The 72,089-nt window shown below is 36.9% G+C and overlaps 3 protein-coding genes and 1 pseudogene across 7 annotated transcripts; 2 read left to right on the forward strand and 2 right to left on the reverse strand.

Moving 5' to 3' along the window:
- The first annotated feature begins 4,938 nt into the window (after nucleotides 1–4,938).
- LOC140811917 (adoMet-dependent rRNA methyltransferase spb1-like) lies at nucleotides 4,939–9,617 on the forward strand. Its single transcript, XM_073170043.1, has 11 exons — nucleotides 4,939–5,486; nucleotides 5,991–6,038; nucleotides 6,111–6,266; nucleotides 6,369–6,415; nucleotides 6,717–6,873; nucleotides 6,976–7,037; nucleotides 7,136–7,319; nucleotides 7,716–7,805; nucleotides 8,064–8,206; nucleotides 8,291–8,417; nucleotides 8,503–9,617. Exons 1-11 carry the CDS (start codon nucleotides 5,013–5,015, stop codon nucleotides 9,493–9,495), a joined length of 2,481 nt encoding a protein of 826 aa, XP_073026144.1. The 5' UTR covers nucleotides 4,939–5,012; the 3' UTR covers nucleotides 9,496–9,617.
- A 216-nt stretch (nucleotides 9,618–9,833) lies between these two features.
- On the reverse strand, nucleotides 9,834–25,772 carry LOC140811919 (probable pinoresinol-lariciresinol reductase 3; annotated as a pseudogene).
- Nucleotides 25,773–29,560: 3,788 nt separating this feature from the next.
- Nucleotides 29,561–31,403, forward strand: LOC140813251 (syntaxin-112-like). Of its 3 annotated transcripts, none has more exons than XM_073171743.1 (2): nucleotides 29,561–29,720; nucleotides 30,301–31,403. In XM_073171743.1, exon 2 carries the CDS (start codon nucleotides 30,304–30,306, stop codon nucleotides 31,135–31,137), a length of 834 nt encoding a protein of 277 aa, XP_073027844.1. In that variant the 5' UTR covers nucleotides 29,561–29,720; nucleotides 30,301–30,303; the 3' UTR covers nucleotides 31,138–31,403. The 3 variants fall into 3 exon arrangements, with proteins under 3 accessions (XP_073027844.1, XP_073027842.1, XP_073027843.1); XM_073171741.1 differs by having other exon boundaries at nucleotides 29,562–29,720; nucleotides 30,233–31,403; XM_073171742.1 differs by lacking the exon at nucleotides 29,561–29,720 and adding an exon at nucleotides 30,116–30,137 and having other exon boundaries at nucleotides 30,233–31,403.
- Nucleotides 31,404–39,677: 8,274 nt separating this feature from the next.
- On the reverse strand, nucleotides 39,678–42,358 carry LOC140812538 (transcription factor bHLH63-like). 3 transcript variants are annotated; one of them, XM_073170837.1, is made up of 7 exons: nucleotides 41,642–42,358; nucleotides 41,280–41,513; nucleotides 41,010–41,144; nucleotides 40,851–40,922; nucleotides 40,556–40,756; nucleotides 40,378–40,477; nucleotides 39,678–39,889 (listed from the first exon to the last, which is right to left on the reverse strand). In XM_073170837.1, the coding sequence occupies exons 1-7, from the start codon at nucleotides 42,056–42,058 to the stop codon at nucleotides 39,852–39,854; spliced, it is 1,197 nt and encodes a 398-aa protein (XP_073026938.1). In that variant the 5' UTR covers nucleotides 42,059–42,358; the 3' UTR covers nucleotides 39,678–39,851. The 3 variants fall into 3 exon arrangements, with proteins under 3 accessions (XP_073026938.1, XP_073026937.1, XP_073026935.1); XM_073170836.1 differs by having other exon boundaries at nucleotides 40,378–40,468; nucleotides 40,556–40,765; nucleotides 41,642–42,356; XM_073170834.1 differs by having other exon boundaries at nucleotides 40,556–40,765; nucleotides 41,642–42,354.
- Between the last annotated feature and the right edge of the window lie 29,731 nt (nucleotides 42,359–72,089).

Raw genomic sequence — 72,089 nt, forward strand, 5'->3', positions numbered from 1 at the left:
GTTCCAAGCTACTGCCTTTACCAAGTTCATGCAATGCACGAACTTGCTTTGTGGCAGTGACTTGGTTCTCCACTTGGACATCTCCCTTTGATATAATATCCTTTACAAAGTGTAGCCTCACATCTATTTGTTTGGACATTTCATGATACACTTGGTGCTTAGATAGATGTATTGCACTTTGGTGGTCGCAATGCACCACAACCTTATCCTATTTTACACCCAACTTAGACACCATTCCTTTTAGCCAAAGTGCTTCCTTGGTCCCTTCAGAAAGAGCTATGCAATCGTATTATGTTGTTGATAGTGCTACCACAGATTGTGAAATAGCTTTCAACTAACCGATGTACCATACATAGTGAACATGAAACCTGAAAGAGATTTTCTTGTGTCTATGTTTCCAGCAAAGTCTGAATCCACATACTCAACTATAGGATTCTTCAGACTATTCTGTTTCTCAAACATTTGCAGATACCTTTAAATATTTGAACACTCCCTTTAATGCACGCCAGTGGGTTTCCACCGGATTAGCCATGTACCTTGACACCACACTCATGCTATAAGATAGATCAGGTCTACTGCAAATCATTCCATGCATTATACTTCCAACTCCACTAGCGTATGAGATGTGTAACATATTCTTTTTTTCCTCTTCATTAGTAGGAGATTGGTCCCGAGACAGTTTAAGGGATTGGGGCAGGGGTATTCCAACTGGTTTGGACTCATGCATGTTAAACCTTCAGAGTACTTTGCAAATGTATGAGTTTTGGCACAAGAATAATCTGTTCCTTTTCCTGTTTCTCAGAATTTCCATACCTAGAATTCGTTTGGCTTCTCCTAATTGCATCATATCAAACTCTGAACTCAAAAGTTGTTTCACAGCTTCCATGTTGGTCTTACTTGTGATGGAAACTGACATATCATCAACACACAATAGGAGATAAGTTTTAATCTCGTTTTCTTGCTTGTAGTTACACACACAGTTGTCATAGCTGCATCTTCTGAAGTTGTTGTTCAACATGAACTCATCAAATCTCTTATACGATTGCCTTGCACTTTTCTTAAGTCCATAAAGAGACTTTGAAAGTAGGCATACCTTTCCACTGGTTTCTGGGTTGCATAGCCTTCAGGTTGGTTCATATAGATGGTTTCCTCGAGTTCTCCATGTAAAAAAGCAGTCTTTACATCAAGCTGTTCAAGTTCAAGGTTTAATTGTACTGTCAATGCTATGATCAATCTAATGGATGAGTGTTTGAACACGGGGGAGAATATTTCATTGAAATCTACTCCTTGTTGTTGAGAAAAGCCTTTTGCAACTAACCGCGCTTTGTATCTAGTCCTTTCTTCACCAGACATTCCTTCTTTAACTTTATATATCCATTTGCATCCGACCACCCTTTGGTTCTTAGGTCTTTCCACTAATTTCCAGGTTTTGTTTGTAAACAAGGATGTTATCTCTTCATCCATAGCTTTAATCCACCTTTGTTTATCTTTCCATGATATAGATTCTTTGTATGAGTTCGATTCATCATGTTCCAGATGCTCTACCACAGACAATCCATAGTAGATCATATCGACTTGACCAAACTTATCTAGAGGTCTTATTTCCCTCCTTTGTCTGCTCTTGCTAGTTTGTAGGATCTCAAATAATGCTCGGTCTCATGGGTTTGATCCTCTTGCTCCAAATCTTGGTCATGGCTATGCTCATTCTCAAGGGTTGAGAGGTTTTGGGAGGCTCCACCTCAACTTGTACATCGTACGTAGTCAATTCATTTTCTCCAGGGCTGCTAGTTTTCTGCCGATATCTCATTCTGGACTCATCAAAGGTTATGTCTCTGGTATTTAAACACTTGATACATGTGCTTTCTAGGTTCCAGACTTTATACCTTTTACTCCTTCAGGGTAGCCAATGAAAATGCACCTTCTAGCTCTTGGTTCCAACTTATTTTGTTTAACGCGGATATAGGCTAGGCACCCAAACACTCTTAGTTTTGAATAATCTGCAGGTATTTTATTCCAGAGTTCAATAGGAGTTTTTGAAGTTGATAGCACTAGATGAGCATCTATTTATTAAGTAGCAAGCAGTAGTAATGGCTTCTCCCTAGAAGGCCTTTGGGAGTCCAGCATTTAGCATCATGCATCTTACTCTTTAAAGAACTGTGCGGTTCATTCTTTCAGCCAAGCCATTTTGTTGAGGGGTTCCACTAACTGTAAAATGTCTTGTGATTCCCTGTGGTTTGCACAAATCCTTGAACTGTTGTGACACGTATCTAGTCAATTGTCTATCCTTAGGTACTTTAGCTTCATCTCTTTTTTGTTTTCAGTCACAATAATCCACTCTCTAAAATTGATCAGTGCCTCATCTTTAGTTTTAAGCATGAATACCCAGATTCTTTGGAGAAGTCATCAATAATGGACATAAAATACCTTCCTCCAACATGTGTTGGATTTTTTGAGGGACCCCATAAATCTGAGTGTACATATTCAAATGGTCTAGATGTGTTATGAATTCTCTTTGTGAACCTCACTCTTTTAGCTTTTTCAAGGATGCAATATTCACACTGGCCTAGGCCGAGAATTTGGTCTCCACACAAGTTTTGCTTGGATAGGTTAATTAATCCTTGCTCACTGGCGTGTCCTAGTTTGAGATGCCACAACTTTGATGCATCATTGGTGGTTTGTGGCATAGCAGACCTGCCTATCACTGTGGTACCTTGTAGTATGTATATCGAGTTTCTTTTGTGTCCTTTCATGACCACTAATGACCCTTTTTGTATGAGCATGCCATTTTCAGGTTTGAAATTATAACCATTCGAGTCAAGTGTTCCTAAGGAGATCATATTTCTTTTCAGATCAGGGAAAAATCTCACTTCAGTCATCACTCTCTACATTCCATCATGCATTTTGAGTCTTATGGTACCAATGCCCCTCACTTTGCATGATAAATCATTTCCCAGCAGTACCAAACCTTCTTTAGCTTTGATGAATTTCTCAAACTAGGATCCGGTGGGACACATGTGGAATGGACACCCCGAATCAATAATCCAATCAATGCAAGGGCTTTGATCTATAATTGCCAGTACTTCTGCTGAGTCATAGCCATCAGATGCCACTGCAGCTTCAACACTTTCCCTTGATTTGTCTTGCCAGTTCTTCTTCCTTTCAGGGCAATTCTTTTTGTTGTGTCCCTCCTTATACATTGGAAACATCTATATTTATTCATGCTTTTGGATCTTGAGTGGTTTCTTTCGTTTCTTGAGGGCCTCTTCTCAGTTGTCCCACGAATTGCAAGGCTTTCTCCTTGCATATGCCCATTGGATTGAATCTTTTTTTGTAATTCTTTGGCTTGTACAGCTGATTGAACTTCTTCAAGAGAGATAGTTTGTTCTCTACCATATAAAATGGCATCACATAGATTTTCGTATGGACTTAGGAAGGAGTTTAACAATATCAAGGCCTTGTATTCATCCTCCAACTTCATATATACATTTTCAAGATCATCCAGGATGTTAATAAATTCATCTATTTGAGTTGAGATGCTTTTATCGCCTGTGATCTTGAAGGAATATAGTCGTTGCTTCATATACAATCTGTTGGCAAGTGACTTCGTCATGTATAAGTTTTCTAGCTTGTTCCACATGGCTGTCGCAGAAGTTTCTTCGAAACTTCCCTGAGAGGTTTATCACCGAGGCACAGTATGATGGCACTTTGTGCTTTGGCAAGGATTTGTATCTTCTCCTTTGAATCATCTGGAATCGCGTCTTCTCCTTTTAGTGCTTCTATCAGCCCCTGTTGGATTAACATGGCTTTCATCTTGATCCTCCACAACCAAAGTCATTGCTTCCTGAGAACTTATTGATATCAAGTTTCATCGAACTCATCTCTTCACCGTTTGGCTCGTAATATGAGAATGAAATGATATATATAAGTTTATGTAGTTTAATTAATTATTTTATGATATTTTATATTTAATACAGTTCGATTTATTTTAACACTCCATATAAAATTATTCGATTGATCAGTTTAGATCAATAATAGCTTCATAAGTTTCTAACACAATCTTGAAGCACTTCTAAGTTCTAAGAAGTCAAAAATCGATCGTAACAATATATAATATTTAGTTTATATTACATAATTAACGGTACGACAAATTGATAATAGATGCTTATTTTTATAAATTTTTGGCTTACAAATAATTAAGCCAACGCATTTTATGTGTACAAAGATATATGTCCGTTGATTTAGGTTGCAACATACACAATTTTAACTTTTAATTAAAATTTTATATTTTAACCTATAAACAAAACTTGCGAATTTTGTTTTAGAACTTATATCTTTTGATACCAAATTTGTTCTTTTATACATCGTTAAATGGTTTAATATCATAGTTGAATTTCGATATTTTTTATCTATATGTTTAGAATTAATTAAAATATTTTATTGAAAAATCAAAATTTAAAATCGATCCTCCAAAACAAGTCATATCGAACTAAATCAATTTTTTTTATTTGTTTAGTTTAAGTTTTTATCAAAATCGAACCAATCGGTATTTTTTTCGATACAATGTGGGTGAAGATTACTTATCTAAATCAAAATTAAAATTAAATTAACTAAAATCTTTACATAAATAAAATATGAACCAAAAAACCAAGATCCCGTAGGTCTTTGGCACACCCTTTCTATTGGTAGGTTCGATCCTGGGTGTGGGGGCAGTGCCCACACCCCATATGAGTGGTTGAGATTCCACTTCACGGGAGAAAAAAATTTTAAAAAAAAAAAAATTAGATGGATGTACCCCTGCAGGCTGTCTGCATGGGTAGGATCGAATTATCCCTTTATACTAGCGCGAGATGACGCTTAAGAAATGTAGTGGCAGGATTCAAACCGGGTCAAGTCAAATTACCCGAAGCTTTGAAATATCAAACCCGAAATAACGACCCAAACCCTCTCGATCCATCTATGGAAGAAACCCCTTCGAAAACCCTAATCTGAAACCATAACAGGAAACTCCAACCATGGGGAAAGTGAAGGGAAAACACAGGCTAGACAAGTACTACCACTTAGCCAAAGAGCACGGCTACAGATCACGTGCCGCATGGAAGCTGGTCCAGCTCGAATCCAAATTCGGATTCCTCCGCTCGGCTCACTCGGTGCTCGACCTCTGCGCCGCTCCGGGAGGATGGATGCAAGTGTGTGTAGAGCGAGTTCCAGTTGGGAGTCTTGTTATCGGCGTCGACCTGGATCCTATCCGACCTATACGTGGCGCTGTTTCATTGCAGGAGGATATAACCGAGTCGAAGTGCCGAGCTGCCGTTAAGCGGGTTATGGCTGAGAATGGATGCCGGGCGTTTGATTTGATTTTACACGATGGATCGCCGAATGTTGGTGGCGCGTGGGCAAAGGAGGCCACTAATCAGAATGCGTTGGTTATTGATTCGGTGAAGCTTGCTACGGAGTTATTGGCTCCTAAAGGAACATTTGTTACTAAGGTGTGGATTATACTTTGTACTAGACTGCACCCATGTTCATGCCAAGGATTTTCGATCCTTTTCCATGAATTTATACCTGAGTTGTCTGCACAAAGTGAGGCTTTAGAATCGATGGATAAAATATTAAGTTGAAATAGATTATCTTAGTTAATTTTAATTCAGAGGGCGTGACCGCTGCCAGCCTGCCAGAAAATTTGGCCTCATGTTGAGATTGTGCATTGGGAAGCCATTGTGGTGCTAAAGGACAATAAAGGATGGAGATTTAGCAGTTTTTTATGTACTTATTTTGGTTCTGTAATTAAGAATGTTTGTTTGGTGTCTATTTAACAATTGCTATTTTTCATTGACCAATTTCCTTAACCTTTTGTTGCTTATGTTGTAATTTTACCATCGATAATTATGTTGTACCCTCTCTACCTCTTTCGGGCTATCTGCGAAGGTAGACCTGATTTGAAAGAATGAAAAAACTGAATATTAGCTTCATTCTGTGCTGTTTACATGTAGGTTTTCAGGTCCCAAGACTACACCGCTGTTCTGTATTGTCTTAGACAGGTAACCATTATTTTATCGGAACTATTTATATTTTGAAACTTTGCATTTTCTGAGCTTGGAGTCTCTGTGCAGCTATTTGAAAAGGTTGAAGTAGACAAACCACAAGCTAGTCGATCAACGTCGGCTGAAATTTATATTATTGGATTAAAGTATAAAGCACCTGCAAAGATTGACCCTCGTCTTTTGGATGTAAAGCATCTATTCCAAGGAGGAAAAGAACCTCCAAAGGTAATTTGACATCTCTCAGAACTTCTTTACATGTTCATATTTTTTGAATATGCGGTTAATTTTTGTGCCAGATACTCATGTATGTGGTATTGGAATCAACAGGTTGTGGATGTATTAAGAGGAACAAAGCAAAAGCGTCATCGTGACGGGTACTTTTTTCTTAACGAGCTTTTGGATCTACCTATTAAAGAAAAATAAGTGAATGCCATATGATTGTGTTAAACATACTACTTTATTATAGCATTTTTGTTTTTTTCTCAAAATAGAATACAATAATCTCAATCTGGTACTAATTATGTTACCTGGTTTTTGTCATATTTGTATGCATCAACTCTGTTCTTTACGCTTTTATTCTTGATTATTTAGGACCACTTCTTGACACGCTTGAACCAATTATTGCAACTTGTTTCCATTCCTTTTGTTCCTATTGTTTATACTTTTTGTTTGTAGGTATGAGGATGGAGATACAACTTTGAGAAAGCTGTGCTCAGCATCGGAGTTTATATGGTCTGTCTCTCCTCTTGAGATTCTTGGTTCAGTCACTTCTATAACATTTGACGATCCTGCATGTTCACCAGTGAAGGAACATACTTTGACTACGGAGGAGGTATATCTCCTAATTATTAGTGAAATGATTTAATTTTCACGACAACAATCACCTGATATTTTATTCAATAATTTTCCGGCTGTTCTTTAAATTATGCGACAGGTTAAAGCTCTATGTGATGATCTTCGTGTTCTGGGAAAGCAAGATTTTAAGCATCTTTTAAAGTGAGATTTACCGAATAGATATCATATCAGAAATTGAGCAACAATTGTTTCCTTTGATAGTTGTTCAATTCCATCAATTGTTTTCTTTTGTCTTTCAGGTGGCGTATGCATATCAGGAAGGCATTGTCTCCTTCAGAAAAGAGCACGTCTACCACTCCTCCTGAACAGGAGAAAAAGGAAGACGAAGATGAGAAAGTTCTCAATGAAATGGAAGAGCTAACAAATGCCATGGATCGTAAGAAGAAACGAGCAAAGAAACTGCTAAATAAAAGACGATCCAAGGTAATATCTAGTTGTATAAAAAAAAAATTGCTTCTTCTATTCTCTTTTTTATGTTAAATGAGATTTATGATGAATGATGTGTGTCATTATTGGGAAGGTTTCCCCGACGTATCAAGATACGCAGATTGTGAATTGTTAAAATCTTTTGCGCCATTACTTTTTTGAGCTGTAGTCACTTTTTTCACACAGCTTCTTGTGCCAACTTTTGTATTTCCACTCAAATCTTTTGATTTTTGTTCATATAATATCAAATTACCATAAACTATACCGAAGTTCTCTACTGTGTATCCATTGCATCATCTTATAATCATTTTTATGTGTTGCATTTGCACTAGATCTTTGCATATTGCTCAAATGTGCCTTTGATTTGGCTGTTTTTTATCCAAATTTTTCAAGGACAAAGCTCGTAAAGCGTTGGGCAATCAGACAGATGCGATGGAAGATGGTTACATTGATCAGGAGTTGTTTTCTCTGACTTCTGTCAAGGTATGTTGTTCAATTTGGTATTTTACTACCGTTTGATTTCCCTGTTTCAGCATTTGCCTCGTCTTTTGTTTCAGCTCTGTAGTTTGATCTTCTGTTTTTACTTCCTCGTCCTTTAAACTAATGCATGTCTTAGTGACGATTCAAGCAGTGAATGCAACTCCTTTGCCTCACCCAAAGGGACAATGAAATGGAAAGAAAATCATGTATAGATTGGATGTATGATTGAATAGACAAATATTTTATTTAATTTTTTTTCAGGGAAAGAAAGATCTCGTGGCTGTTGAAAATAATGAATATGAAGATGATATTGATGAAGTCAGGAATTCTGAAAGCGAAGAAAGCCATGATGAAGCTGAAGGGCACACATCCAGTGATGTGGACTCTGAAGAAGATCGTAAACGGTGAGCTTTTTATGTTTGTCAACTTGAGCGATTTGAGAGAGACCTTTGTACTTCAATAATTGAATGGATCCATCTTACATTCAGGTACGATCAGCACGTGGATGAATTGCTTGATGAAGCATACGAAAGGTTTATGGCTAAAAAAGAAGGAAGTACAAAACAGAGGAAAAGGTTAAAGCAGGCTTACTCAAATGATGACCAATTTTTGAAGGTATTGTCATTATTAGGAAAACTCTAGCACAAAAATCTAAGCAGATTTTCTTGGCCACAAATAATTGATGTACAATTTATCACAGGGCGATGATAGCATGGTTCACTCTGATCAAGATTCGGACAATGAAAAGAATGAACGTGAAGCAAATCCACTATTGTTGCCACTGAATGAATATGCGCCTACTCAAGAAGAAATTGCATCACAATGGTTCAGTCAAGATGTCTTTATGGATGCAGATGGACATGAAGAACTGGAGAAGGATGATTCCGAGGATGAAACTCCGATAGATAAGCCAATCGAACATCATAGGGTTTCTGCGAAGAAAACTGAAGACTCATTTGAAGAACCCATTGGTCATAAGAAGAGCCGATCCCAGATGACCCAATCATCCAAGGTAGAAGATGGTTTTGAAATAGTTCCTGCTCCAGGAACGGATTCAAGTGATTCATCATCTGAGGATGACTCAGATGATGATAGCATTGATACAAAAGCAGAAATATTGGCATGCGCGAAAAAAATGCTGCCGAAAAAACAGAGAGAAGACATGCTTGATGATGCATATAACAAATATATGTTTCACGATGAGGGGCTACCGAAGTGGTTCCTGGACGAAGAAAAAAGGCATCGCCAACCAATTAAGCCAGTGACAAAAGAGGAAGTAGATGCGATGAGGGCGCAGTTTAAAGAAATCGATGCACGTCCTGCTAAGAAGGTGGCAGAAGCCAAAGCCCGAAAGAAACGGGCAACCTTTAGACAGCTAGAGAAGGTTAGGAAAAAGGCGAATTCTATATCAGACCAGACAGAAATCTCAGATCGTTCAAAGAGGAAGATGATCGAACAGCTTTACAAGAAAGCGGCACCCAAGAAACCTGAAAAGGAGTATGTTGTGGCTAAGAAAGGGGTCCAAGTGAGGCCTGGTAAAGGGAAAGTACTTGTTGATCCAAGGATGAAAAAGGATGCTAGAAAACAGGGAATGAACAAAAAAGGGAAAGGGAAGAAGGGAAACCAAAAGGGTAAAGGATCTGTAAAAAACTCAGGAAGTAAAGGAAAGGGAGGAAATAAAGGAAGGGGGTAGTAGAGGGGCCGAAATTGACTTCGAACTGGAAACATCAATTTTTGAGGGTTTATTCTATGGTAAAGTCATTTTATGCAATACTGGACGTATTAATCCTACGTATTTTTGTGCAAGTTTTTTAAATATTTTACGTTCGTCTGATAATAACATGTATGGTAAGACTTAATTAATGAAGCATAAATGCAGCAACAATCAAATGGTAGATGAACTGTACGGAATCACGGACGCCCTTGAGTTTCTTGGATTTTTATGGTTAGTTCTTCATGTGTTGAATTGAAGAACTATGCAATGGTGGTTTTGTTCACTTTCTTATAATTTAAATTAGTTGATATTAACCCATTCTGTGGATCAATTTGTGCTTCAATGTTCAAACTGATTATGCAAAGAAAAACAAGGCCGAGAAACTACAAAAAAGTCCTAAGATGTTTATAAAACTTAACATTACACTACGGTTTTCAGGTACTCGCTTATGGCTGTGTACTTGATATTTGGATACAACTGTGACCCTTCCACGTCTCCAGATGAGTTTGTCAAAGTACGTGTGATCTCCCTGGACAAACGGAGTTATATGAAAACCATCTCCAAGTTGTCCGGATATGGAGTTTCTGAAACGCGTAAGATGGACTTACATTTTGGATGAAAATCATAGATAAGTAGCCAAGGATTCCTTGTGTAACATCTACTCGTTATATATATATTTATAAAAGCTCTATTTTTTAAAATAAACATTTAAATGAATCGCATGCGTGCAATCTACGTAAAAGCATCTTTTAAAAATTATCATAAACAATTACCAATGAAAATATAACGAAGTAAAGAAGTGAGTAAAACCCTAACATCCAACAGTAACATAGAACAGTGTATAAAATCATCATATCCTCTCCAAAACGTAAAATCGTATAAGTTCGGAAAAATCATAGGTCTTCGGATTGTGTCGCCCACCAGGTCTGCTGACTCAGAGTCCAGCACCTCCAGTCTCCTCAAAATCTAGCTCAACCTGCATCACACACGCATAGTGAGTCTAAAGACTCAACACACATGTACCAGGAATAACAAGTACATATACGTAGCACACAGCAGTGAAAAATAGCATAATGAACATACATTTCATGTCTGCAGTAAAATCGTATACATAATCGTGTTCTGTCAAAACATGGTAAAATCATAGCATGTATAATCGTATCAGCATATACGTGTTAAATTTCTTAATTTGAATTTTGTTCATTAGCTGTGACTTTCGTATCATCATGTCAGTCGCTGGATCCATCTACGTGTAATTGCGGTACCCGGCGGCGAGGATCATCAACGACAACATTACCCACCCACTGAGTCTCGGCCTTACACGTCATCGTGTCATCGTGTTAGTCACAACTAAATCACTTCCTTCAAAACCTGTCATCATGTTCATCACTTAAATAAAAGCATGCATATACGTAATTTTTCTTTTAAACCAAGCATGTACCATGATTATCATAATAGAGTAAAAATCGTAAACATGATGCATAAACATTTAAAATATCATAAATTTGTGCTCAGGGCTTTGTCTTGACCAAAACCTCACCCTGGGTGCAAAACGACCATTTTGCCTCTGGAAACCTAAAAATTATCGTTTCACCCCCTGGACCTTTAAAATTGACCCGAATGTTATCAAACTCCTTAAATGTACCAAAACATTTTTAAAAACATTCCTAGACGTAAACTCGAGCCAAATTCACAACTTAATCGATTCGTTTTAAAACTTGGACTGGGGTCTCGGTTTTAACCCGAATCAAACCGAAACTTAACCAAAATTTTACCAACTTTTTATCAAACTTTAAAAACACTATAATGCTCCTAAAACAATGTTATAAGGCCCCTTAACACACGGCTGAAAATTCCAGAACCTAACAAAGTACTTCGCCCCTTCTCGTTTGCACTCTATTTCCTAATCTTCCCAAAAACTCACGTCCCTAGCCTACCCCGACTGCACCATCCCTGAACCAGCCTAACATGGACCTAGACCAGACCCTAAGGAACCTATTAGAACCAAGCCACCAGCCCCATGCAGCTTATACCATGAGCACGCTCGTTAGAACCCCAAACCCATGGCACGCACCCAACCCCTTCCTCACACTCGATCGAAGTTGATGTTTGTTCCAACACTGGTAGAGCCTTTCCAGGCCATGGCTCGGAACCTCCAGGGTCTGGTCCATGACTGGGATCGGACCTTGCACCGCTGGTCCAGGCCTCACCTTCGATCCACTCATCTACGAAGAACCCCGCAAGGAAATCACTCGGCTCTCTTCTCCAATGACACGATTTGCCTCCCACTATTTCCCCTTAATTACTCACGTAAACCAAACCCCTAATGACAGTAGCCTGCAACAACTTATCAGCAAAACAAAAAAGCCGAGAGTAGGAAGAAAAATGATGTACGATTTGGAACCAAAACCGAAGTTCCTGTCGGCAGAGGAATAGTCAAAGAAAATAGGGACAACACGTTTTTCAGCATTTAAAAGAATATAAACACTGGGTTGGCATATTTGAAGGAAGACGCGTATAAAACGTGCTTTCACACGGACAAGGGGCTCTATAAATAGAGCTCCCCCATTCATTCTGAAATCATCCCTTCTTCGAGTTTTCTCTCATCTTATAGCATTTGCGTGCTTAGTTCTATAATATTTGTGAGATGTTTATTCTCCTGTATTAAGAGAGTCTTTGGAAACACAGTGGGTGAGTTGTACAACACAAAATATTATAATGTAATTCTTTTTATCTTGCCCGTGGTTTTTACCTCAATAATTTTTAGGGATTTTTCACGTAAATCTCGGTGTCCAGTTTATTCTTTATTATCTCCAATTCCGCACGTGTGACCAACAATTGATATCAGAGCATTGGTTTAAAATTTCTTAAAATTCTGAGTATGCTCTATGGTTGCAGCCTAGACTGATCTTCCAAATCAGAAAAGATTTTTTGAGATTTTTTAGGATTATTTTGTCCAGTCTACTAAAATTGTTGTAGACATAATTGCCGGCAGGTACGAGATAGCAAAGTTCAACGAAAGCAATTTTATGCTGTGGAAAATAAAAATACAAGCAGTTTTAAGAAAGGAGAATTGCTTAGCGGTTATAGATTACGGATGATGGAAAGTGGAATCAGATGAATAATAATGTTGTTGCCAATTTACACTTGGCTATAGCAGACGAAGCATTGTCAAGTATCTCTGAGATAAAAACAGCAAAAATTATCTGGGATACTTTGACAAAGATGTACGAGGTCAAGTCACTGCACAACATGATTTTCCAAAAGAGAAGGTTTTATACTCTTCGGATGGCAGAATCCTCATCGATGACCGACCATATCAACACACTAAATACTCTATTTGCCCAACTCACTTCCATGAGACATAAAATAGGGAAAATGAACGTGCAGAGCTTCTATTTCAAAGTCTACCAGATTCATATGATCAACTTATCATCAACATTACCAACAATATTCTTATGGGATCTCTAAAATTCGACGATGTCTTAACTGCGGTTCTCGGAGAAGAAAGCTGGCTCAATAATAAGGAATATAGGTTGGTAACATGGAAGCAAGCAGAAGCTTTATCGATGATAAGAGGAAGATTTATGGACCGTGACTCCAGTGGGAGTCAAAGACGAGGTAGATCAAAGTCGAGAAGTAAGAAGAAAAATATTTACTGCATTAAATGTGGTGGTAAACGGGCACTTCAAGAAAGAGTGTACGAGTATTGAGAAAAGTTCTCAAGGAAATGTGGTCAGTACTTCATGCGGTGGTGAAATATTATTCAGCGAAGCAGCAACTGTTGCAGAAGGCAGACACAAATTTTTGACACATGGATTATGGATTCAGGAGCGACGTGCTACATGACGTCTCGAAGAAAATTGTTTGATCATTATGAACCAATCTCAGGAGGATCTGTATTCATGAGAAATGATCATGTCTTGGAAATCACTGGGGTCGGTACTATCAATATTAAAATGTTTGTTAGCACCATTCGCACCATTCAGGAGGTACGACATGTGAAAGGACTGACGAAGAATCTTTTGTCCTTGGGGCAATTGGATTACATCGGGTGCAAAACTCGTATCGAGAACGGGATCATGAAAATTGTGAAGGGTGCGCTTGTGGTTATGAAGGCGGAAAAAGTTGCTGCAAATCTGTATGTACTTTTGGGATAAACACACAAAGAGGCAGACCTAGATGTTGCATCAATTAATTCAGGAGAAGAATTAATAGTGTTATGGCATAGAAAGCTCGGGCATATGTCAAAACGATGGTTGAAAATTCTCTTAGAACGAAAGCTGCTGCCGGGACTTACAAAAGTGTCACTACCCTTTTGTGAGCATTGTGTTACCTGTAAAAAACACAGATTAAAGTTTGTCACTTCTACTGCCAGAAGCAAAAGTATATTGGAGCTGATCATTCGGATGTTTGGCAAGCACTGCTTGTATCCCTAGGAGGAGCAAGATACTTTGTCCCGTTCATTTATGATTTCTCTGAAGATGTTGGGTGTATCCAATCAAGAAGAATTCTGACGCTTTCCAGATCTTCAGAACATCAAATCTTGTGTCTGAGAACTGACAATGGAGGAGAATATACCAGTGATGAATTTGATACATATTGTTAACGTGAGGGCATCAAAAGACAATTCAATACTGCTTACATACCTCAACAGAATGGAGTGTCGGAGCGGATGAACAGAACCTTGTTGGACATAACAAGAGTTATGTTGAGGACTGCGGGTCTATACAAGTCATTTTAGACAGAAGCAGTCAAAACCGCTTGTTATATATCAATTGTTCTCCTTCAGTCGGTGATTGATCTGAAGACTCCGATGAAGATGTGGACTGGGAAGCCGACAGATTATTCTCATTTGCATATATTTGTAAGTCCTGTGTACTTTCTGTACAATGAGTAAGAAAGATCGAAGTTAGATTCAAAATCCAGAAAATGTATCTTATTAGGTTATGCTAATGGAGTATAGGGGTTTCGCTTGTGGGATTCTACAGTTCACAAGCTTGTCATTAGCAGAGAAGTTATCTTCGAGGAAGATAAATTAAAGGGAGAAAAAGGCACACCAAATTCAGAAATTACTATATTTCAGATGGAAAATAAGATGGACGAAGGTCAAGTTTCTTGTGAAGCAGTACCAGAGCACGAAGAACAAGAACATGTTGAGTTTGAGGTTTCCAATGTGAGGCAGTCAACTCAAGATAGAAGACCACCATGTTGGCTTTCAGATTATTTCACTGAAAACAATATTGCATATTGTCTATTATCAGAGGATTGTGAGCCATCGAGTTTCCATGAGGCTACTCAAAGCTCGGATGTATCATTGTGATGATAGCAATGCAAGAAGAGTTGGAGGCATTAGACAAGAATAAAACTTGGGATCTTGTTACACTACCACAAGGGAGAAAACCATTGGAAATAGATAGGTCTATAAGATCAAGCGTGATGGTAATAACCAAGTGGAGCAGTATCATGCTAGGTTGGTGGTAAAATGATATGCTCAGAAAAAAGGCATTGACTTCAATGAAATATTTTCTTCTGTGGTTCGGCTTACAAAAGTCAAGTAGTGTTGGCATTGTGTGTGGTGTTTGACCTACATCTAGAACAACTAGATGTAAAAACAACGTTTCTTCATGGAGATCTTGAAGAAGAAATCTATATGCTCCAGCCAGAAGGTTTTGTGGAAAAATACAAAGAGAACTTGGTTTGCAGGTTGAACAAATCTTTGTATGGTCTCAAACAGGCGCCGATGTGTTGCTACAAGAGATTTGATTCTTATATCATGCGCCTTGGATACAACTGACAGAGTGCAGACCCTTGTACATATTTCAAGAGGTCTGATGATGATTATATTATTTTACTGTTGTATGTGGATGACATGTTGGTAGCAGGACCCAACAAAGATCAGGTCCAAGGATTGAAGGCACAATTGGCTAGGGAATTTGATATTAAGGACTTGGGACCAGCAAAAAGATTCTAGGGATGCAAGTTCACCGAGACAGAAGTAACATAAAGATTTGACTTTCTTAGAAAAATTATTTGAAGAAAATTTTGTAACGCTTCAACATGCAAGATAGTAAGCCAATTTCGACCCCTCTTCCAGTTAACTTCAAGCTATCCTCCGAGATGTGTTCTAGCAGTGAAGCAGAGAGGATGGAGATATCTCGAATACCATATGCATCAGTAGTGGGAAGTTTGATGTTCTCTATGATCTGTATATGGCGAATCCTGGACGAGAGCAATGGAGCACTGTTAAGAGTATCCTTAGATACATTAAGGGTATCTCGAATGCTGCATTATGTCATGGAAGATCAAATTTTACACTCATGGGCTATGTCGATTCAGATTATGCAGGTGATCCTGATAAAAGGAGATCTACTATTGGTTATGTGTTTACCCTAGCAGGGGAGCAGTAAACTGGGTTTCAAAATTGCAAACAGTCGCGGTGTTATCTACGACGGAAGCAGAATATATGGAATCTACTCAAGTTTGCAAGGATGCAATATGGATTAATTGGTTATTGGAGGATATCAGACACAAACAAGAGAATGTTCCCTTGTTTTGTGATAGTCAGAGTGCCTTGCACATCGCAAGGAATCCAGCCTTTCATTCCAGGACTAAACATATTGGAGTCCAATTTCACTTTGTGCGAGAAGTAGTAGAAGAAGGAAATGTTGATATGCAGAAGATCCATAGAAAATATAATATAGCTAATTTTCTGACAAAGCCAGTGAACAATGATAATTTTGAGTGGTGTAGATCCTCAAGTGGCCTAGCAGAAACGTAAGCAGCAGGGAATGACAAGATTGAAAGGATGTGTGAAAATGTGTTTGATTATCAATCAAATCTCCAAGTGGGAGAATTGTCGGCAGAGGAATAGTCAAAGAAAGTAGGGACAACACGTTTTCAGCATTTGAAAAGAATTTAAACACGGGGTTGGCATATTTGACGAAAGACGCGTATAAAACGCGTTTTCACACGGACAAGGGGCTCTATAAATAGAGCTCCCCCCTTCATTCTGAAATCATCCCTTCTTCGAGTTTTCTTTCATCTTATAGCATTTGAGTGCTTAGCTCTATAATATTTGTGAGGTGTTTGTTCTCCTGTATTAAGAGAGTGTGTTGTGTTCTCTTTGGAAACACAGTGAGTAAGTTGTACACCACAAAATATTATAGTGGAATTCTTTCATCTTGTCCGAGGTTTTTACCCTAATAACTTTTAGGGGTTTTTCATGTAAATCTTGGTGTCCAGTTTATTTTCGGGTTTTATTATCTCAAATTCCGCACGTGGGACCAACAGTTCTTCCATGATAACGTTCGGATCGAGAATCCTATGCAAACAAACACACAAATCAGCAAATATCTAACGTGTATGATGCAGAATAAAAGATACATGCGTGCCTGATGAGCTTATGATGCACAAATGATCGAAGGAACCGAGGCGTGGGAGATGCTTGAGTTTGAAGAAAAGAAGACACCGAAGTCCTTAGCTTTTGCACTCAAGAAGAGGGTGGCTGATTGGAGGGGTGGGCGGATGAGGGGGGGGGGGGTGTGGATTATGATTAGGTTAAATGAGTTTTAGGGATAATTAGTATCATTTAAATAGTTAGCAAATAACTAATGGGCCATAATTGATAATTATAAACTTAATGCATGAAATTAAGAAAATTTCATGAATTAAATCATATCATGCATGAATTATGCATAAGATGCATAAAAATATTTAAACACATAATTTAAAATAAAATCCTAGATTGCATGCATTCAGGTTACGTGAATTAAATTACCGGACCTTACACATTGGCTTAGCATCAAGGTAAGCCCCAAGATCCAAATAGTCTAATTGTATGGGTTTAGGTAGATAGAATTATCTACCTTCCCTACACCCCATTGTATAAAAAAAATCATAGATAAATTACACGTTGCAAAAAAAAAAAAAAAAAAAAAGAAGGATATAAACTCATAAACTGAGGTTGGTTTTGACAAGTGGTGAAGCCAGCGGCATTCTTGTGTATCTATTGCACAACATTTTGTAGAAGATCTAGCGGTGATGTGAAAGGACAATTGTTGATTGTATAAAGTTTAAGAATTTGTACGTAAAGTTTTTAAAACCCCATATTTTGTCCTCTCTAAAAGCATGGTAGCCCTCCTCAGCTGGCTTCACCCTTCTGAATGAAGAATTATTTTGAATAATAATTAGTTGATTGTTGTTTATGTAATTCATTTGTATTTTATATTTAAATATTTTACTAAAAAATCATTTAAAAAAAATAACATATTATAATTTATAATATATTTATATTATTAATTTAAATAATTGTATCAAAACCGAAATAACCGACCGAAATAACCGAACCGAACCGAAGAAAAATGGTTCGGATATCGGATTATATATTTGTAAAACCGAAAACCGAAAAAACCGAAATAAAAAACCGAAAACCGAACCGAACCGACCGATGAACACCCCTAACCCTTCACCCCATTAATTACTGCTATGTCAAAATCAAATCTGAAATTCAAAGTTCAGAAGAAGAAAGAGATCCAACTAGTCAATGTACCATGAATTTTCTTGAGAAGCTCTTCCTTTGTAGCATAAATTCTCTCAAGTTTTGTCCGAATTTTATCCTCCCAAATATCAAATTCTATCAAGTTTTGTCCGAATTTTATCCTCCCAAATATCGATGAGCTCATTCATGGAAAGAGTATTTCCAGGTGGTCTCATCTATAGCACCTTGTTCAAGGTCCGTGGATCATCCACTGTCCTTCATGAACACAATGTGAAAACAGGAAAAGCTAATTATTTTTTGGGTGATTTTTGGTAAAAACGGAAATTTTACCCCCAGTTTCCAATAAGTCGCTTCCCACAACTAAGTAGAGGCAAAGCTGTCACAACCAAATGTACATACACTGTCGACTAACCGATGAACATAAGCTGATCCTGAGCCAGTCCACGTGATGCAAGAGTGTTGCGTGTTTTCTTGATTGCTCGCAAGCGCACGACGTCAAGTTATAGTAAAATGTAATTTTGAGCACAAGTGTCGATCCCTACGAGTAGTGTGTATAAAAATGTATATCAGTTTTTGTAATTAAAATAGTCTCAATTTTATTTAGAATGATCAATTAAAAGGTTGGTTTGCTTAAAACAGTTCAATTATGAATAAATAATAAATCGAATTACCGAATGGAGAAATATCAATGATAGAAAATATCTATAGGAACGATTTCACTAAGTTTTCTCGATAATTCTTCGTGGTTGGATTTAAATTCATGAATTCCTATTATTTAATAGCCAAGAACACTTACTCGTTTTATTCCCCTTTCCCAAGTGACGAATAAAGTGTATCAATCAAACTTCGATTCAATTATTCCTAATAAAAATCTACGTTTAATTGATAAATGCAAACAATGTTCTTACCTAAGTCTCGCTAAAGTTATACGCCTTCCGAACGATATAAACTATTCAACGATCTGTCTCTAATGATCTATAATCCTAGTCCCTCTCCCGAGTTGTAGAATAAATCAGACAACATACAATTTATGGCCAGTAAATTGCAGTGAAATAAACACAAAGAAACACAATTAAATATGAAATTAAATTCAATCATATAAAATAACCACGTCAAATCATCGTGTCCACAAAGCTAATCATTCTCTAGAATGGGAAATTAGTTCATCACGAAATCCAAGCGAAAACAAGACATGTTCAACATTTTAGACAATGAAAATGTAAAAGCGAAGGAAAGAGAACAAATCAGAAGTGTCGTCTCCGTCCCCAGATCCGTCGTTCTTCGTATTTGTGATTGTTCTTCGCACTCTGAATCTTCGTCTCGTGTGTACGCTTTGATTTCTCACGCCTTTTCTTCTCCAAGGACGGCTGTTCTCGTGACTTTCTACAAAGGCGGCTCTCGTCGTTTTCTGACCTAAAAGTCGCGCATATATACAACTCTAGACGCACGACGCGCGGTGGACGCATGATCTCGCGCGGCTGCGCGTGCCATTCTGTCTGTGTGGCTTGCTGCAACGTGGGCGCGGTCGCGCGAGAAGTGGCTGCTGCCGCGCGCACCTCTCGGGACTTCATGTTCTGCTGTGCGCGCGCGGTGGCGCGCATGCTACTGGTCCTCGCCTATGCCCTTGCGCACGCGGTCGCGCGAGAAGTGGCTCTGCCGCGCGCGCCTCTCGGGTTGATGACTTGCGTGTATGTGCGTGTGGCAGCGCGTGAAGTGGCGCGGCCACGCACGCACCTCTGTCGGTGGGTGTGCTCTCGGCTGCGCACTACTCTGTTTTCCTAGTCCACTTGGTTTCGTGTCCACTATTTTCTCCATTCCTGAAATGACAACAGAAACAAACCAAAAACGCATAATTCCGTTCGAAACAAGCATAATTCAGAATGGATTCTAATGTAAATTAAGTGCAAATATTGCACTTATCAAAGAGCAAATATGCATTGATTTTCTATTTCATTTCCAGAAAATTTAGGGAAGAAGAGCTTTAACAGTGAAGCCTTTAACATTTCCGTCTCCAAAAACACTAACTTTATCCCTTGATGAGATTTTCAAGCCAAGATGAATGAGGGAATGGAGCAAGTAGCTGATGTAAAAGTTGCAGCAATATAGGTGTATGGAATGGCTTCTGTTTCGACAAGATGCCTAATTTCAGATTTCCTTGAGTAAAATCCAGGATCCATGTCAGACACCAGCATTTTGTCCGGATTTGCTCCAAATTCAGATGGAAAAAATTTCTGCACCAGCCTAAATTACCATTAAAACAGAGTGCACCCCAGTCATATTAGGACATGTAATAATTTTTCCGGAAAACCAAGACTGACCAACCCATCACACCCTTTTTTATTAGTTAGTTGCATTCACTCAGTCCCTTGGACATGAAACTAAAAAGAAAAGCAATTCGATCAAATTGTCTTCTCCACAAAATCTTGAACTGAAATAAATCGAAGAAAGGTTGAAACATAGCAATAACAAATTTACCTACTTAATATTCGAAAAAATAATCTTTAGTCATCTCTGAAGTTCTAAATTTAATATTGTTCAATTACATTTTCATGTATTCCCACAGTCACAGCTACACCAAATCGATAAAAATTATTGTGAAAAAAGTGGAACAAAAATAAATAAATAAAAATAACACATTGATGCATCCGGAGCGTCTGATTGCGGAAATAAGAGGATTCTGTGTCGAAAATAAAGAAAGGAACCGATTGAATGAGACAAGAATTGGCGGTGTAAAATCTCCACCCGTTTTCTGAGAAGTGTTTATTTGTTTTCCCACTTCCTATTACAAACTAAGCTTCTGCCTATTTATATACAAAAGAAAGAAATAAGCTTGCTTTAATATACAAAAACTGTTTTTCTGAAATATCTGAAATGTTGTGTTAAGACTCCCCTTCAAGCTTGGAATAGATCCAACATTCCAAGCTTGGACATAAGATATAGATGTTGGCTTTTCCCAAGGCTTTAGTAAACAAATCCGCTGGCTGCTCTCCCGTTGAAACATAAGACGTTTTGATCAGCTTATTACATATCTTTTCTCGTATTAAGTGACAATCAATCTCTATATATTTCGTTCTCTCGTGATACATCGGATTGGCCGCGATATGCAATGCTGCAGTGTTGTCGTAGTAGGTAACCACAGGGAGCATTAATTCCACTCCCATATCATTCATAATTCCTACTATCCAGATCACTTCACATGTCGTATTCGCCATGGCCCTATATCCCGCTTCAGCTGAAGATCTCGAGATGGTTGCTTGCTTCTTGGTTTTCCATGACAACAGAGAGCTTCCAATTTTAGTGCAATAGCCAGTGATCGATTTTCTTGTCATAGGACACGTTCCCTAGTCGGAATCACAATATGTTGTTAGATGTGCTGAGCTTTGGGCAGTAAGAAAAACTCCTTTTCCGAGCAAAGACTTTAGATATCGCAGCACTCTCAAGGCTACTTCCAACTATGATGCTTTTGGAGGACTCATGAATTGAATTAACGTTTGCACAACATAGCATATATCAGGTTTTGTAACATTGAGATATATAAGTCTACCTACCAACCTTCTATACTCACTTGCTTGTCTAACAAAGGATCATCATCATCTTTCTTTGCACTGTCATCAAACTCCTTCGAAGCGAACTTAGCATTTTGTTCCATAAGCGTATTACAAGCCTTAGCACCTGCCAGGCCTGCATCTGATATAAGTTCCAAAGCATACTTTCTTTGGTTTAAACATATTCCATTCTTTGATCGAGCAACCTCTATACCAAGAAAGTATTTCAATGTTCCCAAGTCCTTGATCATGATATGACTGTGTAAATGTTTCTTTAATACTTCAATTGAATCTTGATGGTTGTCTGTGATCACGATATCATCTACATATACCAACAATATGGTAATATCCTCTTGCCCTTTCTTGACAAACATTGAATGATCATGTTTTGACTGATAGAAACCAACAGATTTCATTATTGATGCAAATTTAATGTTTCATTGTCTTGAGGCTTGTTTGAGGCCATATAAGGACTTCATCAACTTACATACCTTAGTCCTTTTGAACTCCCCTTGATGTCGAAGTCTCTGACAACTCTCCCATTGACTTCGAAGTCCCTGAGGAAGGAGCATATAAATCTCCTCATCAAGGACCCCTTGAAGAAAAGCATTCGTGACATCCATTTGATACAAAGGCCACTATGACATAGCTGCAACACTTAGAAGGCAGCGGACAGTATTGATCTAGCTACGGGGGAGAATGTGTCGTGAAAATCTACTCCATAAAGTTGAGTATAACCCTTGGCAACAATTCTAGCCTTATAGCGATCCATACTACCATCAGGGTTAAATTTAATTTTGTAGACCCATTTATTTCCAATGAGAACTTTACCCGGGGGCAAATCAATAATCTTCCATGTATGGTTAGTAGAGAGGGCTCGTAGCTCAAGTTCCATAGCAGATAGCCAACGAGGATCAGTCAATGCCTCATGGTATGAAGTGGGTTCTCTATTGTTAGAAAGTTTTGAAGGAAATGACTTGTATGAAGTAGACAATTTGTCATAAGTGATATAAGCAGAGATGGATGTGGAAAGGAAGAATAAGAACACACGTAATCATGAAACTAGATTGGTTGCCGAGGGATGCGAGTGGAACATCGAGGAATGCATGGATGAGGAGTAGCGTGTGGTTGTGGGTAAGGTGGTAAGAGATCAGCGGACAGTTTGATGGGTAGATTGGGAAAGATGGGCTCATTGTGGGAAATGTGTGAAAACAGAAACATGGATTCATGAAACACAACGTCGCGTGAGGTAAAGAATTTATGTGTGAGTAAATCTTGGACTTTATACTTTTTTTGTGAACTGCAGTAGCCAAGAGAGACAGAGGCACTTGCACGAGGAGCAAACTTATCTCCCTTAGATAAGGTGGATACATAACATAGACAACCCAAGAATCGTCTATGAGAATAAGAAGGAGATATACCAAACAAATCTACAAAAGGTGTTTTATTGGATAAGAGGGGTGTCGGTCTTCGATTATAAGATAGACTGAGGTAAGTATACAATCACCCCAGTATTCTTGAGGATATTTCGATGTTTACGCTCCACTAGACCATTTGTTGAGGGGTATAGGGACATGAACTTTGATGCACAATGCCTAATGTACGAAATAAATCAGTGCATTCCCGTTGAAAAAATTCCATTGCATTGTCGGTTCTAATCATTTTAATGGCAGTAGAAAACTGAGTTTGAGTGAGTGTTAGAAAGCAATTAACCATAGGGAGTACATTTATTTTTGAATGCATGAGGTAGACCGAAGTCGTACGTGTGTTGTCATCTACAATGGTGAGGAAGTAGCATTTCCCATTGTATGTAGGTGTGTGGAATGGTCCCCATATATCCATATGAATTATTTGAAAGGCAAAGGAGGAATGAAAAGACCTTTTTTTCGGAAAGACCATGCGAGTTTGTTTAGATAATGGACAAATAGCGCAATGAGATAAGTCGAAATAGTTTCGAAATAAAGGTAACAATCTCATTCGAGTCAAAGATATATGTCCTAGACGTTGATGCCATAAGGTTTCTTGTGATACATTATTGGTTTGTGCACCATTTACAGCTGAAAGTAATGACCTATACAAAGGTAATCTAGAAACAGGTAATGTGAGATCAGGTTGTGCATCTAAAGACTTCAAACTTGAATTGTCGAGATAGTAAAGTCCTTGTCTCTCTCTACCAATTCCCATGATCTTCCCATTTGAGAGGCCCTGAAACACACAAAACCGTGGAAAGAATGTGACAAAACATTGATAGTCTGTAGTGAACTTAGATATGGATAGAAGGTTGTGACGAAATTCAGGGACAATGAGGGCATACGAAAGTGAACTGGTTTGATTGATAAGAATGGTACCTAGACTACTAATTTTTGTGGAACTACCATTTGGCAATTGTATCGAACCTGCGGCATCTGCATAGGAATTAAGACATGTGGTATTCCATGATATTCCAATCATATGATCATTAGCACCAGAATCAATTCTCCATTCAATATCAAGAAAGGAAGACTTTCCAGTACCTGCCATGTTTGCAGTGGCAGCACCTTGCTCACCATCCCCTTTTTCCTTGGCCAGAAGTTTTAAAATGGCAGCGTATTGATAAGGAGAAAAGAAGGAGCATGCACCTTTATTCACACTCGGCTGCTCAATCTCAACAGTATTAACAGTAGATGTGTTAGCCTTCCATATCAACTTTCCTTTGTCGTATCCTTCTTCGTTGTATCTCTGGCTCCCACCGTTCCATGGTCCTTTATAGAATTTGTGTCCAGGAGGTTAGCCAATTAGTCCGAAGCAGTTCTCCTTATTGTGACCAAGTAAATTACAGTGCTCACATCTAACGTCATTCTTCCTTTTATTCTGAGCGAAGAAGAAGGCATAGGATTCATGTTGTTGAGGGGGCACATTCAATAAACTTCGATGTGATTACTCTTGAGATATGATATCGAAGGCATTGCTTACTGTAGGAATTGGATCCATCATCAATATGTGGCTTTAGATGTGAACAAAACTCTCATTAAGTCCCACGAGGAAATGAAGAAGTTTGTGTTGTCGATCAAATTCAATGAACTTCTTTTAAGACTCGCATATGCAGATATGCATTGTCACAAGAGAAGCATACTCATCCCATAGTTGTCTAAGCTTCGAAAAATATGTTGAGATATAGTTATTACCTTGCACATGACAGCCTATTTCTCGGTGGAGTGCAAAATTCGTGAGCCATTAACCTTGTCAAACAGCTCCCTCAGATCATTCCATACCACCGCCGCATCATTAGAATACACAATACCACCAAAGATTTCCTTCGATACAACATTCATTATCCAGGACAGTACAATCGCATTGCATCTCTCCCACTGAAGTACCCGATCTGATCCAGGATCTGGTTTCTTACAGCTCTCGTCAACAAATGAAAGCTTATTTCTAGCTCGCAGCGCGATCTAGATTGCGTGACTCCAAATTCCATAGTTTTCAGTACCAACCAATTGTTCATTGATCAAATTGAGCCCTAGACTGTTAGATGAATTCACATAAAGTGGATCGAAAACATCGATTGCAGAAGAAGCCATCAGAATAGGAGATGATGTAATAATCGACTCCAAAATGAATTTACAGATCAACTATGAGCAGTAATACTCTAATCAATTCTCAGAAAGAAACACTATGCAATCTCCTAGTTCTGATACCATGTTGAAAATAAAGAAAGGAACCGACTGCATGAGTCGAGAATTGACTGTGAAAATTCTGTTAAGTGTTTATTTGTTTTCCCACTTCCTATTACAAACTAAGCTTCTGCCTATTTATACATAAAAGAAAGAAATAAGTGTGCATAATATACAAAAAAGTTTTTCTGAAATATCTGAAATGTTGTTTTAAGATTCTGATCTACTATTTGCTTCGAAGAAACGACACAAATTACAAAATCCACTTGCTTCAAATCTTCCACTAAACTAATTTCATCTTGCAATTAACCCTCAGAGCAAAACAATCAAATCATGAGCAATATATAAAAAACGATCAGATGCAAACATTTCGAGAAAAAACCAAAAATTTACAGTTTAGGAGACATGCCTTGAACATTTGGAGACGAGGATCGGAGAGGAAATGAATTTTTTGAACTTGTCTGGATCAGAAAATGTAGAATCTCTAACGAGTCCGAATGTTGGATAAGATGCGCTTAAACTGGCTTTCACGAGCTCGAATCCTAGGTTTTCGGTCATCTCCGATCACCAGTAATTCGGTATTCGCCATTGATTTTTTGCCGTGAGAGCTTGAAGTATTTATAGGCGTCTTTTGTTAAGGATCGGAAAATGCACTTTCTTTATTTTTTCGTTAAGGATCGGAAAATGCGCTTTCTTTCTTTTTTTTCCCCCGGATAGAAATGATGAATTGGATCACAATATATTGAACTTAGAAAGATAAATTTCCCACAAGTGTGTCTGTTGTATGACCGAGTTCAACATAGGTCCATGACCAAATGACGAGATCGGGTCCATTTCCAAGTCAACGAATCGGTCCACTAGGGTGAGTAGTTGAGGCGAACCATAGTAGAAGGACTAGAAGCTAAAGTGCTAAAGAAGTGTGCCAAGGAATTAGGATATAGAAAGTGAGTTGAATAATAAGAGTTGAAGTGGTCTCAATTGTAGCCAAGAGAGATGACAAGGGCAGAGATGAGCTATTAGAATCGACTTGTGTGGAAGCGTGCAAGGAAGTATGGTACGTACAGAGGCGAGCTATGAAGTGTGGCATGTGAGGAATGGATCTAGGAGGTACATTAAAGAGTGTGGCAGGTGAGGATGAGCTAAAGATGAGCGAGCTGATGATGTGCTGAGGAGTTAGGGATGAGCTGAAAAGTCTGAGAGCTGAGGATATGTTAAGTAGCTAGGGATGAGCCGAAGAGCTGAGGATGTGCTATGGAGCTAAAAGTGCGCTAAGGAGTTGATAATGTGCTGAGAAGTTAAAAGTGTGGAGTAGATGACCAATGAAATTAACAAGAGCGGATGCTCGCTCCTAACTAGGGATGTCAATGGGTCTGGGTTCTGCAATGGACCCCGCATGTATGGGGTTGGTTTGGGCACACTAAAGGGGTCATGGGGCGTGTCTCGGATCCAATTTTTCAGACCTGTCCGGATATGGGGCGGGTCATGGGTCCTATAATACCCGCCTCATATCCACCCCATATATGTGGATATAAATATTCTAGGGTTTTAGTTTTATCAATTTTCAATTTTTTAGTAGCTCACCTCAACCATAACGATCTTAGTTATTCCCACGTCAACTGTTGTATTTCATTCTGCTTTTAGCTATAGTGGAAGAATAGTTGGTCCTCATCTTAGTAAACTTAATCCAACGACTTTGGAGGCATTGATGTGCTCGCGAAGATAGTTGTGGGGTGAGGTGAAAGGTAAATAAATCACTGTTTTATTTTGTTATTGTGCTTTCATTTTACATTTTTTACTTTAATTTCTCTCTTTAAATTACATTTTTTTACAATTTGAAATTACATTTTATTTTTTCAATGTACTTTCTCTATTTAATTTTGTAGTTAATTCTTCAAGTAGTTTACCAACTTGTCACACCATTTTTTATGAAGAGGAAAATGATCCCGAAGAATGTGTCTGAAATATTGTCTACTCACTGATTTTATATTATGACTTATTTTTTGGGATGTCAAAATTTTTTTGGAGAGCTAGTAACTTTTTTTTTATATAATTCTTTATGTCGTGAAAATACTTCGTTTGTTATTATTAAGTGTGGTCGAAGACACGAATTAATTTTCCATAATGTTATATTTAAAGTTTTTTCTGTTTCATAATTCAGTCATGTTATAAGAAAGATTACTTTTTTATTTTAAAAAAAAATCGGGTCTCACGGGTTTCACGGGTCTACCCGGCCTCGTTTCGTATTCGAGATGGGGTGGGTCCGAAGAATATTTAATCAGGGTAGGGTCCGTAATGGGTAAAAAAATATTCATGGGGAGGGTCTTGGATTTAGTCAAACCCGTCTCATACCTACCTCATTGACATCTCTACTCCAAACATGAGAGCTTCTAGGTCTTGTCTCGCCCCATGAGTGAGCTTTTCTTTGTTTGGATAACCTTAGGAGGGCGAGCCTCTGGCCGAGAAGGAAAGTGAGTTATACGCTTATGGTCCATTACCAAACATATGTGGTCCCCACATCATTCCCTTGTAAATGTTATGTTTGAAGATTTCGTTTAATATTGAATACTCTCATTTTCAAGGGGTGCGAGCGCCTTAGCTAACATATTCATATTTTTCGTCTCTGACTTAAACGTCGCAGAGATTACGCCGAGAAACTCTCTTAGTCCCTTTTTTAACACTCCATTGTTGATTTCCGGCTTGCTTTAGTTGGAAATTGAAGCTCGGTCCGTTCTAGTCTCATAAAAAACCAACCAATTTTAATGAGTATTAATTTAAAATATCAAAGAAGGTTATATGCTGAATTTAATAATTAGTTTTTTTTTATATGAAATTCGAAATTACAGATAACAAATATGATTTTTTTTTTATTTTTAAAAATAAAAATTTGCGCAGAATTGGTCCTACCATTTGATAATATCAGATGATCATCATTAACATTTTTCAAACTTAAGTTCGCAATAATTAAGAAATTTGACAAGACGATTAAACGGTGGTTAGAAATTAAGAATCTTTCAACAATTTTTTAATGAAGAGGGAAACTATAATATATTTTGACAATTATAAAAGATGAATTCAGATAATTATACTTAATCTTCCCATAAGAATTTATATATGTATTTAGGCATAATTTGGTACACATGATAGGCTAAACATGTGATAGATAATATAAGGATAAGTTAAGGATAAATAAGATATAGGATATTATATTTAATGTTTGGTATGATTTTAATAAGAGTGATTAAATTTATATATTAGATTGTAATGACAAAATTAACCTTATCATAATAAATTTTATAATTTCAAAGTTGATGCTTGAGTTCATATTTTCTATCTGTTTATGTGTCGATAGTACTTGCATGATTTAATTATTTTTACCTAATTTTATATATTATATAATATGATAATTGAGCCCTTGATTTTTTGAGTCAAGTCAAATATCAATTTTTAAGGTTAATCGAGTGATACTAATAATTTTATTGAGATTTATTATTTATATAATTATCCCGAATTCATTTATATAATTATCATATTATATAATATATAAAAATAAATAAAATATTTATTTGATTTTAATTTCTACCTACTAGCATAGATTTATAAAAAATCATTTATAAATGGAGGGTAATTAAGTCATTTGTAGTGTATTTTATCATTAAATTAAAATTATCACACCTTCTATTAGGGATAATTTATCCCTCTAAAAAATTATTTATCAAGGGCCCATGATATTATCATGAGCTTTTTAAAATGTACCAAACATGGGATAAGGAGGATTATTTATCAATCCCTCTCTTATCCCATGTACCAAACTATGCCTAAATAAACACGACAAATCAGACTAAATCTAAAATTTGAGTTTTCGAAATCTAAATTTTAAAAGTTATTAAATTTTTTTTACAATAATTTTTTTTAATAAATTTATACAGAATAATAAAAATCTATACTATATTATTAAGTTTGAGAAATTTAGAGTTAATAAAGTGTTGAAACATTAATGCAAGTTACACGTAGCTTAATGGATAGAGTTTTTGTTGCTTAAGTTGAAGGCTAAATTCTTATTTCAGTTTTTCTTTTGCTTTTTTTTTCTATTTATTTTTTAATTTATATATCAAAATTACATTGCAGTCCCTCACTATTTCTTATAATTTTATTGTGATCCTCATTTAAATATAAACCAAATGAATTATAAAAATATTGTATAAATACACAATACTTATATCGATGTACTAATGTAAATTATGTGTTCGGATTGCTAGTATATATCTATTTCCGGATAGGGCGGAGGCACATTTTCAACGGCTATCTAAAATAATAAACCTTTTTCCAAATTTAAATTTCAAATCAGACACAACGAAAACTTTTAACGGCCAAAAAAGAGAGAAAGAAAGATAATTCCTTTAAAACCTCCGTTTTTCCAATCAACCATTCACTGCCGGAATTCATTTCAGATCAAGAAGGGGAAAACCCTTTCCTTCGCCCTTCATTTGGCCTCTCCATTTCGTCAAGGTTTTCTTTTCTTCTCTTTTTTCTGCCGCTCTTTGTTCTTTTGATTTTAGTTATATTATATTGATTAGAAATTATTCATTCTGTTGTTTTAGAATGGTTTTTGAAGATATTGAGTGTTGATGATGACGGATTTTGGTTTCTTTCTGATTCCAATTGATATATTTGTGCTAGTTTCATCATTGATGTGACAATACAATAATCGATTGGTTTTAGTAATGTGGAAAAGTTCTTTTTCACTATGCTGTTACATTTACTGTTATTTAGATTTTGAAGAAATGGTAGGTTGCTTTGGGTTTGTCTTGTAGACCTGAACGAATTTATTTGCGTGGATTTTCTTTTGAATGATTGAATTTCTTGTTCTCACGACGTACATGAGGGGTTTGGTTGGACTTGTCTGTGATTGGCATATAATTTTTTGTATGTGTATTTTATATGATATGACTGTCTTTTTGATGTCACAAGGGCTGAATTTGTTTGTTTGTTTGTTTGTTTTTTTATTGTTTGTATTGCAGGACTCTGTGCCAAGATGAACGATCTTATGACAAAATCGTTTCTAAGTTATGTTGATCTCAAGAAACAGGCGATGAAGGATCTTGAGGCAGGTCAAGATATTGAAATGGGGCAGCTCAACCCAGAAGATGAAAGCAATCTGTCTAAATTTTTCGCAGAAGTGGGCACAATCAAGGCTGATATGGAAGAGATAACCAATCTGCTTCTTGATCTTCAAGCCCTTAATGAAGAGACAAAATCCTCTCAAAGTTCTAAGGTTCTTCGAGGATTAAGGGACCGGATAAATTCCGATATGGTCACTGTTCTTAGAAAGGCCAAAATCATCAAAACAAGATTGGAATTGCTAGACAAGTCCAATGTGGCTAATCGCAGTGTCTCTGCTGCGTATGGAGAAGGAAGCCCAATAGATCGCACAAGAATCTCAGTGACTCATGGACTCAGAGTCAAGTTGAAAGATATGATGAACGATTTTCAGTGTTTGAGGGAAAAAATTGTTTCTGATCACAAAGAAGGGCTCAAGAGGAGGTACTATAGTGCCACGGGGGAACAACCGAGTGATGCAACGGTTGAAAAGATGATATCGGAAGGTGGGCTCAAGGGGCTTTTCGAGGGAAAGGGAGATTTAATGTTGGAGAACCACGAAAGGCACGAGGCAGTGAAGGAAATACAGAGAAGCTTGGTTGAACTACATCAGGTGTTTCTCGATATGGCTGTTATGGTTGAAACGCAGGGAGAACAAATGAATAATATCGAGCAAAATGTGGTTAATGCTGGAGCGTATATTAGTGGTGGTACAAAAGAGCTTGATCGAGCTAAGCAAATGAAGAACAAGAGGACTTGGGCCTTTTGGATCGGTATAGTGGTGCTTGTGTTCATGCTGATATGCCTCATTGCAATTTTATTCTGAAAAATTTTAATGACAAAACTTCCCAAGAATTATGATGGTGGTTACTAATGATCATTTGTTTCGAATTCTGCTATATTTTGTGAGGTAAAGAAATGGTTTCATTGTTTTATTTGGAGTGCAATAGGCTTGATGATATGGTATTCATCGCTAGATCACAGTTGAGCAATATGTTCAGTTCAATTCATTTAAGGTTTGTGATGTGCTAATTTTCACTATTCCTTCATTGTTGTTTTTGTGAAGAAATTGCTGGTTAAGAGATTTGGACATATCTTGGTTATCGGTGCTAAACTCGGTACGAATTTTCTGTTGCATAGAGTTGAATGCTCTATTCTTTGAATGGGGTTAATAAACACGTCCTATATCCATGCCGCGTAAAAGGCAGATGGCAAGAATCCACTTGATACAATCAATACAAATTTAAATTGTCCTTTATCAAATTTACACATCACTCGCGAGGAGTTATAGTGGAATTCTACACCATGTTAGCTGGTATATAGGACACAATGTCACGCCCCGAAACTCGGGATTTGACACCGGCGTTGTTTAACAATCACACAATCGAAACAACAAGTCTTTCGTAGCACAGTATAAATCGAACCAGTTTATATATCATAATTTCAATGAAATAACATTGTCTTTACAAAACTGAAATAATTAAGACGACAGAGTTTTAATGCGGAAACATAAATCTAATTAATAATAACTTAAACATAAACGATTTCCTTGAGAATTCACCATCCCCAAAACTGCTCGGATTCTTCCTCCTCAATATGTTCTTCGGACTTATCTGTGAGGGGTTGTAAGGGGGGGTGAGTATTTGGAAATACTCAGCAAGTGGGGGAATATCGAGTACAATAAAACAACATGCATAAATTTCGAAACACATGACTTGCATACATACTTCATAAACATGCATAACATTTACCAGCCACTGTGATTTATCCAACTTTCTATGGTTTACTGACGTCAGTCCCTAATTTTTACTCCTCTAAGGGGGCGAGGCCGTATAGCGGTTATATCCCCCACCGCGTAAGTGTACGTCATGGTTGGGATTCCCACCCATATACAGTCGACTCCTCACAGTGCTTAAAACAGTATGACAATTCGACACAAGAAAAGGAGTAGGAAAGAATATGTACCTCGACTGTATTTTCAAAAATACCGAAAAATCACATATGCATATATCCGAAATTTTAAACCTTTAAAACAGCCCACTTACCGTATATAATGATGCTAAAAACGTGGTGCACAACTTTGGGGATTGGGTCGCTCCTCGTTCTTCGGTCGGACGGCGCTTCGGCTTCGATTTTTCTGGAAGATTTTCGACAGAGTTTGGCTAGGAAATGCTGCTGAATTCCGAGACTTTCAACAAGGGGAATTCGAAATTAAATGTGTAAGAATGGCTAGGCATGATGGTGTATTTATAGGTGAGGAGAGGATAGTTTAATATGGTACCTAAATCATGCATGATATGCATCCAAATCCCATGATTTTCCTTCCAATTTGCCACCAAATCTCACGTTTTTGGCTTAGAAACCATTTTCCATGTTTGAATTATTTGGCTACCTAATGGTGGGATTTAGTCCTTGATTCTTTCCCCAAATACTTGGCTCGAAAATGGTGATGCTAATTCAAGGGATTTTTGAGCCACTTTGATGATATATTTTCCAATCACACTAATATCTATCAATCACCATATGTAGGAAATTAATCTAGGAGGGATATTCGAAAATCTCTAGCAATGATCATGCCTCAATTCTTTTAATTTGTATGATACTCCAATCATGCAAATATTCTTTCCAATTTTCGAAAATTAGCATGCCATAATGTATGTATCATTGACTTGGTAAAAGGTTTCCAACATTTAATTCTCCAAGGTGCACATCTTATTATTTATTTATTTTACACAAAAATATCACATCCTACAAATCTTTAAAAAAATTCGGTTCTCACATCCCTCCCTTCTTATGAGAAGTTTCGTCCTCGAAACTTGGGCTGGCTTGGTCTCCAAAGAGGTAAGGATATTCCTTTCGCATCTTTTCTTCAACTTCCCAAGTCGCTTCTCGCTCGGTGTGGTTGGACCACTGCACTTTGACGTAGGGAATGATGCGTCGCCTGAGGACTTGTTCCTTGGTGTCCACGATCCTGATAGGAACTTCTTCGTATTTCAGTCCTTCTCCCAAAATTTCCTTCGGTCAAGAGCGGTTCTACTTCTAAAACGTTACTTGGGTCTGGAATGTACCTCCTTAGTTGGGACACATGGAACACGTTGTGGATCATTGACATGCTTGGTGGCAGTGCCAGTCTGCATGCTAGCGCGTGCCCACTTTTTCTAAGATTTCAAAGGGTCCAACATATCGAGGGTTCAGCTTCCCGGCCTTATTGAATCGGACAACTCCTCTCATAGGCGAGACTTTCACATAAACCTTCTCGCCCACATTGAACTCTACAGGCCTTCTTTTAAGATCTGCCCAGCTCTTCTGTCGATCTTGAGCTGCCTTGAGCTTCTCTCGGACAATTTTAACTTTGTCCACAATCATTTGTACTAGCTCGGGTCCCACTAAGGCTTTCTCTCCCACTTCATCCCAGTAAGGTGGTGACCGACATTTCCTCCCATAAAGAGCTTCGTATGGAGCCATTCCAATGTTGCTGCGATAGCTGTTGTTGTAAGCAAACTCAAATAAGGGTAGGTGAGTGCTCCAATTGCTACTGAATTCAAGAGCGCATGCCCGCAGCATATCTTCTAAGGTTTGGATGGTTCTCTCCGTTTGCCCATCTGTTTGAGGATGATAGGCGGTACTTAGGGTCACTTTCGTTCCCATGGCCTCCTAAAAGCTCTTCCAAAAACGCAAGACGAACCTCGGACCTCTATCGGATAGAATGCTCACAGGCACTCCATGCAGTCTCACAATGTTGTCCATATACAGTGAAGCCAACTTGTCGAGATTGTAATTCATGCGGACGGGTAGGAAGTGTGCGGTCTTTGTGAGTCTGTCCACGATCACCCATATACCATCGTGGCCTTGCCAAGACTTTGGCAATGCTACCACAAAGTCCATGGAAATATGCTCCCATTTCCACTCGGGAATTTCCAGAGGTTGCAGTAATCCTCCAGGTTGCTTGTGTTCTGCTTTAACCTGCTGGCATACCTGACATCTGGAGACGAATTCCGCTACATCTCTTTTCATGCCATTCCACCAGAAACTGTTCTTGAGGTCCTTGTACATTTTCGTACAGCCCGGGTGGACTGAGAATCTTGACTTGCGCGCCTCTGCCATTATCTCTTGGCGAAGGTTATCACTGTCGGGCACACACAGTCTCCCTTTCATCCATAAGATTCCTTTGTCATCAATCTGATGCTCCTGAGACTTCCCTTCTCTGACTTGCTCCTTAAGTTTGGTCAGTACTAAGTCTCGATCTTGGTTTAACTTGACGGTCTCCCGCAGACATGGCTGGGCCGAGAGCGAAGCTAGAGTCATCTTGCCTGGGCCCTTCCGACTTAGCGCATCAGCCACTTTGTTTGCTTTACCCGGATGGTAACTTATGGTCAAGTCATAGTCCTTGAGTAACTCTATCCCCCGTCTTTCCCTCATCTTCAATTCTTTTTTTTTTGAGTGTACAAATATTTTAGACTTTGGTGTTCCGTGAAGATTTCACACTTGACACCATCTGTCTCCGAATTTCCCAGGCAAATACCACTGTTGCCAACTCGAGATCGTGAGTAGCATAGGTTTGCTCATGCGGCCTCAGTTGACTCACATGTCTCGCATGAGTACGCATTTGATATCTTCCTTTGATTCTTCACTGTAGATGGTAAAATCCTTGTCCTCAGTAGATAATACCAACATTGGTGTAGATCTTAGCTTCTTTTTTAATGTTTGAAAGCTCTTTCACATCTTTCTCTTCAGTTGAATTCATAGTTCTTTTGTGCGAGTCTCGTCAGTGATATGATACTGAATAGAAGCACTCGACGAATTTCAGCTAATAGCCTGGTAATCAAAAGAAACTTCTAATTTCTGTTGCATTCTTATGTTTCGGATAACTTAGAATTTCATCTACTTTCTTAGTTCCACTGATATTCTTGATTTCGATCTTACATGACTTTATTATGAATGCTGACATTGGGGTGTCTCCTGCTCCGACCTTTAGCTGATGATAGCATGTCCTCAGGTCAAGCTTGGAGAAGATCGTAGCTTCTTTACGTTGAAAAAAATTGTCTATAATTGGAAGATGATATTTATTCTTGATTGTGATTTTATTGAATTCTCGATAATCTATACACAATCTCATACTTCCATCATTCCTCTTTACAAAAAGGACTGCAGCTCCCCAGGAGGATGCACATGTCCTTATCTGTTTTTTGTCTAACAACTCTTGAAGTTGTTGTTTTTTTTAAGCTCCTTGAGTTCATCTGGAGCCATTCGATAATGTGTATTGGAGATTAGTGCATCAATGGTGCCAAATTTATCTCGAACTCTACATCTTAGTCCGAGAACATTCCAAGAAGTCCTTCTAGAAAAACGTCCGAAAATTTTCGTATTACTGGAATATCTTCCAACTTTAGCTCATCTACTTCTTGCATGCACTTTATTTACCATTACTAGGTAAATTTGTTCGCCCGATATTATGGCTTTCCAAGTCTGAGAAACAGAAAAATGTATTTCTGTTCCTTAGCATTGCCATGGTACCTGGTTTCTTCTTGGTTCGGGGTTCAAAGTTTGACATTCTTACTCTGGCAATCTACTATTGCATGGTTCTTAAATAACCAATTCATCCCTAGGATGGCATCGAAATCTACAGAAGTGAGTTGAATCAAGTCGACACTAAACATATGCAAATTGATACCGATTTATTCTATTTTAAAATTATCCTGATTACTATCTAAAAAAATTACAACCCATATAGAATATTGAAACTTAACTCAATATCGATCTATAGCTTAAATCCCGAAAATTATAACCTAGTCGTTACCTCAAATAATTATTCTTTTACTAAATCTTACTTTCATCAAGATCATTAGCCTATCACGCTCTAATACAAAGGAGTTCATTGAATGTCATTCTCTTTGAATCATTCTTAGTACCATAAAAGTCAAAACTTATTGCACTATACTTTCCTTGATACCCATCAATATCTCATAACTTATTTTATTTACGTAAGGTCGTAGCATACTTGTTATCTCAAAATAATATAAATTCCTTAACCAGATGATATTTTCTCACAAGATATTCCAATGTCCTACATATTAAAGTTAACGCTTAATATTCTTAATAACCCAAACATATTGCTCACACAATTAACTATCGACACAAAACCAACTTCTATAGTACAGTACCCAAAACTTATGATATAATCCTTATATCAACTTTTCTCATATTAGTTTTCATAAATAACTTATCATCCTCGAATCAATTTTTTTTTTTAATCAGAAGCTTAAGTCAACTTATCTCTGATAGATATATTCCCAAAAATGAATACAAATACTAATTGTCCTAGTAATAAAATTTCATAAATATCCTTTAACTAGCACAAATTACGCATTGAAAGAGATTTTTCGAGAAATTTTTCAAAAATAAAATTTTGGATATTGACCCATGGATAGAAAGAATACGTCGAGAGGATTCTAGAACAGTCGACGGAATTAAATTCTGAGTTTCCTATGAAAAGTTACGAATTATACGAAACTTTCCTAAAATAGAAAAAACGCGATTTCGGAGGTCTAGACGAAGGATTTTCATGTTTTTGGACTATGCCTCACAACAAATTTGTGAATATTACTCGTTAGACCGTTTCGAAGGGGACTGCATCAGCCTTTTGCCATAATCTAACAAATTTTTCTTCCCAACTGGATTATGAACCTGGCGGCTCTGATACCACTTAAATATCACGCCCGAAACTCGGGATTTGACACCGGCGTTGTTTAACAATCACACAATCGAAACAACAAGCCTTTCGTAGCACAGTATAAACCGAAACTAGTTTATATATCATAATTTCAATGAAATAACATTGTCTTTACAAAACTGAAATAATTAAGACGACAGAGTTTTAATGCGGAAACGTAAATCTAATTAATAATAACTTAAACATAAACGATTTCCTTGAGAATTCACCATCCCCAAAACTGCTCGGATTCTTCCTCCTCAATCTGTTCTTCGGACTTATCTGTGAGGGGTTGTAAGGGGGGTGAGTATTTGGGAATACTCAGCAAGTGGGGGAATATCGAGTATAATAAAACAACATGCATAAATTTCGAAACACATGACTTGCATACATACTTCATAAACATGCATAACATTTACCAGCCACTGTGATTTATCCAACTTTCTATGGTTTACTGACGTTAGTCCCTAATTTTTACTCCTCTAAGGGGGCGAGGCCGTATAGCGGTTATATCCCCCACCGCGTAAGGGTACGTCATGGTTGGGATTCACACCCATATACAGTCGACTCCTCACAGTGCTTAAAACAGTATGACAATTCGACACAAGAAAAGGAGTAGGAAAGAATATGTACTCGACTGTATTTTCAAAAATACCGAAAAATCACATATGCATATATCCGAAATTTTAAACCTTTAAAACAGCCCACTTACCGTATATAATGATGCTAAAAATGTGGTGCACAACTTTGGGGATTGGGTCGCTCCTCGTTCTTCGGTCGGACGGCGCTTCGGCTTCGATTTTCTGGAAGATTTTCGACAGAGTTTGGCTTGGAAATGCTGCTGAATTCCGAGACTTTCAGCAAGGGGAATTCGAAATTAAATGTGTAAGAATGGCTAGGCATGATGGTGTATTTATAGGTGAGGAGAGGATAGTTTAATATGGTACCTAAATCATGCATGATATGCATCCAAATCCCATGATTTTCCTTCCAATTTGCCACCAAATCTCAGGTTTTTGGCTTAGAAACCTTTTTCCATGTTTGAATTATTTGGCTACCTAATGGTGGGATTTAGTCCTTGATTCTTTCCCCCCATACTTGGCTCGAAAATGGTGATGCTAATTCAAGGGATTTTTTAGCCACTTTGATGATATATTTCCCAATCACACTAGTATCTATCCATCACCATATGTAGGAAATTAATCTAGGAGGGATTTTCGAAAATCTCTAGCAATGATCATGCCTCAATTCTTTTAATTTGTATGATACTCCAATCATGCAAATATTCTTTCCAATTTTCGAAAATTAGCATGCCATAATGTATGTATCATTGACTTGGTAAAAGATTTCCAACAATTAATTCTCCAAGGTGCACATCTTATCACAAGCACCTTGATCAAAGCTCAACTTGAACATCGGTTTTGATTGAATTCAAGTAATCTGGTTATCATTCTGATTCGAGTTCTAGCATTGTTATATCATACTCGAGTAATTTGTTCATGGATGCTAGTATGGACAGTGGTCCACCCTCGACGGTCTCGTCACAATACATCTACATACACTAATTATGTTTAATATTGATCACCTCTCCATATTGTATGGTCAAGGCAGGCTCATTTATTCGCTCAAATGCTCAGTGAAAATAAGAACGTGAACATGACTGCAAAAAATTGTATAGACTAAATATATTATAAGCTGCATGGTTGATTCGACACGGATCCAAGATCTCGAGCACAAGGGCAGATTATAGGTTCAGGCCAGGGTGTTGAAACTCGAATTCTATGAAAAATCGCGCACCAAAAAATTAAATTTATTTATTTTTTTCATTTGAGAAGGCAGGATGTCTTCTTCCTGCAACCTTCCATAGATTCCTATTAGTTGATACAAGGTTCAATTAAGTGTGCAAAAGTGTTACAAACCTTTTCACTTGATTCTAGAAACGGGAGTCTGAAGAATCTTTTGTGGTGATAAATGATAATTGCTGTCATCAACATTTTCCTCTTGCTGGGAAAAAGAAAAGTGCTTTTTAGTTTTGCCTTTCTTGAAGTCCATCTTTGAATTGTGATGCTCAAAAGACTGCAACTCGTACCATTTGGTCAACCATTTACATTATTGATTGGAACTAGTCCTGCTATTCATGATGGATTCCAAGATTCCTTGTCCTTTTAGCAAATGGGCAAAATTTGAACCTCATCATCACCTCCTGGAAACATGACTTTTTGATGTCATCAATGTTTAAAATTTTTTGGAAGGTGAAGGTGGAGCTTTTACTTGGATCTTGATTGTTTTTTAGAGTCAGAATTTACAATTTAGAAAAACTGTGTATAGAATTCGAATTTATTCTATGTAAAAGAAGCCAAATATTATATTATATTAAATGGTATTATGAAGTCCTGATAAAATGAGAGGTCTCGCTCTAATCTTGCAATAGTAAACATCTACGTTCTACAAGTTGGCTCTTGTCTTCTTATCTGCCACAGATTGCTTAAAATTGCTTTCAGATTTAATTGTGTGGACAACTTGTACAATCTGATGATAATGTTTCGCTTATTTGTTATTTGCTGCATCTATCAGTGTTTAATTTTTTTGGGCTGATTGGCAAGTTTGGGAAGTGTGTGCGTGAGTGAGTGAAAGAAGATGCAGATTGACAGGGATGATTAATAGCAAATTTTGGCTACTTCTCATTATCATTTGCTCATCATCATGCATATTTCTCTCGACTGGGTAGTATACACAAGATACACACGGCATGTACTTCTGGATAACCAAAAGAGATCGTCGTAGTACGAAGCGGGGCTCTGGCTCGGGACCGGGCTCGTTCTAGTGGTAACTCACATCTCCTGTTTCACATGGCTGGCATCGATGAAACCTGCAAAATTGTTTGAAGTTTCAATATTCGAATCTTAATGTAAAATGGAAAACATGATTTGGGTCTTAGTGTTATTTAGAATTATATGGTATGAATTTGAGAACATTTTATGGTTGATGCAGGAATTGGTTGGCCATAATTTGTCAATTCTGTATCTGAACTCTTGCCGGAACTGCTTGTATATTTTACAGCACTGTGTTTGTGAATTATTGACATTGAAAAGCCTGGTGTCTTTGAGCATTGATTCATTTAATGTGGTAGACAAAAAGTAAACTACATAATACACTACTTTATTCATGAGGACAACCTGAGGGACAATGACATTTTAATAACGAATGTCTCATTGTTTTTTTGGGTTTCAACGGAAAAAGAAAAAGAAAAGAACACATTATTATGTGATGACATCCTTAAATTTGTGGGATTTTCTATTTCTTTAAATTATCAAAAAAACAGGGATCAAAGTCTCTGAAAGAATGCCCGAAAAGTACCTGAAAATGGCTGAGAAACAAATGATGTTGATCTTCCTTGTTGGTATTCCATACCGTAAAGGTTTTGTAACTCAGCATCCCAAGTTAATTGCTGAATTTGCTGTATTAAAGTTGGTTTTTGAGGGAAAAAATGCTTAAAAAGTAGCTAGAACCAAGAATTAGATGAAACAAAACTTACGTTTAAACAGGATGAGACGAAAAGGGTATCTGGGATTGATACAGGAGCACTGATCGTTCTCCGGAGTGCGACATCAGGAGGATTTGCTCCCATTTCTAGGCCACAACTTGAAACTTCTTTTCCAAATCCATTGAACTGAAGATGAGTAGGATTGACAGATTCCGCCGATGATCCGATTGCGGGAATGCTAGATGCACAAACCTGAAACATCTGTTTCATCCAAGTTATGCATTTGATAATCGTCAGTGAGACGACTTGAAGGGGTATGTTTAGGATTGGAAAACATTCTCTCTACCTCTTTAGCCAAATAGTTGTCAGTTTCGAAATCCAATCTCGGATTCATTGCCGCCAGTTTCATGGATAAGAACTGCCATAACGATTGACTGATCAAATTCATCTTTATAGGCGCAAACAATTGCTGAATTTGGAAACTAAGAGCTCTGGTTTTATGTACCTCTACTTGTCTTTGAAGGCATTGGACATAGTTGATTATCTCGTCAAGCATCCCGGCTTTCCCAGTGATCTTGTTGCATCCCGGAACTAAATCTTGTAGATACTTCATTCTTTCACTGATTTTTTCCCTCCTAACCTGCCAATATCATGTAAAAGTCCATCAAAACTACTTCGTACATGCGACAGGTTGATAAAAAGAAACTATTACTGGGTTTTCTAGCAGAGGAATCTCCACCCGAAAGCCCGATAAATAGGGTGTTCGTGTCCTTACTCTTTCCGCCAAGCTGTGGCTGTCCGTGGCTTGCCCACGTCGAGCTCGAACGTGTATATAATCTGGCTTCGGAGCCTCGGAGGGCTTCGAATTTTCGTCAGAAGTTCCTTTGTTGTTATTGTCGTTGGCAGTAGTGATGGTGCTCTTGCTGTTGCTGTTTTGTTCTGTGATCCTCGTGTCCTCTTCTGCACCCCGCCTCATCTTTTTGTCCTGGGATTTTTCTTCCGCCGCTACCTGAATATATCCCAAAAACCCATATTTCATATTCCAAATTTGCATCTCAACACTCTCAAAATTATAGGAAATAAAAATTGAATCTTTTATCATCCCTCGAGCTGCCGCTATAGAAATTACAAACTCACCTTAGGAATATGATTCTTATCAGCCTTTCTCTTCTTGAAACTCTCTTTTCCGGTGGCAAAGCTCAAAGCAGCCTCCTTTCCTTTGCCACCATCAGCCACCACCGCCGGCGGGCAACTAGCAGTCCTAGGAAGAGCGCAACTCATTTCAAACTCGGACACATTCCCATAATCCAAACCATTCCATCCGTCTTCAAAACCCGGGTCGGGCTTCATTGCTCTGCCCATCAGCAGCTCACCAAAACCTTGATCGGCATTTCCCATCAAGAAAGCACCATCGAAGTGCTCGTTCTCGTTGAAATAAATAAAGTCTTGGTGTTGGATCAAGTTCTCTTGCTGCCAATTGAGACGTGCCCGTTGCCTCTCGAGCACACTCATTTCTGCACTCCCAGTAAACATTTCCGGTGAACCTCTATTCATTTCCCAAGCCCCTTTTCAATAATCTAGCAGATAACTGCAGAAAGAAGACAGACAGTGCAAAGTGTGCTTTAACTTCAACTTCAAGCACTTTCTTCTTGGCCTAATAAATGAGTAATTCGCATCAAGTGTACGTTTTCTTGTTTTGTGCAAGTAGTTTCGATCTTTATTCGTAGTAGAGTTCTTCGAAAAGTTTGAGGAAAAAATTGGTAATTTTAAGGATTAGGGAGTGAGGAAATCTCGGGTATAAATATAATTTGGGGGAGAGATGTGCCGGGAAAATCTGAAAAAGATGGCCGGAATCTGCCGCAATAAATAAGAGAGAGAGAGACTTGAATTTTGGTGTGGGGCAAATGGAAAATTATTTAATGGAGCCATGGTGTGTGGGCCCATCAACATGACTAGCCACGTGGGCATGTCCGAGGGGCCCTGAACACCGGGACAAGGCCCAAATTTGTTTTGGGCCATTATTTTATTATGATTAGGTGGATTACTACATTTATCTATATATTATTTTTTAATATTAATATTTATATAAAATTAGATATTCTTTGACGTTTCAAGTTTACATATTTAAATAAAAAGTGAGTCTCATGTTAGACCATCTCATTGATCTTAATCTGTGAGACGGGTCAACCCTACCCATATTCACAATAAAAAGTAATACTCTTAGCATAAAAAATAATACTTTTTCATTAATGACCCAAATAAGATATCAGTCTCACAAATTAGTCCGTGAGACCGTCTCACACAAGTTTTTGTCTTAAATAAAATAAATATGGAAGAGTTTATATCACATTAATTGTCACCATATAACTCAAGAGTAGGGATCCTATTCTAGGAACATCGTCTGAGTAATTTTAATTGTATTTTGTTTTTTTTATTGCATGGGAATGGATTTTTTTTTAGCAACATAGATCTCTTATACGATGAAATAGGTTTATGTCACTGCATCACAGATGTAGTAACAATTTTAATTTTATTTTTCGGTTATTTTTGTTAGTTTATATAAAAAAATCTCATATATCATATATTATCTAGATATTTTGTGAGATGGTCTCACGAATCTTTATCTGTGAGAGGGGTCAACCCTACCGATATTCACAATAAAAATTAATAGTCTTAGCATAAAAATTAATATTTTTTTCATGGATGACCCAAATAAAATATTCGTCTCACAAATACGACCCGTGAGACCGTTTCATACAAGTTTTTGTCATAATCATATGATATTATATTTCAATCCGGTTATTCACTAATAAATTTATTTGGTTTTTACCATAATATTGTCACGAGTTCGACATATAGGCATGTAAATAGCTAACAAAAATAGTGTTCACCTCTCTCATGTATTGATTTTTTGTTGTTAATGAAAGTTAAACCTCTTAGAGTAACTAGTTTTTCGTGTCTTTGTGAAATATTTTTTAAAATTTCATAAACGTTCCTCGAATTTTTATAAAATTAAAAATATATCACAAATTTAATTAAACTTTCACTTTCTTTTTTTTAAAAAAATTTTCCATCCAAATTAAACTGCTATGCATCCTTTAAATTTTAGACCTAAAAAAATGATGTCGTCTCAAATATCTACGATCCGAATTTGTCGCTAATTTTTGTAAATGAAACATATGTGTTTCGATCGCTGGTATATATATTAGTGGTAAGTTTTCTAATGATTTGATTCATTTTGGTCCATAAAAAAATAAAAACCCTAAATACATATATATTTCTCTTGAAAATATAGATAAATTTTTATATTCACTGATTAAAATGAGCATCGGGACGTAAAGATTCCTAGGGCATTTGACTGGTGGATCACGGGTAGTTTCTACACCTTCCTTGTCACGAGACAAGAATAATCCAGTCGAGATATCATTTGTTTTTTTAATTAATTAATTTTTTTCATAAGTTAGTCACCTTTTAAATGGAAGTTGATTCCTAATTAATATATTTTTTTTTTTTTGCTTTTGATCATTAATCCTAATACTTAATGTTTCATTGTTATTTGGATTGCATTATATACCGTATAAAAATTATGGTATGAAAAAATATATACCGATACCATACAAGAATTTCCGGTCAGTACGTATAGCTAGTATATCGATTATATCGATATTTTAAAGATTTCGATACGATATCTGTATATACTGTTTCATAACGAAAAATATTATATTTTTTAAATTTATTACTTTAATATTTAAAATTATTAATTTTTTTTAAAAATTTCTATATATTGTTTTGATATTTCGTCATATATCAAAAATTTTTAAATTTAATACCGTTATCGTACCGAAATTCTAGCATTGTTACCATGCATGCTTATCGTACCAAAATCTTTGATATACCCAAAATTTCGGTAAATTAGATATTTTTCAGTATGATAATCTCTGTATACCGAAATTTCGGTATTTTTTTCCACCATTATTCTTATCATGTGTGTTTTATTGCGCAGAGTGCAATCATGCATTTTTGTATATTGAAAATATATGAGAACTCAAGTCAGTTTACAAGGAGGTCATCGATCTTTATACATCGAGTGTGATCACCACTCTTAACTGACTGTTAACTAACCAACTAATGAGTAGTTAACTAACTGATGACTAACTAATAAACTCTAGTCTAATAGCCCCCCTCAAGAGGTACTATAAATGTTTTTTATAGACATCTTGGACATCAGATGCGAAAGAGTGGAGAATGGTAAAGGTTTTGTAAACATGTCAGCTAATTGAAGATGAGAACTGATCGGTAGCAATTTAACGAACCCATCCTTGATCTTTTCGCGAATGAAGTGACAGTCAATCTCGATATGCTTGGTTCGTTCATGGAAGATAGGGTTGTTGGCAAGGTGGATAGCCGATTGATTATCACAAAAAATCACAGCTGGGGTTGAAACCTTAAATTGTAAGTCCTTGAGCAATTGTGTGAGCCATAGTATCTCGGTGGTAGTAGTGGCCAATGCTCGGTATTCGGCCTCGGTTGAGGAACGAGAGACTGTCAATTGCTTCTTTGATTTCCATGAAATGAGAGCATCACCAAGAAAAACACAAATACCAGTTATCGACTTGCGTGTGTCTTTGCAAGCTGCCCAATCCGCATCAGAGAATGCCCGTAGCTGGATGGAGGATGATGCTGAGAAAAAAATTCCTTGGCCCGGATTGGATTTGATGTATCTCAAAACTTGATTTACGGCATGCATATGTGAGGTACGTGGATGGGAAACATATTGACTGAGTTTGTGAACTGCAAACATTATATCTGGTCGTGTTAGAGTGAGGTACAAAAGGCGTCCAATGAGACGTCGATATGTTGTGATATCAGCAAGAGGTTCACCATCATCAGAATTAAGATGTGATCGAGGATCCATCGGGACAGTGGTAGGTTTACATGCAAGAAAACCAGTGTCTTCAAGAAGATGTAATGCATAATTACGTTGGGAAAGATAAATGCCAGTCGAAGATTTAGCTATCTCAAGACCAACAAAATACTTGAGATCCCCCAAATCTTTGAGTTTGAATTGGCTTTGAAGAGCAGATTTCAGCTGTTGAATAGCATGGATTGAGGGACCGGCAATGATGATGTCGTCAACATAAACTAACAAAGTAATAAAGCTAGAGCCCGAGCCCTTTGTGAACAATGTATTATCGGATTTGGATTGAACAAATCCTGAGTTGAGCAAGGCATTGGAAAATTTGGTGTACCATTGTCTTGATGCTTGACGTAATCCATAGATGGACTTATGAAGATGACAGACAGATTTGATTCCTGTTGGGAGAGAAGTATCACTCGACTGGTAGCCTAACGGAAGGTCCATATAAACTTCTTCAGAAAGGTCACCATTTAGGAATGCGTTATTAACATCTAATTGGGCAAGGTGCCAATTTTGACTTGCTGCTAATGCTAGAATGGTTTTGATGGTGGCCAATTTCGCAACTGGAGAAAAAGTTTCAAAGAAATCCACTCCTTCACGTTGAGTATATCCTTTGGCGACTAATCGAGCTTTATATCGAGAAATGGAGCCGTCAGAGTTGTGTTTGATCTTGTAGACCCACCGACATCCAATGGTCTGTTTGCCCGAAGGAAGCGGAATCACTGACCAAGTATTATTTGCATCCATTGCATCAAATTCATCTTGCATAGCTCGTCTCCAGTGATCAAAACGCACAGCTTGATGATAGAATTGTGGTTCAACTTGAGATGATATGTTAAGCACCAAGTTCCTATAGGAAGGAGATAAAGTCGCATACGAGATGTAGTTGCTGAGAGGGTATGTAGTTGATGATGAAGGAGCAGAGTGATGCTGTATCATATGGCAGTGATAATGTTCTAAATAGGAGGGTGGTCGAGATATTCTTGTGGATGTACGAGTGGGAACTAAATGTGTTGGGTCAGGTGAATCAACAGAAGAACCAGGGAATGCATCAGGAATCACGGCTACTGGTGGTATAGATGACAAGGAAGTGATGTCCAAATGAGCAGAAGCATCCATTGCTGCTGATCTAGGAATGACAATATCTGGGAATGGATCACAAACACTGTCCTTAGGAGAAAGATAGTGAAAAGGGAAGATGGATTCCTGAAATTTCACATCCCGTGAGATGAAAATTTCCTTGCTCTCAATATCCATTAATTTATAACCTTTGATGCCCGGAGGATAGCCAAGGAATACACATATACGAGCTCTTGGCATAAACTTATCTCGATTTGCTGCCAAAGTGGACGAAAAAGAGAGACAACCGAATGTTCGAAAATGTGAATAATCCACCGGTTGGTGATAGAGAAGTTCATATGGTGATTTATTTTCCGTCCATGTTGATGGAATGCGATTCACCAAGTACGTGGCTGTTAGTATACATTCACTCCAAAATGATATAGGGACTTTGGATTGGAAAAACAGTGAACGAGCCACATTAAGCAGATGTTGATGCTTCCTCTCCACAACAGAGTTCTGTTGTGGAGTTTGAACGCAAGAAAACTGATGTAGAATCCCTCTTTGTGCACATAAATCAGTAAAGGCTAGTTCTTTTGCGTTATCAGTTCGGAACATCTTAATTTTGGCATGAAATTGTGTCTCAATCATGGTACAAAATCTGGAGACAATCATGTTTGCTTCAGATTTATGTTGTAGAAGAAAAACCCATGTGAATCTTGTATGATCATCAACCAACGTCAGAAAAAATCGCTGATTATTACATGTAGGAACATGGTAAGGCCCCCAAATATCACAATGTATTAGTTCAAAAGCAAAATCAAATACTCTATGCTGTGAAACAAATGGTAAACGGGTTTGCTTAGCTAATGGACATATATTGCAGATTCTGGGATGACAGGAGTTATTTACTTCAAACTTTAGATGAGACTTCAGAAGTTGCATGACCTTTATTGAGGGATGCCCAAGTCTTTGGTGCCAAGTATGATGAGTCCCAACCAGATTAAGATGAATGCCAGAATGCATCATTTTTGAGTCCAGAACATATAGCCCTTCTATGCGCTTACCCTTGCCAATCGTCTTCTGTGTGTTGATTTCCTGAATCATGAATGAGTCAGAATTAAAAATTATCATATTCGGTGTGCGATCAAGAAGGCAACTGACGGATAGCAGGTTAAACTTAAACTCTGGAATATATAGAACATCCGAAAGGACCAGAGAATCTCCCAAACAAATATCACCATAAAAGTGCACATCCACATATTCATTGTTAGGCAGAGTCACTCTTGAATCTTGGGTGGCCTTAAGAAAAATGAAATTATCCTTATTGGAGCAAATATGTCTAGAAGCACCCGAATCGACTATCCAGCATGTAGGAATATTCAATGCACCTGGAATTGAGATGGAGAGACAGGTACCTGATGTGGATGGAGCACTAGCAGTATCATGTATATCCATTTTCTTGTCAGATGTCGAGAGTTGTTGAATAAACATTGCCATTAATTGTTCCATATGGCCTTTGTTTAAATTTTGAAGAATGTTGGAATTGTCCCGAGTCTCGGATGCCTTGTCATGTCCAGATACATGATTGACAGAGACATCAGTACCTCTATTTCCCTGTCTATAACGGGTCTTGTATCCGGGTGGGTAACCATGAATTTTATAACAGGTTTCAATTGTGTGCCCCGGAATATTACACGTTGTGCAGTGTGGCCTTCCTTTTTGAAATTTTTGTGGTTTTCGAGTGCCCAGAGGTGCCTGATTATGTTCACCCTTGAGTATAAATGCCATACCTTGATTTTGAAGAGGTGTGCCTTGATATGCTCCAACCTCCCGTTGCCTTTCCTCTTGGACAACTAACGCAAAAACTCGACTAATCGGTGGCAGAGGATCAAGTAATAATACTTGGCTCCTAACTTGTGTGAATGAATCATTTAGACCCATGAGGAATGTCATAGTATAATCCATCTGAACATATGATTCGATGTTCTTCACCCCACTACAAATGCATTTCCCACAGTTGCACATTGGACGAAATTGATTCAACTCTTCCCAAAGAGCTTTAAGCTTGGTAAAATAAACATTGACAGAATCCTGATTTTGACGAAGTTGAAGAAGGTCTCGGCGAAGCTGGAAAATTCGAGGACCATTACTTTGTTGAAATCTCTCTTTGAGATCGTTCCAGATTTCCAAAGCGGATTCAGAAAACAAGATACTTGCTGATATGTCCTTAGAAACAGAATTTAACAACCAAGAAATGACAATGTTGTTGTTGCGATTCCATGCATTTATTAAATTTGACTCAGATTCTGATGGCTTTGTAATCGATCCATCAATGAATCCTAATTTGTTTTTAACAGATAATGCAATTTTCATTGACCTACTCCATGATGCGAAATTATCACCTGTTAATTGTTGGGATACAAGAGTGAGCCCTGGATTATCGGCATGGTGTAGGAAGTAAGGGCTTGACGGATCATCAATCACAGATCGGATTGGTAAATTCCATGCTTGTGGACCTGTGTTCGCCATGAATTCTGGAACGATTAAAATCTGCTTTGTTAAGAATCTACGATCGGGAGTCCTGGTAACTGAATTGTTGAATCTGCAATCGGAAATAATCTTCGATCAGAAATGAAAAACTTCAACCGATCGGAAATGGAAATCTTCGATCGGAAGCTGGTAACGCAGGAGTTCAGTTTGGAATTGGCGTTTGCTCTGATACCATATTGCGCAGAGTGCAATCATGCATTTTTGTATATTGAAAATATATGAGAACTCAAGTCAGTTTACAAGGAGGTCATCAATCTTTATACATCGAGTGTGATCACCACTCTTAACTGACTGTTAACTAACCAACTAATGAGTAGTTAACTAACTGATGACTAACTAATAAACTCTAGTCTAATATGTTTAGTTAAAACTTATGGTGTCTTTTTAATGAATGCATAGGTTGACTTTAGTTAAAAAATTGATAATGTAGAGTTGCTTTAGAAGTGGAACTAGATCTATCTACTTATGGGGGATTATTCTGACTTAAGCTACAAATTAAATATCTGGATTAAGAAAAAGACATTTCCACCTGCGGTCACTTGACTTGAATTTGTACTAATCCTTTGTACATTCTCCATGTTTGTAAATCCCATCGAAAGACAAAAATTTCATCGAACACAAAATTATATGTCTCATCACTCTTATAGTTACTTGATTCGGAGACGAATTCGTCTAAACACTACCATAATTCTTCTCGTAAATTACATTTTTAAGCAGTAACTAACGAATAAATTTCGCTATTATTAGAGAATTAACGTGACATGGACATAACATTTTATATAAATATCAAAAGAGTATATGATTGATTTGTTGCATATAGATTAATGTCTAAAGATGGGAATTAAAGTTATTTGAAAGATACATGCCTTGTTTTTTAGGTAATTTCGTAGTAAATTTTGTATGTGACTTGACATAAAATATATCATGCAAGGATTGATATGTGTAATGAAATTGACGAAGACTGATCAAAATTGTTTACATCACTTGAATTGTAGGGTTTAGATATTCCAAAACTAACTTGATTACACTCTATCCAAATTTATCACGACGTCCTTGTCAAAGAACGATTTCATGAACAATATATGTACATAATTTAAAAGTAGAAAAATTGAAAATCGATCATTTCTAGGAGATAATGTCGATGAATACGTACAGTAAGACATCGTTTGACTGATGTGATATGATGATAATTATATAACTTGAGTCAAATATTAAATGAAACAATAATATAAAAAAAATCATATTATTCATGTACACAACTTAGTGTATTCTATTAACAAATAATGAATTATCATAAGGTAAAAACTTGTGTGAGACGGTCTCATGGGTCGTATTTTGTGAGACAGATAACTTATTTAAGTCATCTATGAAAAAATATTACTTTTTATGCTAAAGGTATTACGTTTTATTGTGAATATCGGTATGGTTGACCCTTTCGTAGATAAAGATTCGTGAGACCATCTCACAAGATACTTACTCTTGTTAGAAAACATTCAAATAAATTTTTTTTTTTTGAAAATATAGGAAAATGATTGGCAAACAATTATATATACGACCCTACGAAAAAAAAGAAAGAAATGTCTGATGGGGACGCTGTCTTGAATTAAATTTATATGTGGGCTTCAGCCAATTCAGAAGGAAAACTAAATATCTGTGCCACTAGTTTTATTTTATTAATTTTGTAATCTTTTCTCTGTTCAAATTCTTCCCATCTTTGTGTATTTTTTGACCCGAAATCCAAGTACAATGAACTCATCAACAGTGCCTTGTTTTGCCACATTATATTATTCTTGAAATTAATTATATTTTCTTAAAAAAATTAAAAATCGTAACCCCACTCCACCACCTCTAACTGAAACGTCTTTTCATCAACTTTAGTAATGATAATTTCATTTTCCTTGTTGAAATTATATGAATGAAAGACACTAATCAAATCTTAAGTTTTTTTTTTGAAAAAAAAATTAAAATTAAAATAAATGGTGGAGTTTGACAATTTTAACGCAAAACTCCCTCAAAGATGGTGAAATGAAAATGTTAAAACCGTACTTTCCCAACTGTGATATTGCACTCGATCGATATCTTGGAGTAGCTGCAAAAACAAAAATATGACCGACCATCCTTTATAATATTGAAACATTATTCCTCTTATTAACATCAACACCACATGTCAACTATATTTAATCACGTCAATCTCTGAAATATCATTATCAATAATTGTATATTCACAATGAACATGTAAAGAGACCATAGACAATTGATCGTCTTTAAATGCGATTGTAGATGCTCGTATCCCAACAAATCGAAGTTTATGTGTTGTCATTCATTGTATCTGAATAATTTACTCTAGTCACCGGCTCATCATCAATGTCATGTCCCGAAATCGAGATGTGTCATCGGTGTTGTTAACAATTTAAAATCGCAAAACAACAAGTTACGTAGTACAAAATAACCAAAAGTCAGTCTATTACAGAAATAAATATTGTTTTTACAATGCTTAACATAAATGCGGAAGAGATAACGTAATGGAAAATTAAACTAAGATTGATGCTTGAAATTTGATGTCCTGAACTTGATCACCAACCCCAAAACATTTGTTGTTCATCATCTTCCATCTAGGGAGGAAAGTAAGAGGGTGAGTGTTTGGAGAAACACTCGGCATGTGAAGGTCAATCATACACAAGAATATCAAAATATACATTTAATATGAGTTCAAAGATAAAATGTCGCATAACATATCACAATATTAATCAAGACATGAGACAAACAGTACTCGAAACAAAGTATCAAAACAAAGAACTGTTGTTCATCTATTTATCTATGATATACTGATCAGTCCTTACTTGTTACTCTTCTATAGAGGCGATGCTATATATAGGTTATTATAATCACTGCTTTAGGGCATTATCTTATCTCAATGCAAATCTAGAAAAATTTGCATTGAGAGTCAATTGTCGGAAGTGGGAGGTGATGTGGTGGCTACACGGAAGCAGGTGACGGTCGACGATGGTGGAAGTTGGTCTCGCCTGTGGGTCTTGTTCGAGAAACAAGGATTTGGTCGATTTTGTGTGTTGCGAAGATAGAGAAGTAAATTTAACATGTATTTTCATATTTATAATTTTCATGGATTAAGTTATAATACTACTATTACATTTAAGTTAGAATCCTAATGAGGCTCTTAGTTGAGAATTTTCACCTTGTCAAAAATTTTCAATAGGTTTTATTGCTTAATTAAAACTCTTACTAGTTAGAGTTGTATTAACATTCTCCAATCTTATTAACCAAATAATAAATGGTTGAGTCATGATCTCAAGTAGTATTTTCAACTTTTGAAAATACAGGACATAATTAAGTAAATATTATTTAATTAATCAATTCTAGACCCTTGTAGAATACTAAATGAGAATTTTATATAGTAATCAAAACTACTTAATTAATATTTAATTAAAATATTCTAAATTTACTAATTAAATAATTGTTACTCCATTATAATCTCAATCGATGATTAGACAACGTTGATATGATGAGGGTGCAAATCTCGTTATTATAATGAAAAGTGAAATTTTTAAAATAAAAAATTTTCATTCACTAATTTTTTGTAGTTGTGTATTTTAGAACTCATTCACTAAATTATGCAATTGCATCATCCTCACAAAATTAGTAGTCAAGCCAACTTTCACAATTTCCAAATATTGAATATGCTTGTAAAATTTTATATCAACGGAAACACAAAATTTAATACTTACGTAATCCTCAATGGTTCATGGATACAGCTCTCCGTGAGTTCAAAACTTCGTATGATTCAGAACAACATTTGTCTTTATTCCGACTTACCATAATTAGCCTCATTCTTTTCATCAACCCTTTGATCAAGGACGTCAGAACTCAAGTCTGATTGCATCCATCAAATCATGATAATAGTGTCTAGTAGCATCGCGACATGGTCCCCTAGTTAGTATCACTGATAATGTCTACAAGAACCAATAGGTTATGGTTAGCATGCAATACGATACCTTCAACACATATCCCGATCGAATCTGCAACAATTGGTATATCGAGAGTTACAAATGAATTCGATAACAATGTGATGTATTTTTGAGTAATTATAGTGGTATCATATGTGCAACTAAGAAAACTCTTTTTCTTAAAGTACAACTCATACACTGGCCAGAGATTCATTGCACTATTAAATCATCATATCGCATAAGCTATCATACCCATAGATGAACGGTGAATCCCAGACTACAATTCATCGGGTACTACGTATGTCGAAACTATACCTAACCTCGTCACCTGATTGCCATCGTGGAGTCTGTAAACAAGTCAAAGTGCAGCACTAGTGCGTATAGGCTCTATGTTGTCCCGGGTTAAATGATTAATGGTGTGCAACCATAACCGCAAACTAATCCACTTGACAAATGATAACCACTTGGAAAGTACGAGTGAAGGTTGTTTAGTGCAATCATCAGATAATCATCCATCTATATGAATGGTCATATTTGTGCCCCTGACAATGAAACATGACGTTAACATCACAGATGCTAGTCTCAAGCTCGAATGACTTTTATCCTTATTTTTGGTGGTTGAATAGACTAGGAACGAATTTAGAATATACGGTACATGTCTTAATAAATTTCATGATCTACGTTGCAAGATAGACCTCATAGTGCTATGATATATTCAAATATTGTATCTATGATTTAGAATATATAATACGCTTCATAATGAGTTTCATGATCTTATATTGAAAGGCAGACGTCATGTTAACTATTGTATATTCAAGGACTTGATCTAAGTAGCTTGTATGAGTGTACATATAAAGTAAATATTGTGACACCTCGACCCGTTTACAATAAAATAGCAGCGGAATTTAAAATTTTCTTTAAAATGGAAGGAATTTCAAAATACATTTCCAAATATCATCAAAAGTATCAACATGATCAACTAAATGATACATCAAAATACAAAACATCATTTTAATGATCATGTCCAAAAATATTGCTTGCAAAACAAACTTCTTCCTTCCAATCTTCGTATGCATATGACTCCGGGCCACAATCAACGTCCTGGTCCGTCGCTCTTATCTGCATCACATGAAATAACTGAAATGAGTATAAAACTCAGCAAGTGGAACTCTTACATAGCAATGATACATAGTATACTATGTAAAACATGGCTTTGAAAACATTAAATGCCATCAACTCTGAAACATGAATAACATAGCAATAGCAATAACAATGAGATGATATTTCTCTTTACTATGATGGATTGATATCAATAGTAACTCTGTCTGTGGTTGCTCGTATCCCATCGATATAAATCGACAACTCTGAGGGATATAAGCCTATGGTCGTTGATCAACTAATTGCATGCAATCTCTGACTATGTATCTATCAATCCATAAAACATTTAAACTCTTTCTTTGGGACATTTCATCAAACACTTTGATATTCTTTCTCTTTTGTATTCCCTTCTCATAGTTGAGACATCAATTGTCTCCACAATATACAACAAAGGTATCAATACATAATAGTGAATCAAATGAAGGGAATAACACAATAAAACCTTTGAAACACAATACATATATAATCATGTGAGCACAAGGGATGAAATTCCACTTACAACCACTTGAAACCTTCAATCTAACTCCTTGGTTGAAATCCTACAACAATAATCCATAAATAACACCATCATCATCTCAATAACCAAAAACCCATGTCAATTAACCCATAAATCCAACCAAATCAACAAACTCATAACATCTCTCCCCCAAGACCGAGAAATAACTAAACCAAAAGACTTACCTTAGCTCCTTGAACAACCAAGAACCTTAATCTCTCAACAAATAGCCACCAAGATGCAAGAATCAAAGGTAGGAAATCAAAGAAATGAGAGAAACCCTAGCCTCCAAGGGAAGATATTTCGAAAATGGGAGAGAAGGAAATAAGAAAAGTGAACCAAATCATCCAATTTATCACTTAAAAGTTCGAAACACGTTTCTGCTGTGCGCGACCGTGGGTGCGCTACTCCTCTACCGTGGGTGCTCCAAGCTCACGGCAACTCCACAAAATTCTGGAAAACGACGACCGTGGGTGCGGTCCTGCAATCACCGCGGGTACGGTGCTACACCGCGGGTGCGGTGTCCTCTATACCGCGGGTGCGGTGTTGCTACGGGAAAAACACCAAAATCCAAGAATTACGACCGTGGGTGCGGTCCTTACACTGAGCGCGGGTGCGGTCTGGTCACGGCCAAGACAAAATCTAAGGCAACCAAAAACGAACCAAAACACTGAAACGACGCAACTACCATCAACTAACAATATCAACCACACCTCAAGACAATAATAACCAACAATACTATGGCCCATAATCACAACTCTTAACATCACAACTAAACTTAAACTTAATCAATAAATCCATAACATACGAAAACTTAAACCGTACCGTTCACCAGGCTCGGCTATTACAATCTCCCCTCCTTAGAGGAGTTTCGTCCTCGAAATTGACGTCACTGCACGAACAACTCAGGATACTTCTCTTTCATCTCATCCTCCGGTTCCCACGTAGCCTCTTCGATCAAATGATTCCTCCAAAGGACTTTAACGATGCCGATCTCTTTGTTCCTCAAAACTTTAACTTTGCGGTCCAGAATCTGAACCGGAATCTCTTGGTACGTTAAATTCGGCGTCAAGTCCAATGGCTCGTGGTGAAGAACATGGGAATGATTCGCAATATACTTCCTGAGCATCGATACATGGAAAACATTGTGAACTCTGTCAAGATCTGGCGGTAGGGCTAACTTGTAGGCTCGATCACCAACTCTGTCCAAGACCTCAAAGGGGCCAATAAATCTCGGGCTCAACTTGTCCTTCTTGCCAAACCGCATCACAGCCTTGAGAGGTGCTATCTTCAAGAACACATGGTCGCCAACCTCAAACTGCAACGGTCTGCGACGCACATCTGTATAGCTCTTCTGTCTCGACTGCACTGTCTTCATCCTCTCGCGAATAACGGCAACAACATCAGCAGTCTGTTGGACCAACTCTGGACCCAACATCTTCCTCTCGCCAATCTCATCCCAATACAAGGGAGATCTACACTTCCTGCCATAAAGTGCTTCGTACGGTGCCATCCCAATCGTCGCCTGGTAACTGTTATTGTACGTGAACTCAACAAGAGACAATTTAGAATCCCAGCTACGAGAATAATCAATAGTGCAAGCTCTGAGCATATCCTCTAGAATCTGAATGACTCTCTCTGATTGACCGTCGCTCTGAGGGTGATATGTTGTACTGAAAGCTAACCGTGAACCCATAGCTCTGTGCAAACTCTTCCAAAACTCTGAGGTAAATCTAGGGTCACGATCAGACACAATCGACACAGGGACACCGTGAAGTCTAACAATCTCTGCTATATAATCCTCGGCATGCTGGTTCATGGAATACGTCGTCTTGACTGGGAGAAAATGCGCTGACTTGGTCAATCGATCAACAATAACCCAAATAGAGTTGAAACCTTTCTGCGTCTTGGGAAGACCAGTCACGAAGTCCATCGTAATATGCTCCCATTTCCACTGAGTAATCGGCAAAGATAGCAATTGTGATGTCTCGAAAATTAGAAGTCCACATGAACCACATGAGTGCAAGTTATTAAATTTCTTATGTATTTTATTAAATGATTTTAATGCATGTTTATTTCATTAGATTGTGTTTTAATTCATAATTTAAGAATTTGCATTATTTTAATAGTTATGTCTAGTGGATACGTTAAAAAGGTTTTCTTGAGTTTATGTTACAGGCGAATATTCGATGTGGGATTGAGGAAAAGATCGGCAACGATTCTGGCTATTTTAAAATATGGTATTTATTTTATTTAAGAAAAGGATGGAGTATTTTAAATAATTTAATTAATTTTAGTAATTTAAGAGCCTAATTAAATTATTTAAATGATTAATTGATTTTAAATTTTTAGAGTTGTAGCATTTGTGCATCTTATTTAAATTTAAAATTTATAGTGGGGTTAATATGGGTTTTATTTTAAAGTAGTATGTTAAATATATTTTAATCATGTTCCACTCATATACACACATGTTTCAAATTCTTATATATATATATATATATATATATATATATATGTATATATATATATATACAAATCATGCAAGCACAAACACTTTGACTCACACACACACACTCACACCTTTACACATACATATACACGCATATCCTATACTCACAACAAAACAAAACACACTCTATTCTTTATAACCACACACGTACAACATATACACACCAAACTTATAATTTGTCTTCTTTGACTAAAGAAGAGTTTCAAAAATATTTCTTTGACAAAAAGGGAATAGAAGTATTATTGAAGTTCTCTCCTCCTTTCCCTTCAACGACATCTATTCTCTGAAATTTTCCAGCATCATTTCATTTAGTTTATTCAAGAAAATCGAGCCACGTTCGTCCCGTATCGTCTCCATTTCGGTATCGTCGTTACGGTATTTTTAACTATCAAAAGGCACGTATAATCTGTTCTTAATGCATCGATCATGTCATATTATGTATTAAGTTGTTTTTAAGCATAAAAATGTATGTATGATGTAGAAGTTTGAGCAGAAAAATCTACCGAATGTATTTGGAAGTATTTTTGGAGTTGAAATTTCGTGTTATGATGGTCTTTCGAAAACTGCGATTTTTCTGTACATATATTGAACTTTCAACTACAAAAACGTAGATCTTTTCGATACTTTAGATTTGATATAAAATTCGAGTTATTTGGATTAAAAACGAGTGAGTTATGGTGTTTTTAGTATGACTGCTCAAATTAGATCCGAAAATTCCTGTTTTGATGTTCTTTCGAAATCTGCAATTTTTCAGTACATATTTTGAGAAAACTTTTAATTACGAAAACGTAGATCTTTTTGATACGTTCGATTTGATATAAAATTTGAGTTATTTGGATTAAAAACGAGTGAGTTATGATATTTTTCGTATGACTGCTCAAATCGTGTATCAAGAAAGTTATGAATTTTAATGTGTTCTTGAAGTTTTTATGTTGCAGGCTTTGTTGGGGATCGATGGGTGATCGTTGCTGCATATAAGAAAGTTAGTAATGATGTTTAGAGTATTTTTGAGGTTTCGATTCATGTCGTTAAAAGCTTGAATTATTAAGAAGTCGTAAGAAATAAACTTTAATATAAATGACAGTATTTTTGGGTCGTATAAATTGTAGGGTGATTATAAAAGTTTAGTTCATTGTTATGGTGTCCTAGAATGGTCTCATAGTGTTGAATCTTGATGCATTATGTGTTAATTGGGAGAATAGACATGTCATAAAATTTTCATCAAATAATTCGTTGGGCAGACGGACACGGACCCGGAGACGGAGGTTAGCACGGGGTTCGTGCCTTCTCATTTCTTCGAACACATATTTAAACGCACAGACACGGACCCCTACACGGACCTAGGGACGGGGTCCGTGCCCCTTCTTTTACATGACACATATGAGGCAGTACCTACACGGACCCGGGGCCTGACCTGGGTACGGGGTCCGTGTAGCTTCAGTTTTTGGGATAAATATTTTATCACTTAAGGTTTGGTTTGAGGTTTTATGCTATGATTTAACATTGATGTTTTACAAGGTCAAGTGGTGAGAAATTATAGAATGTTCTAAGAATTTATTTAGTTTGAGATTAAGCATGACTTTTACGTTTAAGTTATACACGTTAAGCTTATGAATTCATGTTAGTATGTTGCAGCAACGACACGATTGACATCCAACGAATCCCTCAGCGTCAAGTAAGTATGTATGACGTGCAAAGAAAATATTTGAAGTTTTTGAGGTATGCTAAATGTCTTGTGACCAAAAGTGAATGGGTTTGGAAGTCGGTGAACGTGGCCGAGGACCTCTCCACCCCGTTAAATTATGAACGGGTTTGAAGTTAGGATTGGAAAGCGTTAAATTATGAACGGGGACCAATCCGCCCGTTAAATTATGAACGGGTTAGATCGTGGTTGTGAAGCGTTAAATTATGAACGTGGATCAACTGACCTGTTAAATTATGAACATGGATCTCATGTATGTGGCAGTGGATACGTCCCTGTCAGTCCAGTACTGTGGTTTGTCTGATCAGATATTTATTATGTTAAGGGTCACTTGCTTTGAAACATCCTCTACGAAAATGATGAAGTTACGTATGTTCAAGTATGTTCAAGTATGCAGTATGTTTATGAAAGTTTATGATGATGGCACGTCAGAGTATGTATGTACGTATGTTCAAAGTCATTATGCAAAGTTCAAAGTTATTATGCAAAGTTCAAGCTATTATTCAAGTTCAAGTTTCAAAGTATGTATGTTCAAGTTTTAAGGTTATTATGAAAGTTTTAAATTTATTATGCAAGTTTCAAGTTTATTATGCAAGTTCAAGTTTCAAGTTATGTATGTTCTATTTTTAAGTTGCATGCGATTTTATTATGTAGTACTCGTTATTCCAGTTTATACGTGTTGAGTCTTTAGACTCACTAGACTTGATCGATGCAGGTGAGTATGTTGAAGAGGAGACAGGAGGTGGCGATCAAGGGGCAGGCTTGGACTGAGCGGAAGGCTAAACCCGAGGACCACTATGTTTATGTTTTATGAAAACTTTAAAATATTATGTTTTTATGTTGGATGTGAGATGATTTGAAATAAGTACTTTGTTGGAAAATATTAGTTGGGAATGTTGATTTTAATATTATTAAGTTAAATGACAAGTGACGACCGTATGAAATTTTATGTTTAAGAAAATTTTTAATTTTTCCACAAATTTTGAAGTAGTAAAAGTACGGTACGTTACAGCAATGTCCCAGCAGGTCTCTGGTGCTCAATTTTCACCTGCTGACAAGTTAGGCACTGAGAAATAAACATGGCAATATCTTTCTTCATACCTGGCCACCAGAGTCTACGAAGATCCTGATACATCTTAGTGCTGCCTGGATGTATCGAATATGGCGCGGTATGTGCCTCTGTCAAGACGTCTCGCCGAATATCATCACCAACAGGTATGCAAATACGGCCTCTGAAAGTCACCAAACCATCATCATTCATTCCAAACTCTGAGTTACCTCTCTCCTCTGCTCTGGCTCTCAACTCCGTCAACTGAACATCGTCAGTCTGCTCTCTACGGATCCTGTCCGTCAATGTAGCCCGAATGACCAGCGCTGAAAGGCAAGCAATGGTTCCAGGGACTACCAAAGAAATATCCTCTCGCTGCAAGTCCAACAACAACGGCTTCTGAATCATCGAACTCAAGGAAGAACTCGATTTACGGCTCAAAGCATCCGCTACAACATTCGCTTTCCCTGGGTGGTAACTGATAGTCACATCATAGTCTTTAACAAGCTCTAACCACCTCCTCTGCCGCATGTTGAGCTCCTTCTGAGAGAACAAATACTTCAAACTCTTGTGGTCTGTGAAAATTTCACACTTTTCGCCATACAAATAATGTCTCAAGATTTTCAAGGCGAAAACCACAGCTGCTAGCTCCAAATCATGCGTCGGATAATTCTTCTCATAGTCTTTCAACTGGCGAGAAGCATAGGCGATAACCTTACCTCGCTGCATCAGAACTGCACCAAGACCCTTCTTTGACGCATCGGTGAACACAACAAAACCTCTGAACCACTGGGCAATGAAAGAACAGGAGCTGTCGTCAACTTCTCCTTCAACTCTTGGAATGCACTCTGGCAATCAATGGACCACTCAAACTTCACAGTCTTCCTCGTCAGATTGGTTAATGGCAGGGCAATCTTAGAAAAATCTGAGATGAAACGATGATAATAACCCGCCAAACCAAGAAAACTGCGTACCTCTGATACAGTAGTAGGAATAGGCCACTTCTGAATCGCCTCAATCTTTGCTGGATCAACAGCTATACCATCCTTCGAAACAACATGGCCTAGAAAAGAAATCTGCTCCAACCAGAACTCACACTTCTTCAACTTAGCAAACAGCCTCTTCTCTCTCAACAACTGAAGAACCACCCTAAGATGCTCTACATGAAGCTCTCTGGTCTTGGAATAGATCAAAATATCATCGATGAAGACAATGACGAAGCTATCCAAAAACGGCTTGAACACACGGTTCATCAGATCCATGAAGACCGAAGGAGCATTGGTCAGACCAAAAGACATCACAAGAAACTCATAGTGACCATACCTAGTCCGAAACGCTGTCTTAGGGATATCAGACTCCCTAACCTTCAACTGATAGTAGCCAGACCGAAGATCAATCTTCGAAAATACAGTGGCACCCTGAAGTTGGTCAAATAGATCGTCAATCCGTGGCAACGGATACTTGTTCTTGATAGTTACTTTGTTGAGCTCCCTATAGTCGATACATAGCCGCAAAGACCCATATTTCTTCTTGACAAACAGAACGGGAGCTCCCCAAGGCGAAGAACTCGGTCGAATAAAACCCTTGTCCAAAAGATCCTACAACTGCGTCTTCAACTCCTTCATCTCGGTAGGAGCCATCCTATACGGAACCTTAGAAATAGGAACCGTACCTGGAGCTAGATCAATCACAAACTCAACATCCCTGTCCGGCGGCAAACCCGGCACATCATCCTCAAACACATCAGCAAACTCCCTCACCACGTCGATATCATCTATATTCAACTTAATCATTCTATCCACATCCACAATAGAAGCCAGAAATAAATCACAACATCTACACATCAACTTCTCAGCCTCAAGACAAGAAATAAAAGGAAGGACCAGCGAAGTACCTGCACTGGCGAGCATACCTTCCCTATTGCTATCATCTTCAAATGACACCGTCTTAGCAACACAATCAATCACTGCCCGATAAGTCGAAAGCCAATCCATGCCAAGAATAACATCAAATGCAACCATAGGGATAACAATCAAATCAGCAAAGACCACTCGCTCATCAATACGAACAGAGCACGCATACACAATCGACGTCGGGCACAACACATCCCCCGAAGGCAAACCAACATTGAACTGGAGGGGAAGAACAGAAGGAACTATACCCAAAGATCTCAAAAACAATTCAGACATAAAATAATGAGTAGCACCAGTATCAATCAAAGTCGTAGCTACTCTGCCTGAAATTAAAATAGCGCTAGAGATCACAAATGAATCATGGTTTATACCTTCCTTGGTCATCGTAAAGATGCGACCCTGTGTAGTAGCCCGAATTCCAAATTGGGTAATTAACGGAGTAATGGTGATTAAGAAGGTTTAATGTGTAATTTTGACCGAGTCATGATCGGACGGACCGAAGATGGTTCGGAAGCACCGAAGAGTTCGTAAGGTCCGAAGTTAGTTCGGTGGATCCGATCATTAGGTGTCAAGAGTTGATCGACACGTGGGAGTTCGGACGTTCCGAAGTGTAGGTTCGGTGGATCCGATCATGAGGTGTCAAGAGCAGCTGGACACGTGCATGTTCGGACGGTCCGAAGTGTATGATCGGAGGATCCGATCATGAGCTGTCAAGAGCCAATGGACACGTAGCGTTCGGACGTTCCGAAGTGGTGTTCGGAGGATCCGAACATGGCCTATAAATAGTGGTCGGATTTCCTCATTTTGACTCGCCAATTCAGAGAATTCCATAGCATTTCAGTCGTTTCTGACAGGTTCTAGTCTTGTTCCGAGATTTGGGCACTAGCGGGGAGCTGCTGGTCTTGTAGCAGAGCTGTGCTCTAGTTGGGAGCTAGCGGCATCAGCGGGCTAGCGACGGACGAAGGTTTGGAATTTTATCAGTATTTATCTCAGGATTATCTAGTTAAGTCTGGTAGATAAGTTTAGTGATGGTTTTCACTTGATGAATAGGCTTGGATTAGACCTGTTGTCTGGTGGTTCCAGTGGATTAGGATTACTGTGATAGAGGTACGAAAGTACTATCCGAGATATCCTGGTTGAGTATACATTCTTATATGTGTTGCATGATTATGTGGTGCATTGATATATGTCATATGATGCATGCTATTATGTCACGTTTATTACTGCACGTTGCATTTCATGTTGAGCCGTATTCTCCTTTGAGATAGCCTTTACTGTTGAGCTGTATCTCTTTCGAGATAAGCTATATCTTGGGGCCGCTCAGCCCTGTCTTGTGGACGCATGGACACCGAGAGTACACAGTGGCCGACGGGTCGGGAGGGCTTCGGTGGTCCGGGACATTTTAGGTCCACGTCTGTCTTGTAGTGGATGCAGTGACCCAGAGGTTGGACCGCGCGGCACTATCCACTTGGCGCCTCTAGACTGAGCATTGTTGAGATCCTTTTGTGACTCCTGTTTCTTGACTACCCCGGTATCATGATCATAGCATGTGCATTTCATATAGGTCTGTATACTCATACTTTTGTACTGGGCGTTCTTATCGCTCACGTCCTCGGTTTTGTTTATTCTTGGACACCCCATTTCCCACGGGGCAGGCCTCAGGTTGGACAGCTCAGGAGGAGCAGGAGGAGGACGTTGAGTAGCTGGTTGGTTTAGTTTATCGGTATATTTTTTGATTCGATATGGTTGTACTGGATATTTTATTTTGAGTTATTCTAGACTTCGATTGGGTTGTATAACCATTATAGTTGTCGACTTTTTCCGCTGTTATCTCTGATTATTGTTAATTAGGTTAATTGCATGCTTAGCCTTATCCTTGCTCGCTCCCCTTGGACAATCTTTAGCAATGTGGCCTGCAGTGCCACAACGATAACAAATATGAGTGCCAAATCTGCACTCTCCTCGATGATGTCTGCTGCATTTAGGACACAGCGGCTTCTCGGGATCAACTGGAACTGACGGTGGTCTAGGACTCGATTCCACCTTGCCCTTCCCATTGAAACGATCCTTGCCTCTCTGATTCGAGCCCTGGCCTCTCTGAGCAATAGCTTGATGCCTCTCCTACCTCTCTCTGGCGATATCCTTCTCGTCTTGTTCGGCCAACAACGCCTTAGACACGATCTCTTTGAAAGTCACAGCCTTGGACATGTTGATATCTCTCCTGATCTCTGCACGAAGGCCTCGAATGAAATGAGCGCCTTTGTCCTTGTCGTTTGAAGCAATATACGGAGCAAATAGACAACCCTCCTCGAACTTGAGAATGTACTCATCAACGTTCATGCCTCCCTGTCGAAGCTCCAGAAACTCAGTCACCTTCCTAGCTCGAAGTGCATCGGGGAAATATTTGTCGTAGAAAAGATCGGTGAACTCTGACCACTTCAAAGCTGGTAGATCAACACCAACCTTGGTCGCATTCCACCAAATACGTGCAGCCTTTACCAACATGAATACTGCACAGTTGATCCTGTCTTTATCTTCATACTGGAGATGGTCGAAGATTGCTTCAAGCGCTTGGACCCACTCGACAGCCGCTAACGGATCAGTGCTACCTGCGAATTCCGGTGGATCCATTCTCTTAAAAGCAGAAAAGACGGCATCAGTGCCAACTGCCTGAGCTACTTGGCCTCTCACTTGGCCTCTACCCTGTCCTGTTCCTTGCAATCGAAGCAGCTGCTGAATCTGCTCGCTATGGACTTTGGCCTGCTCTTTAAGCAACTTGCCGAACTCGTCGACAACTCTCGAGGAAGAACTATCATCACCCTCTGACGCCTTACGCTTAGGAGGCATACTCTACAATGTGCTCACAAAAGACAAATCAATAGATAACAATGAATAGATGCAAAAGAAAACATACCCGGACAGTTGAAAGTAGACGAAGTCATATGCATTGGTCCGAAGAACGGTGCTCTGATACCACTAAATGTGACACCTCGACCCGTTTGCAATAAAATAGCAGCGGAATTTAAAATTTTCTTTAAAATGGAAGGAATTTCAAAATACATTTCCAAATATCATCAAAAGTATCAACATGATCAACTAAATGATACATCAAAATACAAAACATCATATTAATGATCATGTCCAAAAATATTGCTTGCAAAACAAACTTCTTCCTTCCAATCTTCGTATGCATATGACTCCGGGCCATAATCAACGTCCTGGTCCGTCGCTCTTATCTGCATCACATGAAATAACTGAAATGAGTATAAAACTCAGCAAGTGGAATTCTTACATAGCAATGATACATAGTATACTCTGTAAAACATGGCTTTGAAAACATTAAATACCATCAACTCTGAAACATGAATAACATAGCAATAACAATAACAATGAGATGGTATTTCTCTTTACTATGGTGGATTGATATCAATAGTAACTCTGTCTGTGGTTGCTCGTATCCCATCGATATAAATCGACAACTCTGAGGGATATAAGCCTATGGTCGTTGATCAACTAATTGCATGCAATCTCTGACTATGTATCTATCAATCCATAAAACATTTAAACTCTTTCTTTGGGACATTTCATCAAACACTTTGATATTCTTTCTCTTTTGTATTTCTTTCTCATAGTTGAGACATCAATTGTCTCCACAATATACAACAAAGGTATCAATACATAATAGTGAATCAAATGAAGAGAATAACACAATAAAACCTTTGAAACACAATACATATGTAATCATGTGAGCACAAGGGATGAAATTCCACTTACAACCATTTGAAACCTTGAATCTAACTCCTTGGTTGAAATCCTACAACAATAATCCATAAATAACACCATCATCATCTCAATAACCAAAAACCCATGTCAATTAACCCATAAATCCAACCAAATCAACAAACCCATAACATCTCTCCCCCAAAACCGAGAAATAACTAAACCAAAAGACTTACCTTAGCTCCTTGAACAACCAAGAACCTTAATCTCTCAACAAATAGCCACCAAGATGCAAGAATCAAAGGTAGGAAATCAAAGAAATGAGAGAAACCCTAGCCTCCAAGGGAAGATATTTCGAAAATGGAAGAGAAGGAAATAAGAAAAGTGAACCAAATCATCCAATTTATCACTTAAAAGTTCGAAACACGTTTCTGCTGTGCGCGACTGTGGGTGCGCTACTCCTCTACCGCGGGTGCGCCAAGCTCACGGCAACTCCACAAAATTCTGGAAAACGACGACCGCGGGTGCGGTCCTGCAATCACCGCGGGTACGGTGCTACACCGCGGGTGCGGTGTCCTCTATACCGCGGGTGCGGTGTTGCTACGGGAAAAACACCAAAATCCAAGAATTACGACCGCGGGTGCGGTCCTTACACTGAGCGCGGGTGCGGTCTGGTCACGGCCAAGACAAAATCTAAGGCAACCAAAAACGAACCAAAACACTGAAACGACGCAACTGCCATCAACTAACAATATCAACCACACCTCAAGACAATAATAACCAACAATACTATGGCCCATAATCACAACTCTTAACATCACAACTAAACTTAAACTTAATCAATAAATCCATAACATACGAAAACTTAAACCGTACCGTTCACCAGGCTCGGCTATTACAAATATCATAATTGACAAAACCCTAAAATATTATTAAAATAATTTTTTTTTACACAAGAGTCAATAAAACTCAAATGACTAAGTATTTTTTATTTAACATCTATATTATTTAAAATATACAATAATTTTAAATAATTATGTTAAATCAAAGGAGTTCCTTGTTACAGTATAATTTAACTATGAAATTTTAACAATCACATATCACGAGGCGATAACTACACCAATGGAGATAAGAATTGTTAAGATAAAATTTGAATATAAATTTTGGTGATCACAAACTAAACTGATATTGACTTAGGCTAAATTACTAAATACAGAAATCGCTTAGCTGAACTGACAAAACTATCAATGAAAGAACATCCGACACAAGATGAGATGAACGAACTCACATAGACAAATCAAGTCATCCAACTTAACCGATCCGATAAGCATATACAATAGCTCGAGTGTAACCAAGTTGTCTGCACTTATTATGTGAGCATAAAATATCAGCTTTTAGACTAATCCGAAATCATTATTTGAAGACAACATATTAACCTCTGAGTTTATTCCAAGAGTTGTCAGTAAAGACAAAATAAAAAGTCTGTTGGCTACCTATTTTGTTTAGTGTCTAAGGAATTTGAATTAACCGTTTCTATCTTTGGAAACATGACAATGATCATATCTATTTATTAACGTTTGAGATCAACACCTATAAAATAGGATGCATCAGAAGTGAAGAGACTATTGTTACATTTATCTTCATCAAGCATTCTCATATCGCACAACATCTCTAACAAGATTTATTTTAAGCAGCAAGTTTTATCAGATCAATTAAGGATCGTATTGTACGCTCTGTATTATCACTCATCTTTCGATTACACAAGTTTCATAATATTGTGAGAATCACTGTAGCTGTCATATCTGATAAAATTTTTTATTGAAATCTTCTGAAAACATAAGAATGAGAAAAATAAAAATTTAGTTTTTGTACTTCCATTAACAAACTCATGTCCTTATTTACTTTCAGTCGTTTTACTTATCTTTTATATAATCATCTTTGATGTTGACTCTCTAACTTGAACTGATTTGTTGCACTTGCATATATCGTATTCACTTAGTAACTTGAGTTGTTTTTGCACTCAAGTATTTCAGTAGATTACTTTACTCAGTCTGATTGGAATATTGACTTGAACTGTAACACAGTTTGAATTTCACATTATTTATTATAATTTTATAACAATTCATTCACTCCCTTTAAACCATTATCTACTATCCTAACAAGAGTCCATTTATTATTGTTGTTATAATTATTAATGTATGTATATTCTTCAATAAACTCAGGTAAAATTAATGATAGATGCCTAACCTACATTATATATTTTTTTAGTCAAAGATATAATTATATCTTTGACTATATATATTATATCTTTGACTAAAAAAATATATAATGTAGGTTAGGCATCTATCATTAATTTTACCTGAATTTATTGATCAGTAACCATAAACTCAAATGTTTGAAGCCATAAAATAATTATATTAATTGTAGCACCGTTAAAATGGCCAGCTACGGGGACCGACCACAAGACATATCTAAATGGTATGTGGATGATTGAGCGGTGAAACTATTTTAAAACATAAAAACAGTCTCTCTTTTTTAAAAAAATATATGAATTGTGATTTTTATCTATCAATTTAATTTAGAATAAATCTATTGTGAGACGGTCTCACGAATCTTTATCTGTGAGATTTGTCAACCTTACCGATATTCACAATAAAAAATAATATTCTTAGCATAAAAAGTAATATTTTTTCATGGATGACCCAAATAAGATATTCCTCTCACAAAATACGACCCGTGCTATCATCTTATACAAATTTTTGTCTTAATTTAAGATGCTCCTCGTGTTAAAATAAAGCTTATGTCTATCCTTTTATGGGTAATTTACTTTTTTGAAAAATAAAAGTAATATTTTCAATTTTAACTTATTGTACATATTCATTCAATCAAGTGATCCAAACTTATCCTCATGCTTTTCATCATTTCCAATCATTCAAGTAAAGCAAAGCCCAAAAATTCATGTGCTATTATATTTTAAATTTTAAATTGTTTTGATGGTTAGGTTAATCTTTTGGGGTTCTTTCCATTTATAGAACAAATTTGTCAACCTATTTTATTACCCAATTGAATGGATGCTTTTGATTGCTACTTTTTATCCATTAATATATGAGGGGGTATTTTGTGATATGGTCTCACGAATATTTATCTGTGAGACGGGTAAACCCTACTGATATTCACAATAAAAAGTAATAATATTAGCATAAAAAATAATATTTTTTCATGGATGACTTAAATAAGATATCTATCTCATAAAATATAACCTGTGAGACCATTTCAAACAAGTTTTATATAAGCGCACACACACACATATATATATATATATATATATATATTTAACATTTATTTTTATATATTTTTAAAAAAATCAATTCCCAGGTTAAGTATGGGCGCTGAAATTTCTGAAATCAATATTTAAATCAAGGTGGAAACTGGACACTTATTTAATCTGGGTGTCCATTGGATACAACATTATTTGACTAGTCGCTCTGTCCCAAGCAAGATGCATAAATATCTTTCATCAATTAAAACGAAATGTAGGATATGTCAGTTTCATAAAAAAAAAATTACGACCCAATATAATAATATATTTCATATTTTTTAAATCGTATAATAGCCTAAACGTTATATTTTGATTATTATATTAAATATTATTATTTTTCAACAATCTTATTCTTAATAATTGTATTATACTGAAATTCACGTGAATTTCTTTGATAGCAATCATTAGATTGAGTTTTTGCTACTTTGTCAAAAGTTATTATTGGTGTAAAAATACAACTCAAATTTTTCATACAACAGCATAAACGATATATTTCGATATCTCTCATCAACAAGTACAATCATTGTTTTTCGTCATAAAAATGTATAGATAAAAATATATATGCACTACCTATACCATAGCAAATAGAAATATGGCAAAAACTTGTGTGAGACGGTCTCACGAGTCGTATTTGTGAGACGAATATCTTATTTGGGTTATCCATGAAAAAATATTATTTTTTATGCTAAAAGTATTAATTTTTATTGAGAATATGGATAGGGTTGACCCGTCTCACATATTAAGATCCGTGAGACGGTCTCACATGTGACCCACTCTAGAAATATAGCCAGAAGAACTAGCACCTAAATCCCTACGAAAGTATGGTTATCTATAGACATGTTATATTATCGGATGTGAATTTTTAAAATAAGATGATCAATTCATCTGACAATTTTTTAAATTTATCATAATATGAGAGGAAGGAGATGATTAATTAATTATCTCGTATAAGAAATGCACATCATAACATATCGTGTTCATCGACAGAGATGATCCAAATCCAATTTTATCTTCAAGAATAATCTATGTCACTATCTATTTTGTCAAAAATCTTGATATTATTGACATTCCATGGAATGTAACCATGTATCTGAAGGCAAGACACATTTTTTCACTACCAATTAATGGAGTGGTCGTAGTTAATCAATTTCACCATTATGCTTGTGTTTTAATCAATGGTTATTGAAATGACTCGTAATATATCTTGAAATGTATTTGTTAAGAAAATTATTTACATCAATAAAATTTTAAAAAATTATTGGATATACAAAATATGAGTACGTCTCTTGTGAGACGGTCTCACGAATCTTTATCTGTAAGACAGGTCAACTCTACCGATATTCACAATAAAAAATTCTACTCTTAGCATAAAAAGTAATAATTTTTCATGAATGCACCAAATAAAATATCAGTCTCACAAAATACGACTCGTGAGACCGTCTCATACAAGTTTTTACCACAAAAAATAGTTTTTTTAGCTCGGAAAAATTTGTTATAGTTGACTTTCGAACTCGAAATCTATCTCGAAATTCGGGCACGAAATATGGGTTTTATTTACCTAACCATATTTAGATTAATTAAAGCAAAGATATGGGGTGGTGAAGATATATCAAATTTGAACGAAGGGATTTGATTTTTATTTTGTGATTAATAAATGTTTTGAATTTTTTAGATTTAAATTTAGTCTTAAACATATTCTACATGTCACTCAATATTTATATATAATACTGTTAAATTTTTTGGAAAAAAGTTTAGTTCATAATTTCTACATATTTATTTATCAATCATTTTTTAATATTAACCTGATAATGAGTTTGTTACAGTCGAATCTCAGAGCTCATCTCAATTTTTAAAGATGTAAGTTATCGACATCATTTTCCATATTTTAGTATCCTTGTTGTGGTGGTAAAATTAAAGGATTTTGTGCATAAAAATTGAGTAAATTGATAGGTAATTTTATATGAAGAAACATTTTTTAATATAAGTCCAGGTGTACGTAATAAATGATTTCTATAGTCCAAATTATTAAATGAGATTTGCAAGCACGGCAAAGAATGTGAGATTTTTTTCCTGAGCACAAAAATAATTGAATATTTAAAATATTAAATTTCCATAAAAAATTTTTATATTGTAATAATAATTATTATTTCGAAAAAAAAAGAGCATACAGAATGTTAATAATTTATATGCACAAAAATCCATTTAATAATTTATATGAACAAAAACCTAATATAAATCTCATTAAAATATTTATGTAATTTTTTTCTTCAATATCTCAAATTAACTTTGAGTGTATATGAAATAAAATCATAGAGTGACTCTCATGTGAGACCGTCTCACGGATCATAATCTGTGAGACGGGTCAACCCTACCCATATTCATAATAAAAAGTAATACTCTTAGCATAAAAAGTGATACTTTTGCATGGGTGACCCAAATAAGAGATCCGTCTCACAAATAAGATCCGTGAGACCGTCTCACACAAGTTTTTGCCAAAATCATATATGTTACGTTAAGTTTATCGATTATATAAGAATAGTTAAAATTTTAAATATTGTTATAGTATGATATGATTTTGATTCTTTTTTGAAACGTAAATTTAGTTAATTTTTTTTAATATTATTATATTTATTTTTGACAAAAAATTAACCAGATTAGAGTATTTTACTAAAAAATGGATAAAACTTCCGAATATATTAATTTAGTAAGAAAATCTTTTAGTTTTTTACCAACCGGGCTTTTTGATATGAAACTTTATTTTTGTAATGGTTTTATTTCATTGGATTTTTGGATATGGAATTTTGTAGTAAATACTACATTTTCCTAAATTATATCTCATTATGAAATATTTTTCCTCCTTCGATCGTGTAGCTGTAAAAAAAAACACACACACACACAAAATATTTGTGAGACGGTCTTATGAGTCAATTTTGTGAGGTGAATCTCTTATTAGTATCATCCATGAAAAATTATTACTTTTTATACTAAAAATATTACTTATTATTATAAATATGAGCATGATTGACCCGTCTCAAATAAAAATATTCGTAAGACTGCCTCATAAAAACCTACTTAAAAAATGCTTACATAAGAATAGATGCATCTATCTTCGACAATTAACCTTAAAAACACATACAAATTGTCCTGAAAAAACTCATACAAATTTAAAAATACTTTTATGTTAATATGAAATAAATTTATCAACTACATAAACAAAATACAGTTGTG

Source organism: Primulina eburnea, chromosome 14, assembly GCF_022965805.1.
Source record: "Primulina eburnea isolate SZY01 chromosome 14, ASM2296580v1, whole genome shotgun sequence".
Taxonomy (NCBI): Eukaryota; Viridiplantae; Streptophyta; class Magnoliopsida; order Lamiales; family Gesneriaceae; genus Primulina; species Primulina eburnea.

What these genes read in the sequence shown, in the direction of transcription:
- LOC140811917 (XM_073170043.1), top strand. Translation starts at nt 5,013, where the DNA reads ATGGGGAAAGTGAAGGGAAAACACAGGCTAGACAAGTACTACCACTTA. An exon ending in AAGGAACATTTGTTACTAAG is followed by an intron (nt 5,487 to 5,990) that starts GTGTGGATTATA and finishes GTTTACATGTAG; the next exon opens with GTTTTCAGGTCCCAAGACTA. An exon ending in TTCTGTATTGTCTTAGACAG is followed by an intron (nt 6,039 to 6,110) that starts GTAACCATTATT and finishes GTCTCTGTGCAG; the next exon opens with CTATTTGAAAAGGTTGAAGT.
- LOC140813251 (XM_073171741.1), top strand. Translation starts at nt 30,247, where the DNA reads ATGAACGATCTTATGACAAAATCGTTTCTAAGTTATGTTGATCTCAAG.
- LOC140812538 (XM_073170834.1), bottom strand. Translation starts at nt 42,058, where the DNA reads ATGAATAGAGGTTCACCGGAAATGTTTACTGGGAGTGCAGAAATGAGT. An exon ending in ACAACTATTTGGCTAAAGAG is followed by an intron (nt 40,766 to 40,850) that starts GTAGAGAGAATG and finishes TGGATGAAACAG; the next exon opens with ATGTTTCAGGTTTGTGCATC. An exon ending in TGTTTCTCAGCCATTTTCAG is followed by an intron (nt 39,890 to 40,377) that starts GTACTTTTCGGG and finishes ACAATTTTGCAG; the next exon opens with GTTTCATCGATGCCAGCCAT.